A 61,073-nucleotide genomic window follows, 5' to 3' on the forward strand; every position below is an offset into this window, starting at 1 on the left:
ATACCGAACCGATGGTGCCACTTCACCCCTTGTCGATGGCTTTTACTTGCTTGCCTAGTATAGGCACTGGATGGTTAAGTTGGAGAAAAACCCTTTCGATAACAAGCGATTAGGGTTTTGGTTTGTGTTTCAATTTGGGGAAAATGGAAAAACGAATCAGAGTTTTAGGTTTTCATTATCTATCTAAATTAATTGAATTTAATTTGTAAATGGATAGTGCAAAACAGAAGAGATCGAGAAGAGAAAAACGAAAGCGAAAGTGAACGATGAAAGCAAGATAGAGACAGTCGATATAGTCTAGATGGGGAGAACAAGTGTGTTTTATGTTATTGTTATTTGTATTTTTATTTTTTAATAATTTAAATATTATTATGACTTTGACTCATCGAGATTTGATGGTCTGTGCTCCAAACATTAAAGCTTTAAATCTTAGAGCTCCCAGGTTCGAGTTGGAGCTAAAACAAAATTTTTATGAATTTTTTTTATCATTGATACTTTAGTGTTAGTGATTTTTTATGTTTAGTTTACTGACACCCTAGTATCATTAATCTCTGATTCCTATTTGTCAAAAGCGGAAAATGGTGCATATGTACATAAGTACTGACACTTTTTGCAAAGTGTCAGTAACGAAGTGTCAGTAAAGCCCATTTTTCTAGTAGTGGATCTATTTCATTATTAGAAAAATATTAATGTCTCATCTAAACATACCCACATAATTCATGAAATTGTTTGAAAATTTTATCCATTTTTCATAAATATATTTGTGGAACATTTTTTAGTTGAAAAGGCATCACAACCCATTCATATTGTCCTTAAGGTGTACCAAATGCAGCAAGTGGTAAGCTTTATTCTTCAAGTTTGATTTGTCAAAAGCCAAATTTGTAATTAAACATGTTGTATATATTTTTATTAATTGCATAAATAATTAATGTATTTTAATAAGATAAAAGGTATCCATCAAGTTTGGAATACTTATTAATTCTTTATAATTAATAGCCATATCGGCTTAATTTTCCTTGTTTAATTTCTGCATGATTCCTAACCATAAATGCTGGACTACTTTGTGGACTCTTAGATTCTTGAATTTGTTTATCAAATTCTTTTTCTATTTTCTTGCTCATATCTCATGGGCTTGACCTTTATGATTAAATTTGGATCTTTTAATTTTAATTTTGGGGAAATTATCATTTTACTACCAAAGTTTTACTGACATATCATGCCAGTACCAAGGTTTGCCGAAAAGTGCATTTTACTACCAAAGTTTTGCGCCGTTATCAATTCACTATCATTCCGCTAAGAAAAAGTTAATGTTTAACTGAAATTGAGTTAAAAGTCAATTTTACTCCCAAGAGTTTGGTAGTAAAATGATAATTCCCCTAAAAATTCGGTAGTAAAATGATAATTTCCCTAAAAATTCGGTAGTAAAATGATAATTCTCCTAAAAACTTGGTAGTAAAATGATAATTTATCTATCAAATTAACAGACAATTTTACTCTTACAGCTGGAAATGTCTTTGATACCCTTATGACATCAGCAAATTTTTAATGTTGCTAACGAAATGGTAGTGAATTGATAACGGCGCAAAACTTTAGTAGTAAAATGCACTTTTCGGCAAATCTTGGTACTGACATGATATGTCAGTAAAACTTTGGTAGTAAAATGATAATATCCCTTAATTTTGGCATAAGTTTTATCAACTTCCCATAGCTGAATTGGGTTATCTCTAAAATTTTTATTAAGTTTTTCTAAGATTTTTTCATAATCAGGGATGATTTTAATGATTTTTATAAATTGAAATAACCACATTGGCTACTTTGAAAATTTCATTTTCGAATTGTTCGCCTAATAGGATTATAATTGAGTGGATACATGGCGTTTTAAGAGTAATTGTTTCATTAGTAATTACATAAATGAACTAATGAAGGAAATTAACTTCTAAAAATATATTTGCACCCATGTGATCGTTAGACCATAATATTGGTATGGTTAAACATAACTCTGAACTTGTATTAAGACCATAATATAGTTGTTAAGGATGCCAGGATAAACTGGATAATTGACTTAAATTTTAACAATTAAACCGACAACTATCTGTTAAATTATAATGTCAATTTTTTAATTGGAATGTATTCATGTGATATAGCCACAACTGCTTGAATTTTTTTTTCTTTTTTGATGGAGTCATAAGTTATTTATTTAAGCTTATGTGTAGAAATTGATGTAAAATTAAAGTAATAGCTGAATAGCAATGCAAAAAGGGAGATTGCCAATTTTCCCCCACTAAAATTAATATATATCACTTATCTCCTATAGTTTTCATAATAGCCAATAACCCTTTGGCACCAAAAAGTTAAAAGAAAAGAGGGCAAATGGCTCATGTGTTTGATAATTTATCTAGAAAATATAAAAAATAGATATTTATTATAATAAAAACGTTTAAAAACAAAAAGTATAAGAAAAATATTTCACTCCAAAAAATATATTTTCTTACTTTTAGTACTTAAATTTTTTTTTTTTCATTAATATGATTAATTAATTTTTAATAAATAAGAATGAAGATGTGTTTAAAAATAAGGGTAATATTATAAAATTATACTGCTAAGGAGATTATTAACTATTATAAAAACTGTATAGGTAAGTGGTATATATTGATTTCAGTAGTGGGAAATTGACAACCTCCCGCATAAAAAATACCAATATTAATAAATTTTTTATCCCTTTTTCTAGGATCAACTTTAGAATATTTAGGGCCTTAGATATATTTTTTTTAAATGAGGCCTTCTTATATTCAGTAACTTCAACACTCAAATAAACATAAAAAAAAAAACTCAAAATTCATTACATCTTAAAATATAGTTTTAGATTTTAATATGGAATTGTGGAGAATGAGGTTGAACCCACAAGGATTGCCTATTAGAATGGAAAAATTTATATCAAACCTATATCAATTTAATTCTAACCTCATACCAATATTATTTAAGAATGGAAAATAATATTAAACTTAACAAGAAAGTAAATAAAAGTAAGAAGAAAATTCAATAGTGGTAAAATACTAAGGCTTAGGAAACTTCTAATTTCATAAATTTCAATCATTTATCTATTTAATCCCCTAAATTAGAGTAACACTATAGAAATTAATCCCCTAAATTAGAGTAACACTATAGAAATCAATCTATTGTTTACTCAAGATTTTATAGTTAACGTACATGTGAAACTTTTAAAGTAAAATTTCTTTCGCTTCTAAAGCATTAACACTAAGTATTTTATGTATCTATTTTGAAAAACGGAAAATTAAGGAGTTAATAGTTAGGATAAATTTTGAGTTATCCCCCTCATAAAATAAAAATCTACAAAATACCCCCCCAAACTATTATAAACTTTAACTTATCCCAATCTTTATTCCAAAGGTAAGGAAAAAAATGGGGTAAATTGACGAAATCCCTTCCAGAGTGATGGCTCAAGCCCCTTTGGAAGGAGGCCTTCCTTTTTAAAAAAAAAAAAAAAATTGAAGGTAATTTGAAACTCATAATAGTTTAGGGAGTGCTTTGAAAATTGTCATTTCACGAGGGGTGTAATCCGAAGTTAAGTCTAATGGTTAAAATTTCATACCCAAACTTAGATTTATTAAAAATTATTCCTAACTACAGGAATACATGATAATAATGGTGAAAAAAATTTCATTTTTATAAATCATGTGAAGTCAGAATTATAAGCAATAAAAGCATAAATGAGGGATTAACAAATAAAAATTGGAATTTATTTTACTAAGAGGACTTCATCCTAACCTAATTAAAAGAAAATTAGTTCATAATGAAATAAATGAAAATTATAACGAACGTACTAAATTTGCGTATTGTTGCAACTTCTCTCTCTAATTTCTCACTCTTAATTCTCTACTCTCTCAATTACACATCTCAAATGAGCAAGCTACCTCTATTTATGGAGGATTATAAAAATTGAATATTTAGATGCCAGCTTGCAACAACTTGATCTTGTTATAAAATAGTTGTCCATCTTGAGTAATTTCTATAAAATTGTGATAAACTTGTCTTTGATTGGACGAAAATGAGATGAAATTAATTAAATCTTATTAAAACTCTGCCGCATGTGAATTGGAAAAGAATTGTGAGTTGGTAAACCGTTTGAACGAATTTGCTTCAAAGAAATGGGCTTGAGCAAGTTGGATCGTCATGGGCTGACTTCTGCTGATGTCATTGATGACATCATGCTGACGTGGTACCTTCTCGAAAAGTTAAACTGAAATACCCGCACCCGCACCCAAAGCTCTCTTTGATACAAATGGAATAACCTTGCAACTGCACTACCGCAAGAGTGTGCTAGGATTTAATGCACTAAGCCTAAGTCTTATTCAATTTATCCCATTTTATATCAAAATATCAACTACAGTTATTTCTTTCCTATTAAATAAAATACCTACTAACTATAAATATTTATTAAATAATATGAACTAACAAATATAGTTAAGAGTGATAAATATAATATAAGTTATTCTCATCACATCTTTAATTATATCTTAAATTTGGACAATAATCAAGAAGATCTAAAAAAGTTAAAAATAAATCCTAAAAAATGGGTCAAAAAGAAAAAAAAAAAAGTTATTGTTGATTATATGTCTAGGGATTTTTGAAATTATAAGGTTCTGAATAAAAATTAAAAGAAACTACTAATAGTCAGAGATTCTTACATCGAATAATTAAGTTTTTTTGTTAGCTAAAAAGGTAAAAAAATTACTTTTTATCTTTGAAAGACTAATACTAAATGGATCAATGGTTGAACAATGTTATAAATTATACCACTTTAATGTTAGGATTATTAAATATAGAATTTATATAAAGAATGCGCTTTTCCTACAGTGCATAACTCAAAAATTTCTTTATTAATTAGAGTATTATTAAGAAAATACATAAAAAAATAGGCTTTCCTAAAATATGAGACTTTAGGTACCTGTGTTCTTCACACATACTTAAAGTTGTCCCTACTTTTACCTAATCAGCACTTCATGTGCACATAAAAATTTGTGTCAATGATTTGTGACTTTAATAAAGTCAGGAATTCCCAATTGAAAAAATACTATATAAACACACACAAGCACTCTTAAGTGTGAATTTTTGTATGAAATTTCATGTGGATGCTTATTTTTATAGTTTAATAAAATGTTTTACAATTAGTAAAAGATTCATCATAAAATGGTTATCCACACTAAAGAATAACTATATATATATAAATATATAAACGGCCAAAGCGAAGCAAATATTTTATTACGTAAAGGAAAAAGAAAGAAAATACAAGCCGAAGATGAAATGAGCCTTATCCCTTAACAAGGACATAATTGAATCACTTATACAGAAAAGCAACGACGAAGAGAAATATGTAAGAACAGTCAAAGGAGGGCTTATGCAGCAGGCGAAAATATCACAATGTCAACGCTCTAGCCTTCAGGGCTTAATCAACAGGTGAAGGATGATAAAGAGTAGGAATGATGTACATATCATCTTTTGTTCTGATTCCCACACTGAAGGTTTCGGTCATGTCCAAGTCTTCATGCTTCATTTCATTAGGGAGTGTCCAGTCAAAATGGTACAATAACACTACCAGTGAGAGCTTCATAATGGCATCAGCGAATGATATTCCAGGGCAAATTCTGCGACCAGCACCAAATGGGATATATTCAAAATTATTCCCTTTATAATCTATTGAACATTCAAGGAATCTATCTGGAATAAACCTCTCAGGCTCCGTCCAATACTTTGAATCTCTTCCCAACGCCCATGCATTAACAATGACTGGCTTTCCTGGGTATGTTGAATCCATTAATTTTACATCTCTCTCCACATTCTCTTGGAAATAACAAAGGAGCAAGAGGATGTAATTTCAGGGTCTCTTTCAGTATCAGTTTCAAGTATTGCATTTCATCGACCTTCCCTTTACTATTAAAGACTTCCCTTCTCTCAGCTTCCGCATTTTTCAGCATTATCGGATTTTTCATTATTTCGGAAAATGCCCAATCAAAGGTTGTGCCAACTGACTTAATACAACCAATAAACATTTCCTGAAAGTGGAAATTATGCACAAAAGTTACATCATTTAGAAAAGATGAGAATTAATACGAGGTTAATATCCCTTTAGATCATATGGATTGAATCCATCACTTAATCTCTGCTTTATCCAAAACATTGTTTTCCTTTATTTGTCTTCATTAAAAATTTAAAATATAGGTAAGTCCATATGTGATCGTGTCTGGGGGCGTGTAAAAATAATTTTAAAAAATTAAAAATTAATTTTGATGTGACAAAAATATTAAATTGTTCTTAAAATTTGTATTCGATAGTCTTCTAATGACAAATAAATTTGGTAATGGACCCGAATGATACTAGAGGAGAATTTACAATTAATATGGGTTTTGACAAAAACATACATAGCAGAAGAAAAAGTACTTGACCTTAAAATCTGATTTTGCTTTAATACAGAGTAGCGATCAAAGGCCAACCCAACATTTAAATTTGTATTACTGGGGCAAATGATTTTCAACAGTAGCTTCCTTCTCGGGCAGACGCAAGAGACCACAAACACTTTTCTAGAAAATACCTACTTTTACAGAGAACAATTAGGGGGACGCCGAAGATTTTTTCGTTTTTAACCCTCCGATTCTTAAATCAGTTACTCAGGTTTACTACACTAAAAATAAGAACTGGGGTATTGAATTTCAATGAAGAGCAACCTTTATCTGAAAAAATCTAAAAAAATCAAAAGAACAAAGAATAGAGAGAAAAAGTATACTCCCAATGTTATTTTCACAGAGAGAGTTTTAAGGTAGAGAAAGAAGAAATTACTTGGTTCAAATTCTCGGAAGCTTTTATAAAGGTCAGAATCCCACGCCTCTTGGATTGTGGGATGATCGTTTAATGGATCAGTTTTATGCCCCAATTTTTTGAAAGAAATTTTTGGGTTGAATTCTGACCGAGTTTTCGGTTTGACTAGGCTTAAGCCTCCCCTCATGGGATCCTGTAATCCATGCTCTCCCTTTTTATCCACCAAACAAGTTACAAACAGTACCGATTTGATAGTTATAGGAGAGTGAGGATACCTTGATCTTGAACTTTCAATAAAACATCAACAAGATCTTCTTCTTCAGATTTAGCAGCTCTGCACTTCCTATGTTCGCCAATAATGTTTGACATTATTGTGTCAGCTTGTTGATGCATTTTCTGTACCCGAGACTTAAATCCACCTATCAATTGATGAAATTTGATTGAAGCAAACAGATCAGAAACATTAGCACCTTCAGCTATATTGCTATTTTCAGAAATCGCTGTATAATCGATATCAATACTTCTTGGTCCTTAACACATTTGGCCTACTGCTGATTTTGCAGTTATACCATATTGTAGTCTTTGAACGGTTCTATGAACTTAACAAAACCAAACACTGCCCAAGGTCTTTGACAAGATCAAATCAATTTGCATATATAAAACAATGATTCTAAATGAATCAATGTGTAATCAAGAACACAAATCAAGATCTTAGTAATAAGAAGTTAAATAAACAATCTAGGAACCAAAGTAATCACAATAAGAAAAGATATTTATTTACGTGGTTCAGCTGCACAAAATTGCACAACCTACATCCACGGAAGAAGCCATTAGAACAAGCTTTATTGATGAATCAAAGGAAATTTTGCAGAGCTTTACAGAGATGGTTACAGAGAACAAGATGAAAATTTTTCTTACTAGTATCCCTCTCTAGAACGCTCTCTGAATCGATACAAACTGACTTTTCCACCAGCTTTTATTACGGCTGTTCTTAACAAACATTGAACGCAGATTTCACCAGATTCCGGTATGTGTATAACGGCTTTTGAGAATATGGGCAGTTTCTGTATGAATGTGACAAATTGAGGGGCATTATTGAAACTCAAATTTAGTAGCTCGAGTTTACATGTGAAAAGTAGCATACTGTTACGAAAAAGAATAAAACGTCTTTCTTGGGGCTGGAATGAAGGAACTAATAGAGATTAAGAATTTCCTGAGCAGAGTGAAAAGGCAAGTACCCTTTAGCTACTCTTTATCGCTCCTTGAAAACTAGCAGAGGCAAGGAACGCGCTGAGGGTTTTCTTGCTCTCCAAACTTGCGAACGTCATTATTTTCAAAGGGACCGGGTAAAAGTACCAAAAAAAATCACCTGTGGGACAGTGGGAGGCTAATCAATGAATAACCTGTTAGATTTATTTCTCACATTATGTGGACTGACATAAATCATTCTAATTGTTTTTTATATTTCACCGAATTAATACGTGACTATTGTCAAATATTATGGAGCAATTTTGACATACCCTGTACAGTAGTATATTATGGACAAGTATATCCTTAATTGTGTTATTTTCGCCCATAATAGGATGGGCAATTTTGTACTAACACATGAGGGGTCCCTGCACTCAACCACTGTATTTAAGTAACTTCAGCCCATTGGAAGTTAACTGTTCAAGAAATCTGTGGCATGAGTGCAGTGCATCTCTCTCTCTCCCGTTTGTCTCCCGTGTGTGTGCACAGTAAGTTGCTGAGAGAGAAGCCGTGATCTTGAGCTAAAGAAACGAAAGCGGAATTCAGAAGCTAGACAAAAGTAGCAGCAACTCTGTTGAAGCTCCATAACAAGCTGCAAGCTCGGATTCATGGGAGATCGTGGTAAATTTCGAAATTTACTAAAATATGTGTTTAATTTGGAAATGCACGATTAAGGGCATAAAGTGTGTTTTTGTTTCATCATAACCGACTAGTATCTGAATTACAAAAATGACCCTCAACCATGCACGCTCCAATAAAACACTCAAAAGTTTTCCAAAAGGATAATCTCATCCTCATTCATAAAATGATGTCTTCTGTGGAAGAAAAGATTCTGGACTATGAAGTCTTTTGCAGCTGCTTCTGTTGCAATTATTGCAAGAATCCGCCACTGAACAGTTTAACTGATTTTTCAGTCGTCTAAATAATTGCGTTTTGTTCAAAGAATTAGAATAGCATAATCTTTCTGTTTCTAATTCTGCAAAAGTTTTATTTCTTTGTTGCTAATTTTACTGTATCAGAATTGTATCAACTATATGTTTCATTTAACTTATGTTGTGGCAAATACAAGGAAAGATTTTATTGCTGTCCCCTGTGTTTGATGGCTGTTGTGTATTTACTCCAATTTTGGAGAATGAAGTTTATTTATTTTGTGTTTGTGCATGGGATGGAAAACAAATTCACCGGGTAACCAAAACAAGTCAATTTTGCAGCTTATGACATTCCAAGCTCTGCATTACTCGCCCATTAACGGGCATTCAACAGACAGGATTTGACACAAAGCACATTTTGAAAAATATGATTAATTCGAACGAGTATTGATATTTAGACATAAAATTTAGAGATAGGCTTAAAAAAAAATATATAGACTATTTTGATTACTTAAATGCGAACAAGAGCCCATTTTAATGTTGATTTTGTCAGCCAGTTGTGTCTTAAGCAATCTTTTGTTCGACTACACAAATTTACTTAATCTTTTGTTCGACTACACAAATTTACTTTATCATCAAGAAATTAAGCAAATCAATACAGCCTGATGAAAACCAAATAAATCGAATCAATAATTTCAATTAACTAGATCACTTCTTCTCATAAACATCAATTTCCGCCCCTTCTCGTCAATTTCCTTAAGTAATCTCCACTGAAGGAGGGAATTTATTTATATATAGGAGAAAAATAATTACACTTAGGTGGCGTTTGTTTTTTTGTCTGAAATCTGAATAGACCTGAATTAGTCTGAATTCTGAATAGGTCTAAATGTCTGAATCTGAATAATATGTTTGTTTTTTCGTCTGAATCTCAGAAAATAAGTATTAAGTTGTTTGTTTTTTTCAACTTAAAAAGCTGAAAATATGTACTTTTACATTTGTATCCTTATTAAATTTGAATGTCAAATAAATAATATATTAAATACCACAATATTTAACATTTATAAGTAAAACTATATTCAAGTGAATACATAATTATTTTAGAATTTTAATATATAAAATACCATAAATTTCAAATTTTATCGTATATAACATAAGAAAGAAAAAACATGGATATTTTTATGTGGGGTAAATATCTATGGGTGAGTTTTGGGATAGACATGAAAAATAAATTATAAAATAGGGATATTTTTGACATTAGTAAGTAATTGACTTAATCCAGATTTCTCCATTAAGTAAAAAGCCAAAAAAATTAGCTTATTTTATTAAGTCAAAATTATCTAAAAAGTCTCATTAAGTTATAAAAACAAACACCTCTAATTAACTTAATTAATTAAGTTAAGTCACTTTAAGTCATTAAGTTAAAAAACAAACGCCACCAGTCAAAGGACGACATACAAATAAAGCACTGGAAAATCAAAGAAAACTCCATAAAAACTTGAAAGCAACATTCAATTATCGAAATGATTTTTTTTATTTATTTATACCATTTTCTTTATAAATGATATAAAGTAATTAATTTCTTTAACAGATAAAAATTACAAATAGCGTCGCAAATACTCTTCCACCGTAGTGTACTTAATTTCTGGATAAAGTTGAGAAGCTTCGACGCCTTCATTTCCGATTTCGAAATTTGTAAGACATCCCTCGTAGCACACATGATAGTAATGTGTTAATCCAACCTGCCCCGCATAATTTTGTTCTATTTTTAAAGGTTAACAAATAAACTTTATTAGGAATTTTTATATATCAGTTATTATAACATCATTAATTACCTAATGGTGACACAAAAATGCTAAATTAATTTAACAAGTACATGTTTAAACTGCAATTTGTTGGGTACACAATAGTCGATTGCTTTGAAAATTAGTAAGGGTCTCGCGTACCTTTCATTGAAGCTAGAAATTCTTCCTTAGAAATTGAAGATTTTTGCAACGTTTTGCCAATCAATTTCTCCCAAGTTTCAACAACCTCTCTTTGAGATAAGATATTTTTGGGAGGCCTAAGGTACATGGTCCTGTTGAGGGTCCGAGGGTCATTAATAGCTTTCATTGTGTACATAGCTATATCATCTTCATCCACATATATCGCTGTCAAATTAGAAATCGAGAGACAAGAGATGAGAGGTTCTCTAAACGTGAAGCAAAGCACATTGTATGTGATTTTTTTTCTTAATTTATAAATGATAGAGGTGGGCAAAATTTAAATTGATTTTTTAGCTCCAATCTCTTCTAGAATTCGTACCTAGGTGATTAACTAAAGAAAGCTAATAAAAGAATCACTCGATCAAGCCGCGAGTGTCAAAACGTGAAGTAATTCTATATTGGGTTTTTTGCTTGCATGTAGTTGCTAGCGGTTAATTAAGGAAAAAAGTAATTAATCATAAATTATCATTATCTTTTTAATTTGGATGAGAATGCTGATGCATTTTGAAACAAGAAAGGAAAATGATCTTTTATCGCATAACAGTACCTTTAGGATTGCCATCTCCCAACAAGACCACGGAATCCTTTGAAGGAAGAATGCTACCAGGTTGGCAGAGACCGCCAAGGAAATAACCGGCAAAGCAATTTGCAGAAACATATGTAAAAGGAATCCCTGCATCTTCAATTGCTTTCCTCACTACCATTTTATCATCAAACGTCACTCTCCCAGGTTCCATTGCATTCGCCATTTTTGCTGGGTCAGTCCCAAATTCTGACGGCAAGAATCTCTGTCTCAATTTTTACACAAATTAGATTCAAACTGAAAAGCTTAAGCTGATAGATAAGAGCTCGGTACAACAACAGTTAAAAATAAGTGAAGACTAAGACTTGAGATAAAAACACGTATCTGACATATCAGAGCCTGAAACTGAGTCAAGAAATTTAGAAAATATATAATCCAAACGGGGTTTGTACCTTAACATTTCCAGCTTCTTTGATTGCATCAACAAGCTTGAGTTGAAGGAGAATTTGATGGCTTCTGATGTGAACACCAGATATTGCACAAATGACAACATCAACTAACTTCACAGCATTGACAAGGCTCTGATAGTCATTGAAAGAGCCTGAGACGAGCTTAGCTCCTTGCTCTTTGAAGGACAAGAGCATCTGAACTTTCTCGATATCGACGCCAATCTCCGGCCGGTGGAGTACATAAGTTTCATGACCTAGGGCTAAGCTTGCCTTTACCAATCTCTTTCCCAAGTAACCTGTTCCTCCTATTATCAGCACTTTGCTTTTTTCCATTTCTCTCTCTTCTTTCTCCTTTTCTCTCTCAGAATGTAATACAGAGGTAAAGTGCAAGGATCTTTATACATATATAGCTTCTTTCAATATTGCTCCTGCTTCAATAAGTTTGTACGTAGTTTAGCTTTGCAGGTAACCTTGAAACAAATTTCTCAGACGCCTTGAGTTGCTTTTACTTTAAAATTAAGGTATTTTATTTATTTATTTTTTCCCTGCATCACAGGGGTACGAGAAAATTTTATTAATTAATAAAAACAATATGGTACTTAATCAGGAGGTGTAAAGAGTCTGACCCTCATAAAATTGTATAGTGCTGCAAAAGTTTAATTTTTGTTCGGGTTATTGCTTGATTTTATTAATAATATTAAGTACTGTTATGAGCTACACTTGGTGCATGCTTTAAAAAGATATAAGAAAAATTAAAAAGAAAGACAACAAGATTTAGGTCTTGTTTGAGATTGAAGTTACAGCTGCTATGAAAAAAAAAGTTGTAACTGTGAAAAAAAAAATTAATATTATGTAGTAAATAAAAATTTTAAATAATAATTTTGACAAAATTATTAAAAATATATAGATTTTTCATCATACAAGTGAAAAATTATATCAATATAGTTTTTAAAGTATAACGATTAGTGTTTATCAAATACTTTAGTATTATGATTTAAAAATACAGTTGTCCAAACTCAATTACAAACAAGACCTTACTACTTAGAATGAACAATTAAACTTTTTTCTTGAAAATATCTAGGGAAAGTATTTCCGTACACATTTTTTGGGGTGCGATAGACACCTCCTAACGATTAATTTTCTAAATATGCTAAAGTGTCACCTAGTGGGTTTTGTTAGAAGACTTATTAACTAATTTTAACTTTTTCTAAAGATAACAAAATTTGGATTCAGAACTTTTGCGTATGTTGTATGAAATTATTTGAAAAAAGCTAAATAAAATATCTTATGATTTTGATACGTAGTAGTGACCCTCTAATCCCGTCAATTTTGAAAGGTAATAAGACAGCTGCTGCCAAACTTTGTTTTTGAAAATATAAAAAATATAAAAAATACAAAAGAGCACAACAATGGACAGAGATATAACGCGTCGAGAGAAGGAGAGAGAGAAGTTGGAGCAAAGATTTCAGGAGTAAAATTGAAATCCAACCCAACTCTACCCACTGATGAATGGATTAAAATAAGATTAATTCAACCGAATTAAATAAATATATTTAATTTACTCTAACGCAATCTTTAAATTATTACGTTGGATTAGGTTGGGTTGATCGGATTGAAGGTAAATCAGAATTAAAATTAAATAAAAAAATTTATGAAATTTGGAATAAAAATTATTAAAATCAAATATAAATCTATAATAGTATGAAAATTTCATTCATATCTAGTGTCCAATTAAAAAATAGTTAAACCCCAACTCTCTTAAAATTAAGACAATTTCGACAATGTATTTTTATAATTTATTCGTGGCTCCCCACATATCCTTTTTTTATTTTCAAATTCAGATCTTTTAGATAACTAACTAGCATCATGTCTAGTAACAAAATAAAAGTGACACTGTTAAGTGTTTACTAAACAATAAAGAGAAATTGAAACCAATTTGCTTTTAAAATTAAACTTATAAGATAATAAATTTATTTATATAAGAGAGTGATTTTAGTTTTGAAATTTAGTCTTTAGGATTTTACAACTGAGGATAAACTTCTTTTTTTTTCTTCTTCTTATTATTATTATTTACATGGGTTAGGTTTGGGTTTAGACGGGTTCATCATAACTAACTCAACCTAAATCAATTATTAATTGGATCAAAAAAATTGACCCAATTGGGCCAATGTAATTCACTTAGCCCATCAAAATTAGACTGAGTTGGATTGGGTCAGATTAGATCTATTGGGTTGGATTGGGTTTGTCCATCCCTAAGTAAAACTAGTTAAAAAAAAAAACCAAAAGTTAATTAATAAAAAGCTTTTATTGCATTTTATAAAGAGAAAATGAATCATAACTGTTAGACATAATAAAGGCCAGGAGTCGCTAGATCATGATAACATTAGCAAAATTCAGCATATCATAGTATCCAAATCTTAACATTTAGAGAGTATTTCACAATAATTGTAATTTAACAGGGGAAAATGAATGGATCTAATTTGTTTGGTTAATAGTTATTATTATCAAAATAATAATATTAGAGATTCTAATATTTACGCCTCAGGTTATGTCACTCATCTATTAGATAATAAATTCTATAGTTTGTAAAATTATCTAACCATCATTCAATCGATAAATGCCACATTGGTTAGAACTCAATTTGGGACTTAGAAATTGGAATACCTAGCATTGCTCCTAACTTACAACTTCATTTTTTGTTGGTAAGCATGAAATAATTCATTTCACTATGATCTTGTATTTTTGTCCCAAAATTAGTATTGTTTATTCATAGTAAACACATTCTAAGCAGTATTTTTTTAATCTTTTTTTTTAAACCAAAGATGCGTTTGGCACACTATATGGCATTATTTGATACAGGGTGTATTGCTTGCGTTAGGCTGTATCATATAAACATTTTATCATATTAATGTTGCACAATGTTTGGTGTTTCATTGTACTATATGGCACACCCCAATCCTTTTGTCAAATTCAAGGTGAATCGTGCGATAACAATGCGACTCAACCCGACCTTTGTCTCAGATTCAAGGTGAATCATGAGATAGTCATTGTATTACTAGTTTCAATGCTTGTATACAAAGCTCATAACATTACTTAATCAATGAATATATATAAAACTAGTCTCAGGCCTCTATATAAACATCTAGAGAGCTCCATACATTGAAAAACATATTCAAAACGTGCATGTTTTACATATCACTATACATTCATACATCTCAAATACATACATATGAACATAAATGTGTCCAAAATAATCAACTAATCGAAAAACTAAGCTACACGAATCCTATTGAAACCTATAAGAAATAGGGTAAATCAGAAAATTATGAGCTTACAAATTAGTGAATGCATATAATTTACATATAAAAAAGAAGAAGCAATATTTATACATAATCACATTACATAACTCTGCACTAATCAAAATACATAAGCAAACATGAAATCATATAAAGCATACATGACAAACTGCACCAAATAGTATCTAAGGGAGATAACTTTCAAACTTACCAGAATCATTCTCAAGCAAGCAGAGTAGGAGAAAAAAACCTCTAGTGCCTAACAGAAATAAGGTCATTACATGGGCAAAACAATCTAATTCTTAATATACATGCATAGAGCACCTGAAGGGAAAGGTACAAATAAGGTACAAATATGGTGATTTGCGATCACATCTCATAACTCGATCAATCATATAATGTATATACATATAAACAAAATAGGTCATTAAACAATACTATTAAACATAAATGCTTCGTAGAATACATAATAGTAATAATAGTAAACTAATAACAAATCTTGGAGGACTCCTGTGAATTCCTAGGAATGTGGATTTCTCAAAAATATAGAGACTAAAAATTAACTGTTAGAACTAGTATAAAGACTTATACATATCATGAAAAATGAATTGTAACTGCTCAAACTTTATAAATTTATTATTAAGGAATATAATTCTAACTATCTAACTCCAGTTCTCATAACTTTCTTATTTCTTTTTCTTCTCCCTCGGCATCAGCATCGGCATCGGCTTCTCTTTTCTTTTCTCTTTCAATAGCTCTGTTTTGGTTTTATTAGAGAAAATAATGAGAGCTGCTTCAATTTTTCACTTTATATATGCCCAACGCCTGCAAATATGAATGATAAGCACACTAGTGAGGCATGCATGCGCTCTAAATAAAGCAAACAACTTGTCATGCATATTTGGAGGCAGTGGGCATATATAAAATGAAGATTGAAGCAACTCTCCATATTTTCTCTAATCAAACCGAAACAGAGCTATTGAAATATTGTAATATAGGCATTTAATTTTTCCCTTCATTGCAAAGGTCCTTACGAAATGCGATATCAGTAATAGTCTAAGGTAATATTAGTTGTAACCTGATTGTAATAGCAGTGTCGAAAAAAAATAAAAAAGAGTTAGCTGGTACTTTTGAAAATCAGCCACGTGTGGCCTTATAAGCATGCATGTGCATTACAACTTATTATATGTTTAGTGTTGCATTGTAATTCTCTTGGTGATTAATTTAAATTATAAGTTGGGGAAAATATTTATTAATATTTTAGAAAAAATAAATATATGTCTTAAATGTTTTAATATTTTTGTTAACAACCGATGCCATCACTTTCATTTTAGGTAGATGTATAAGCATGTTGCTTACAGGCTATCAATTAATCAAAGAAATCATGATAGCTAGTAATAACATTTAAGAACAACAACAATATTCGCTGCAAAACAATTAGCGAACCCTAAATCCATAATCACATCATAAAATATGACGTAAAATCCAATTCAATATAAAAGATTGTACAAATACAAAAGTTTAAGCATAAAAACGTTGATTGCTGTAAATAACGATAAATTCGGATACTCATAGATGTTGATTATAAAAATTATTCATTGAATTTTTTATATTGTATAATTTTATTTGAGTAAGTAGGCAGATATTTTATACATACACATATGTAACCATTCTTAGGTGCAGATACCTTTTTTTTTTTTTAATATGGGCATACAGTTAAGTCGTGCAATTTAATAGTTTCATAAAAAAAAAATTGATAGCGCCTGCGCTAGAGAAAAGACGATATATGTGTGTGTGTATAGTCCTTCTCTCTATATATATACCTTAAATGTGATAAAACCAAAAATTAACAGAATAAGGAATATATTTGGGTAATTAATTAAAAAAAATTATAAAATTAAGAAAAGGTTTTGAAATGATCTATAATAGATTAGATATAAGCTTCCATATGCAGGATGACATGAGGAAATACAAACATGAAGTTGTTAATTATAAAATGCAAATGTGAATCATGCATGTGACTAATAGTGTACTTATGTCGAAGAAAAATTCTCAAAAGATCCTGTGAGCAAGACCAAGCCTTTAATTCACATTTGCCGTAAGCCTCTTTTTTTTTTTTTTTAACTATTTGAATAACAGGGATCAATGAATAGGTATTAAAAATCTATCTGGGACAAAAGTGGCCGACCAAATTCTAAGAGTAGCGATAATTACACAAGAAGATTAGACAAAATCAGATGCCATATACGTCATTCTATATTTATAAATTTATAATTGTCTTTACAATTTTATGCAAAACCTTTTATTTTCTAAAAGAGCACAAAGGTATCTCCTTAAAAAATTATCATGGGCAGAAGGTGATAGCATAGTTAGGCCTACCAGTACAGGTAAATGTACTAGACTTATCATCATAAGCATAACTATAAGCCTGGGGGCACTGAGTCTTGAAAATCTTAGAGTAATCTGTTGGAGGGCATTTGTCTGGCGTACCAAAATCACCTGTACAGCAATACTGTGGCTGATTAAGTGCCAAGCATGCACTCTTGCATGCAATAACACTGCTACCATCAGACCCCTTCACGGCCAACTCTAGTGGGCACACGGCATTCACATTTTGAGGGCAGCTGGTGGATGAACAGTTTCCTGAGCCACCACCCTGCGGTGCAAGTGAAAGAGGCAAGTTAAAGCCATCAACAAGGCTCACATCATAAAAATCTTGTCCCGCATTCTCTGAAGCTAGGGTTAGTTCGATGAGGGAAGCAGGTGGAGCTGCGCCAGCTCCGTTGCATGGCACTTGACCTGAGCCACAATCTGCGGTACCGCAAGTAAACTTTCCGGTTGCATCGGAGGCACAGCCGGTTCGAGCCCATATCCGGCCTGACCACGCAGCCGGGACTTCGAGGGTTGATGAAGCTTTGGAAGCTAATTCGAAGCCGGTTGAAGAGAGTTGTGGCTTGCCTGAACCGGTTAGGGTTCCTGGCCAGACTGTGAATGGACAGTTGTTTGTGAATGTGAATGTAACTGATTCAGCTCCTGTGTTAAAAAGGTCTACATTAGCAAGCTTAACTTTATTTTTTTTTTTTTCGCCCCCATGAAACAATGCTTTTCCCAAATAAATCCCAGTAACCGAAACAAACAAATAATTGACATATATATATTAGCGGCTAGTACTTACCGCCCTACCGATTTTACAATACTTTGTTACCATGTAAAGATTTTCACCGAAAAGACTAAAGAGTATTATGAAAACCAGAGAACAAAATTTAGTAATAATAACGTTTTATTTTTATTTTTTTGGAGAGAAAATAAAAAGGCAAGATACTTGAATATAGATTGCAGTAACAATCTCGAGAATAAATCAAATTGGATAATTTTGTAACTAATTGAATAGCTTAAATCAATAACAAAGAGACTGAACGCAGGGTGCATGCTAATGGAAGCAATGTGGTAAATAAGATTGAATTTCATCAAATGAGGGCAAACTAGTAAATTTATCAAAGGTCGGTTTAGCCAGCACTATATTCATCCTTTCCTACGAGTGGTGGTGAAGTCAGGGTTTTGATTCGCAGGGATTAGAATGTATAAAGTATAAATTTTTAGTAGACTTTAAGATAGAATCAATAAAATTGAGAAGGCCAAGAAGGAGGACTATAACAGAGAAACTATATGAATACTAAATTAAAAAAGAGAGAGATATTTACCGGTGAATAAGAGAACAGATATAGTAAGGCAAAATACAGATTGAATCTCCATTGCCGAAAATCCTCCCTTGATTGTTAATATTGTGGCGATTTTGTGCTTTAGAATATTTGAAGGCTAAATTAAGTAGACGGGTATTTTATACGTGTATATATAGGCCTTAAAATTTATAAAACCAAAAGCTACCGAAATAAGTAAGGGAATATAATTGGTAATTAATGAAAAAAAAATTATAAAATTAAGAAAAGATCTTGAAACGATCTTTCAATAGATTAAATAAGATGGAGAGAGAAGATCTTCTTTTACCAATATAAACTTCCACGTGCGTGCATGATGGCATGAGTAAATACGAGCGTGCACTTGTTAATTAACAAAATAATAAATGTGGATTATACATGTGACTAATAATGTATTTATGTCAAAGAAAAATCCTTAAAAGATCCTGTAGCCGAGATCGAGCATGCAAATTTTAAAAAATAATGTTAATAGGGAATTAAAAGTTCCAAGTGTTAATTATAAATCTATTTTAGGATTTGAAATCTTAAATATTAATTTAAGATGTGAATATATGGTAATCGTTTTTAGAACTTAGAATTCTTTACAAATTAGTTTCTTTTTTCTACAATAACTTGGTCATAAAATCTTGATTAGATTTCAATGAATATTTTTTCAAATAAATGTTCTTTTCTTTTCGGGATAATATAGTTGTACTTTGGAATATCAATATAAGCCTTTGTTGTAATTACATAAAAGTAATAATTATTTATTGTTTCATTGTAAATAATTTCTTCAGTAAATTAATTTGATTTTGAATTGTTTGGATTTTCATCTATAATCCGTAATCAAAGATCTTAATACGCGTTTGGTACCCTTCTACAGTTAATATTTTTTTGTTTTCCATGTTTTTGTTACACACAATTTTTACAAAATTCTAAAATTAACTAAAAAGAAACTCACGCACTATGTAGGACATTTTTTAGAATTTTAATTGTTTTATATTTTATATTTTGATTTAATTAAAGTCAAATTAGATGCGTCATAGATTCTTTATTTCTATTTTAGTAGTGATTTACTTTTTCCTTCTTCTTGAGTTTATTAGGAAAGTAAATTAACCTCCCAGAGCGTTATTTAAAAGTTGACAATGGTATTAAATTTTTAAGTAAAAATTTTCCAAATTTTTTACTGTTACTTCACAAGTAATTTTTTCTTAAAAGAGATTATTCCAACTTAAATATATTAGTAATAACAAATTTTAAACATTATAACTGTATACATATAAAATCCACTAAAAGGGGCAAAAAGATAAGTCTTGGGAGTTGGTGCAATTTTTACTGTTACTTCACAGCTAATTATCTCTTGGGAGACGTTATCTTAATTTAAATTTTTTACTAATGACAAATTTCAAATAATTTAATTGAACATAAAACAACTAAAAGGGAGCAAAAAGTGAAGTGTTGGAGTTAGTGGAATTGCTGCTGCCCAATCCCTACAGTGTTTACCAACGTTAATTGATGAGATATGCTCTAAATTGTTCTGCTAACGTTATCATGATTTAGTTCAATTTGATTGCTTTTGGATTAGTTAAATAAATATTTTTTTCCATTAACCATATTATATATATATAAACCTTTTTTAACACAAAACCAAAACTTCATCAATGTGGCGGCTAATCAAACACATAGGTTTTAAGGACTGTCAAGTGTCAAAACCGCTAATGATTGTAGAAAATATTTAAAGAATAATATATGATATTTACTTTTCTACTCTTAACTCTTAATGTGGTCCAAAAGCCAAATTATTAAAAAAAGAGAATAACATAAAAGTAACATAATCAATCAACATAATTTGGGTACATTTACATTCCATACGGTCGTTAATCATTACACTTGTCTTCTGTTCATTTCATACCGTCAGTGGTACTTATTAAATATATCCTAATGGTAGTGATTTTGGCTCATAAAGCTCCTTATTAATGCAGAATATATATCTCCACCAGAAACATCAAGTCATTCTTGAATTTTGTTTTTTGTTTTTTAAATCTTCTTATTATTTTCTATTTTTTATTTTTAAATTATTCTAAAATTCTTAATTTGGGTAAATTTTAGAAACTTTCCTGTGTTTTGAGATAGTTGCAAGTAGATGGCAAAAATCAGTTGAGATAGTTGCAAGTAGATGGCAAAAATCAGTTTATTTGTTAGCACACCCCTATCATTAGTTAAATTTTTCACTGATAATTAGTTGACTTTAAAATGACGAAATTATCCTAATGATAGTTTGTAGACCTGACACAGCTAAAAAATCAGCAACAAAATTCAAGCCTTAGGACAAACTGGTTGACTGGTTGGTTGGTTTACGGTGACTCAGTGGGTGGTCGCTGCCTTCATTTCACATAACTCTATGAATAATTAAAACAACACAAAATCAAAGGAAAGAAATTGTGTTTTGTTAAGAATACTATTAGTTGATGTTGGCTGATCAGTATAGCTTGGTTGATGTGTCAAGAGCTAACCTAATGTGTCAAAGCTTCAGTTGATGTGTCAAACAGAATATTAGCTTTGTGTATTCGGCATAACTAATTGCCATATGTCACTTTGTAATTGGCTTCTTTAGATCAATTTAGTTGTAGCTAACTGCTTAATACATATAAATTGAGCTAAGGTCAATATAACAAATTGTATTCAAGATTCTTCTTATTCAATCTAAAAAATTCCATCTCATTCTCTCTGATTTTCTTGAGTACCAAACAACAATTTTACAATTTCAATATGCTATCAAAGCAAACAAATATGTCCAATCCAAACAAGTCAGCTTCATCTTCAATCTCCTTCTCCTTTATTCAACCAATTAAACTTGATAGAACCAATTACCTTGTGTGGAGAGCTCAAGTTCATGCTTTAATTATTGCTAATGGACTTGAAAGTTTTATCAATGGTGATTTACAGTGTCCAAATCATTTTCTTGCTCAAACAGATGGTGAATCTAGTAGATGAAAAGCTCAAGATTCAAACGGACATGAGAATCCTGATTTTATTAATTGGAAGGAAATTGATAAGCTCATACAGAGCTAGATGTTGTCATTCATGGTGGATAGTGTGCTAATCATGGTGATTGATTCTGATGCTTCACTTGAGCTTCGGGAAAACCTTGCTGAAATGTTTATGTCTCAATCTAAAGCTCGTTACATGCCCCTAAAGATACGAGTTCAAACTACAAAGAAAGGAGCTCTCTCTATTGCTAATTATTTCCAGCTAATTTCATTATGCATTTGCTTACTAGATTGGATGCAAATTATGAATATTTGGTTACAAACTTACTTGCTAGGTTGGAAAAGGATAACATTACTATTGAAGATGTGTATTCATTGATGCTTAGCCATGAAACTAGATTGAAAATGAATAAGGGAAAAGCACAGAGTGAAGTGTTACATAACATGTCTGTTAATTTTGCTAAAAAAAGACTTAACTATAATAAGTCTTCTAGTACTAATAAGAGAAGTTTCGATGGTGGAAATATTGGTGCCTTTGATAATAATAGGAGTAGATTTATCACTGATAAGGAGATTATATGTCAAATTTGTTTCATTCATGTCATGGAGTTTACAAGTGCAGGAATATATTTAATCAAAACTTTATTCCTAGGCCATGGAGAAGTGGTTTAAGGCCCAGAGGTGTTATCAACTACAAAGGTTTAGTTATACTCAAAGCAGTTACGGCAAGGGATTTGGTTTTCCTTATGGTACTGGTACTATTTTTCCTAAATAGCCTGGAAATGGACTTTTATTTCAAGGCAATGTTGCCTATCAAAGCTCTCATCTCATGCCTCCTCAAGGCTATCCTCACTTTCAAGGATCACCAGGTCACCTTAACAGGGTTCATGGTGCTAGTAATACCTCCTTAAATATAGTTGGCTCTTCTCTTGGCTTCTATACTTCTTCTGCTCACATAACTGATTTTGGAGTTGTTACAGATCTAGCCTGGTACATTAACTCAAGTGTGAGAAATCGTGTTACCAAAGATACAGGTATATTCTCTATATATTCAGTTTTTGTTGGGACAGGTAAGTTGCATATAGGAAATGGAATGGGCTTGAATATATACCATGTTGGTCTTACCTTTGATCAATACTTTATCTACAACTTCTATATACCTTAACAACATTTTACATGTTCCTGCTATCACTAAAAATCTTTTAAATATTTATAAACTCCTTTATAATAATGTTGTTCTTATTGAATTTCATCAAACTATGTGTTTTGTTAAGGACAAGAACACAGGGACCATTCTACTCAAAGGGATTGTTAGATAAGGATTGTATCAAGTTGAAGGACTTATTGCAGTGCATAGTGCTATAGTTTCTAGTAATGTCAGACCTAATGCTATGTTTGTCCCCTCAAAGTCTGTATCTAGTCTCAAACATCATCTTGTTTAAATGATTAGTCACTTAGGTGAGTCTGATACTATGCATACTCATGAAAAGTTGTCAAATGTAAACATTGTTCCAATCAATAATAAAACCTCTAAGGCCTTATATGTTTCTTATTCATAGCCTGTTGATTGCAATCTTTTACACAAGAGAATGGATCATCCCACAATCCATGCTCTTAAGCATATAATGAAACACCTCAACTCTAACTTTGATGTGAATAAGCACACTAAACCATATTTTTGCAATGCCTATCAATTTGGTAAATGTCATACTGATACCACCACCACAAAACTAATAGAACTTTTATATATTGATCTCTGGGGCTAACTCTATTACTTTCTTCCCAAGGATATCAATATTATCTTTCTTTCTTAGATGGTTACACAGGTTTACTTGGATATTTCCCCACACAATAAAGTATCAAACCTTCCAAACATTTATTGATTTTCAACATATGATTAAAAACAACCTTTCCACTGAAACTAAATGTCTCCAAATAGACTAAGAAGGAGAATTCAAACCTTTTGTTTCCTATTTAGCTGCCCAGAGAATACAATTCAGATATCCTTACCTACATATTCATCATCAAAATGGAAAAATTAAGTGTAAACACAGACATATAGTTGAGACATGACATACTTTTTTAGCTTAAGTACACTTGCCATTAAAATTTTAGTGGAATGCCTTCCATATTGCCACTTATCTCATTAACAGAATACCTACTCCCATTTTGAACAATAAATAACTTTTTGAACTTTTATTCAATAAGAAATCAGATTATTCAGTCATGAGCTTGTTTGGTTGTGCTTATTTTCCCTTTTTGAGACCATACAATCATTATTATCTTGAGTATAGAATTGGCAGATGTATATTTCTTGGCTACAACTCACTCCACAAAGGCTATTTGTCTCTCTACTCTTCAAGAAGAGTGCATATTAATAATCATACGATCTTTAATGAGTCATGTTTTCCTTATGAGTCAAGAGTTGATTTTTCCTCAATTAATGCCTCATATGCTTCTTCATGTTCACAACGTTTTTCTTCTTCTTCTCCTACTTCGTCTAAATTTTTCTCTTCTCTTATCATTCAACTTGATATATCATATTCTCAATCTCCAACAACAGTAGCAACAGCAACAGAGGCTTCCTCTGCATATCTTTCCCCTGCATATATTCTTGAATCCAACATCTCTCCTATACATATTTTTTTACCTGATACCTCTCCCAACACCTCTCCTATACATACTTCTTTACCTAATACATCTCCCCATGCATGGCCAACTTCTTCACTCGTTCATCATATCACCCCTCCAAAAGCCTTTGTTCCTGGTCATAGTATGATAATTAGATCAAAGACAAGAATATCCAAACCGAAAATCTATATAGCAAACTGTTTATCTCAACCTACAAAACCTTCTATTATCTTAGCAGCCATGTCATATCCAAAATGGCTCCAAACCATTACTGATGAGTATAAGGCATTAATGAATTATCAAACTTGGGTTCTTGTCAAGCCAAGTAAGCCTGTCAAAGTCAATTGGGAACAAATGTGTATTTAGGATTAAATATAATCCAGATGGGATTGTACTAAAGTATAAGGCAAGACTTGTAGCTAAGGGATTTCTTCAAACTCAAGAACTGGACTATAATGAATCGCTTATTCCAGTTGTTAAATCATCCACTATTCAAGTGATTTTAAGTTTGACAATTATGAATAATTGGGTGTTGAGACAAATTGACATTAATAATGCATTTTTAAATAGATATTTAACTAAAGGAAGCAACCTGAGGGCTTTGTAGATCACTCCAAGCCTCATCATGTGTGTAGATTCCATAAAACCTTATATGGCCTCAAACAAGGTCCTAGAGCTTAGTTTGACCGGTTTAGATCAGCATTTACAGCTCAGTAGGAACTTAGTAATTCCATATCAAATACTTCATTTTTTTTAAGAGATCTCAAAGTTATTTTTTACTTGTGCTAGTACATGTAGATGATATCATCATTGTTGAGTGTTAGAAAATGCATATTTATAAAGGAGAAAACCGTCATTTTACATTTCAAGTCTTACTAACAACCCTTACTTTTATGTATTTAACCTTCTTGTGATGTAATTACGTGTGTGTTATTTTAATTAAGTATTTTATGTATTTTAGGGGCATTATAGTCATTTCACAATAAAGGAGAGATCAGACGGCAAAACGGACATCACTTTTGAACTCAGAACGGTCGAAAACCTTAGGAGGAGCATAAAAGGAAAAATGGCACTATTCACATGTACGATACTATTCACGTATACGGTACTATCTACGTTACTGTTCACGACACTGTTCACATAGACGGATCGATGACGTGGCATTGACCGATGATGTGGCATTGACCGATGATGTGGCATTGACTGATGAGGTGTCACGATCCTGTTGGACTAAAATTCTTATGTACTGTTGATGGTGACGTGGCAGCATATCAGTGGACGAAAAATCTCGCGTACGGTGCATGCATCACACAGGATTATTGTCAACCAAACCGCATTACTGTTCATCCGGGTCAAACCGTGTTACTGTTCATCCGCGTGGTCAAACCGTGGACTGTTGACTGATGACGTGGCGCAATCCTGAGCGTCCAAACTGTTTTTAATCCGATGGCCATGATTTACTCCATGTATCTATAAAAAGGGGGCCTCCCCCCCCTAATTTGATATCTCTGAATCTATTTTTGGGATCCATTTTCTGTAGTTCCCTCTCCATCTTGTATTTTCTTTGTATTTTAATAAATTCCCATTTTGCCCCTAGTTCAATTATGAGTAGCTAATTTCCTTTCAAGCTTGGGTTGAAGGTGAAGTCTCAACATGTGTCATGGGCTTTATTTGGTAAATTTATTTTCTTTTCCCCTCTAGTTTTTGTGGATGATTTGACTTATCGTCGACAAATAATACTGATCTTGTCTAGATACCGCCTTGGTTACACCGGCTCTCTAGTATAAGGTTATTATTATTTGGCACGATAAGCCCTTAACACCATATTGATTAGAGCGTGGTTCATGAGGTGTGGATTCCCCCCTCATGATTTAATTGGCATTAATACGGATTATTTAGCCCATGATGCAAGTTGATACGGATCCAAATACCCAAGTACGTCATTTCAATAGATTTCGCTTCAACTTATTCTCGCCATTGCAATTCCAATTTTAGAATTTATTATCACAATTTCAATTCCAATTTTAGGATAATTTAAATCACTTCCACCACAATTCCAACCACCCATTTTGCAAAATTAATTCTATACACAATTAAAATCCACCTCCTCGTGGGATCGACACTCGTCACCATTGATCTACACTACAATAGATTCGTGCGCTTGCGAGTTCATTAAAATTTGCACAACAAGTTTTTGGCGCCGTTGCCGGGGAGGTAAGTAGTTTTAATTCATAGAATTAATTTTTGTGAATAATTTCTTTTATTTTTTTTATTATTATTAAAAAAAAAAGAAAAAAAAAAGTGAATCCGCATTTAGAGGTTAGTATTTCTTTTCTTTTTCTCTTCTTTAAAATTCTGTAATTTAATTTTCGATTTATTTTTTTCTTTGTAATTTTTGTTTATTTTATTAATTTAATTTTTAGTTAATTTATTTCACGTATTTGTTTTTGTGTATTTTTATAGAAATATTGTAATAGCGCAATAAGGTTAGTATCGTAATTTCTCCCTCTTCTTTATTTTTATTTGTTTTGTTCCCATCTTTATTTTTATTTTATTTGTTTTGTATGCATGGTCGTAGGTCATTATTACCTAATCTTGAACCTGTAGACCTTGAATTAGAAAAAACACTTCGCACACAAAAGCACATTAAAAATAAAGTTGGAATGGATTTACAAGCACCACAGGAGAGGCCATTTAAGGACTATTTTAGTCCCTTAGCTAATTTGAGCACATCATGCATAAGATACCCAAATGTAGCTGTTAGGAGTTTTGAATTAAAACCTAGTGTGCTAAATTGTCTCCCCACATTCTATGGCTTAGAAAATGAGGACCCATATAATCATCTGAATGATTTTCATGCAATTTGTCAAACTTTTAAATATGAAAATTTTTCAGACGATGATGTTAAACTCAGATTATTCCCATTTTCTTTAAAGGATAGAGCTCGTTCATGGCTTAATACATTGCCTGCCAATAGCATTTCATCATGGGAACAAATGGTTACAAAATTTTTGAATAAATATTTCCCAGTGCATAAAACCAATTCTATTCGCAGGGAAATTTCAGAGTTTACACAAAGAGAGGACGAGCAGTTTTTCGAAACTTGGGAGCGATTCAATGGGCTACTCTTGAAGTGTCCACATCATGGATACGAGAAATGGCACCAATGCCAATACTTTTTGGAGGGATTATTGCCGAATGTGCAAGAATGGCTAATGGCAACAAGTGGAGGAGAGCTAATGTCAAAAAGTGCATCAGAAATTTGGGAGTTTTTCCAGCGACAAGCGGATAATTCCCAACAACGGAGTCGATCACTCAGGAATACCAGAAGAATTAAGGGAGTAAATGAGGTTCAAATTGGCGAGTCAACTTCGGGAATCAAAGAAGTCAAGGAGATGGTTGAAGGTCTTGCTCGACAAATAGCATCGTTATCGACTGCTAAATCAACAGAATCACATGACCCTGACTCATATCCAGATCAAGCCAATGCCATAGGTGTAATGAGAAAGCCATCTAATTACAACCCATACTCCAACACATATAACCCTGGATGGAGAGACCACCCCAATTTTTCATGGTCTCAAGGATTCCAACAGAATGGACCAGCAGCTCCAGCTCCACCAATGCAACCAATTCCTCAAATTCCTCAAGCCTCTCAGCCCCCATTTAGACCATTCAATCAGAACCAAAACTACTCTCAACCCAGACCATGGGAGGATTCATTCCAGAATTTCAAGAATGCTACTCACTCTACGATTGAGCAACAGAACCGCACCATTGATGGACTACGAAATGAGTTGAGAGCAGGCTTCAACTCACAAGCTCAATCAGTTTCAAGCCTCGAGAAGATGGTGGGACAACTTGCTTCTTCAGTTCAGACCTTGGCAATGACTGTTGAGAAAGGAAAATTTCCAAGTCAACCAGTGCCTAATCCTAAAGGAGTACATGAAGCAAGTACCAGTTCACCACAACAGCATGGAGAGGTCAAAGCAGTCATGACCTTGCGAAAAGGAAAGGAAGTCGACAACAAAGTGGAGATGCCGGTGACAAAAGAAAATCAAATTGTACCTGTGAATGTTGAAGACTCACCACCGGAGGAGAAAGAAGAAACCAACCCACGAGAATACGTTCCGAAAGCTCCATTTCCTCAGAGGTTAGCGAAAGGCAAGAAAGGAAAATCCACAGGTGAGATTCTCGAAATCTTCAAACAGGTAAGTGTTAATATCCCTTTGCTTGATGCTATTAAACAAGTTTCATCTTATGCCAAGTTTCTTAACGACCTTTGTACTAAAAAGAGAAACATGCATGTTCAAAAGAAGGCATTTTTAACAGAAAACATTAGTTCTATACTCCAACATAAAATTCCTTTAAAATGCAAAGACCCAGGCTCCCCCACTATCTCATGTAGTATAGGGAACCACACAATTGAGAATGCTTTGTTGGATTTAGGAGCTAGTGTAAATTTGTTGCCTTATTCAGTATTTGTGAAACTTGGATTGGGAGAATTACACCCAACTCCAGTGGTGTTACAGCTTGCAGATCGGTCCACGAAAATACCTCGTGGTATTGTGGAGGACGTGCTTATCCAGGTAGACAAGTTTTATTTTCCTGTTGATTTCATTGTAATTGACACTCAACCAATACAGGACTCAAGGAAGCACATCCCCATTATTCTAGGCCGACCTTTCTTGGCAACTGCAGATGCTCATATTCAATGTAGGACCGGAAATATGCAATTGTCCTTCGGCAACATGACTATGGAGCTAAATATTTTCAACATTGCAAAACAACCTCACAGTGCAGATGATGGAATTGTTGATGTGGATTTAATAGAAACAATAGTTGATAATACTTTTCTTTCAAACCTTAGTGATGATCCTTTACAAACATGTTTAACTCACTTTGGTTTGGATTTTGATATTGACAGATCGGTCGAAGAGGTCAACGCCCTACTTGACTCAGCACCATCCATGGACACTAATAAATGGAAGTCAAGAGTTGAACAACTAGCACCATCAGAGAAGAAACTCATTCCATCATCAGAATCACCACCGAAACTCGAGCTCAAACCATTACCCAACACTCTGGAATATGCATTTTTGGGAGAAGAAAGTACTCTGCCGGTAATCATCTGATCATCCCTAAATGACGAACAAAAAGGTAAGTTGTTGGATGTTTTAAAAGAGCACAAAGGGGCATTAGGATGGACCATAGCAGACATAAAAGGTATAAACCCAGTAGACTGCATGCATTACATTCACCTTGATGAAAATGCTAAAACTACTAGGGAGATGCAACGTCGGTTAAATCCTAACATGAAAGAAGTTGTTAGAACTGAAGTCCTTAAGCTATTAGATGCAGGTATCATTTACCCAATTTCTGATAGTTCATGGGTCAGTCCTGTACAAGTCGTCCCCAAAAAGTCAGGAGTCACAGTAGTTACCAATGCTGATAATGAATTGATACCAACTAGAGTAACTACAGGATGGCGTGTATGCATTGATTATAGAAAGTTGAATTCTGTCACACGTAAAGACCATTTTCCTTTACCATTTATTGATCAAATGCTTGATAGATTAGCAAGCCATGAATTTTATTGCTTTCTAGATGGTTACTCAGGATATAATCAAATTCCCATAGCACCAAAAGATCAAGAGAAAACTACTTTCACTTGCCCTTTTGGCACTTTTGCATATAGGAGAATGCCATTTGGATTATGTAATGCACCTGCTACGTTTCAACGATGCATGTTGATCATTTTCTCTGATATGGTTGAACGATTCCTTGAAGTCTTTATGGATGATTTTTCTGTTTTTGGTGACTCGTTTGATCAATGTTTACATCATTTAACGCTAGTTTTGCAGAGATGTACCGAGAAGAACTTAGTCTTGAATTGGGAGAAGTGTCATTTTATGGTAAAACAAGGTATTGTTCTCGGTCACATCATTTCAAGCAAAGGTATTGAGGTTGACAAAGCCAAGGTGGATCTCATTTCTAATCTTCCTCCACCTAAAACAGTCAGAGAAGTAAGATCTTTCCTTGGGCATGCTGGTTTCTATAGACGTTTCATTAAAGATTTTAGCAAAGTTTCTAGACCCTTATGTAATTTACTTGCTAAGGATGTACCTTTTATCTTTAATGATTCATGTCTCATGGCGTTTGAAAAATTAAAGCAGTTGTTGACATCATCACCCATCATTCAGGCCCCAAACTGGAACTTACCATTTGAGCTCATGTGTGATGCATCTGATTATGCAGTAGGAGCAGTATTAGGACAAAGAGTTGATCGAATTCCCCATGTTATTTACTATGCTAGTATGACATTGAATGATGCACAGTTGAACTATTCAACTACTGAAAAAGAAATGCTAGCAGTAGTGTTTGCATTAGAGAAATTTCGATCTTATCTCATTGGTTGTAAAATAATTATATTCACAGATCATGCTGCTCTTAAATATCTTCTCACAAAGAAAGATGCAAAAGCTAGACTAATTCGTTGGGTGTTACTTTTGCAGGAATTCGACTTGGATTTCAAGGATAAGAAAGGCACAGAAAATGTTGTGGCGGACCACCTCTCTCGTCTCTATTTTGACACAATTACAGAGCCATTAATATTAAATGAGTCATTTCCAGATGAACAATTAATGAATGTGGAAGTATTACCTTGGTATGCTGATATAGTTAATTATCTTGTTACAGGTAAACTTCCAGAGCATTGGACCAAGCAAGACAAGGCTAAATTCTTTGCAGAAATAAAGAATTTCTTTTGGGATGACCCATATTTGTTCAAGTATTGTGCAGACCAAATTGTTAGACGATGTGTCCCTGAAAATGAAATTCAGAATGTTCTTTCATTCTGCCATGCACAAGCTTGTGGAGGCCACTTCAGTGCTAAGAAAACCGCGACTAAAGTTTTACAATGTGGTTTTTATTGGCCAACTATATTTCGAGATGCTTACACTTTCTGTTCTTCATGTGATAGGTGTCAACGAATGGGGAGCATTACACGAAGGAACATGATGCCACTAAATCCAATTTTAGTGGTTGAGATTTTTGACGTATGGGGTATCGACTTCATGGGACCCTTTCCCTCTTCTTTTGGCCATCAATACATATTGGTTGGTGTTGACTACGTCTCGAAATGGGTAGAAGAAATTCCATGTAGGACCAATGATCACAAAGTGGTGATAGGATTTTTGAAAAGCAACATTGTTTCACGCTTTGGATTCCCTCGAGCGATAATCAGTGATGGTGGTGCCCACTTTTGTAACAAAGCATTCAAAGCTCTTTTGACAAAGTATTCAATCACACACAAAGTGGCGACCCCGTATCATCCGCAAACCAGTGGCCAAGTTGAGATCTCCAATCGAGAAATAAAGCACATATTAGAAAAAACAGTGAGGCCAGACATAAAAGATTGGTCATTAAGACTTGATGATGCATTATGGGCATATAGAACGGCTTTCAAGACCCCGATTGGGATGTCACCCTACAGGCTAGTGTATGGAAAAGCTTGCCATCTACCTGTGGAACTCGAGCATCGTGCATATTGGGCCATCAAGAAATTCAACTTTGACATGCAGCAAGCCAGCTCAGAAAGAAGATTACAGCTGGCAGAACTTGAAGAAATTCGCAATGATGCATACGAAAATGCCAAGATTTACAAGCAACGAATGAAAGTCTTCCATGATAAGCAAATTATGAGAAAATCGTTCACTCCAGGTCAGAACGTGCTTTTATTCAATTCTCGCTTGCACCTATTCCAAGGAAGTTACGCTCTCGTTGGTCTGGTCCCTTTATTGTTCATACTGTTTTTCCACATGGGGCAATTGAAATTAAGGACCCAAAGAACGGTGTCACGTTTAAAGTTAATGGTCAAAGATTAAAGCCATATATTGAGTACCAACCACATGGAGAAGACACCGAAATAAATTTGAGTGACCCACCAGATTTGAATTGATTTTTTCTTTTTGTTGATTTGATTTTTCTTTCTTTCTTTTTATTATTCTTTTGCTAATTGAAATTATTTTTGCATAAGTGTGTTTGTTTTACCATTAAGTTTTTTTTTTCTTATCATTGTTAATCATGAGTACCATACTTAGACCGTTCCTCCTGAACATTCTTAAACCACTTCAACGTGTCAAAACTCATCTCAAAAGGCAGATTCTATTTTGTAAAACACAACGCATTTGGGCTCTACAACCACCAGAGTTAGTAGCCTATGTTGAGGGTTTAGAACGCCAACTCAGAGACATTGAGAGAAGTGTTTACGACATCCAGTTGGAGCTTGAGGTAAATTCAATAAGAGGACGATTTTAATTTTCTTTGTGTGTTTTGATTTGTTTTTCTGTTTGTGTGCTTTAGTTTGTTACCCCGGTGAAGTGGCGGATAACGGTACTCCGTGACAATCAAGTCGGTTACTTCAGTTTCCCATAATAACTGATATTCTGAGGCGAAGGTATGGATAGAAACGAGATTCTAGCAAAGCTTCACAAGCGATTCCCTTCACTTCCTCAGAATTCCCTCCTTACAATCTATAAAGCCCGGTCTGAACGCATGCGATTGCTCATGAGGAATAACATACCTGCAGACATCCGTTGGTTAATCGAGGCTAAAGTACGATTGGCAGGTGAGTTACCTCCTAAATTTATTGCATACATGCCTGGTTGTGGTAAAGGAAATTACGCAAGAAAACGACGAGCTCGAAGAATTTCTGTTGCTTGTCACAAGTGTGCCAGAATGAGTTGCGATAGAAACCCATGTTCTTTAGGAATGGTGTCTGATAACAGAGAAGATAAGATTCAATTCATTAGGGATGGCTTGAATAAGGAGTCATTGGATGATATCCTTTTGTCTCTTGAAACGCATCCCAGTGGATATGTGCAAGGAGCGATTCTCCAGTTATGGCCATTATTCCAGAAAGAGCATACACGATATAGTCTTGGGAATCTGACTATAAACGACCCTGTTTGCCAGTTTATAAGAAAACTGGATAGGAAGCCTATCCTCGACCCATAGAGGGCGTTCAAGCCGTTTCTGGACGTAAAACCAGAGGAAGATGTGAGCCACAGTCGCAACTACGTGTAAATATCCTTTTACTTTACTGTTATTTTATTTCATTTCACTGTTGTTTTATTGTTTGCATTATTGTCTTTAATAATTTTGTTACTGTTTGCTTTTTCCTTTTTGACTCGCGAGCCACGTGCTTTACGCGTTATTTGACACTGACATGTTACCTTATTCACAGCTGTGATCCACTGTCACCAAGATTCTTAAATGTGATTTATCTTTTGTCAAGCACTCACAAATTATTTTTGAGAAGTATCACAATGGCAGCTACTCCTAATAGACAATTCAAGAACATTTGTGTGCTTTCTGGATTTACCTATGGCAAACATAAAGAGTTCGTGGAGGCAGCCATAGATCTTGGTCGAAGCATAGCAGCGAGAAAATTACATTTGGTGTATGGAGGAGGTAACCGAGGGTTATCAAAAATGGTCTCAGAAGCAGCTTTTATCAGAGGAAGTCAAGTGTTAGGCATCATCCCAAGAGTCCTAAAACCATTGGGCAGTTCGTCTGACTCATCAACTGGAGAAGAGTTAGTCGTCTCAGGTATGCAAGAAAGAATAACTGAAATGCTTAATCATGCTGATGCTTTTATTTTCCTTCCAGGAGATCTTGCAACACTAGAGGCACTTATGACACTAGCATCTTGGCCCCATCTGCACATCCACTAGAAACCCATCGGTTTGTTAAATGTCAATAACTTTTATGATGGCTTTATCGCATTTCTTAACCATGCAATAAAAAACTATTTCATTCCTTCTAATGTGAAAAAACTCTTTATTTGTGCTCACACTGCTAATGAGCTACTTGATATGTTACAAGCTTATAAACCGGAGCCAGACCCCTGGACCTTTGTGTTGGAGCGACCAAATAATGATGGTAACAGTAGCCGCAGTAAGAAGTATAAATTAGATTTAACTCTCCGCCTGTAAATATTTTCTTCTGTGTTGCACCACCCAGGTGATGTCTTCTAAACTCTACTTATTTCCTTTAAAACATTGAGGACAATGTTTCGTTCTGGTTGGGGGGAGGGAATAGTCGACAATTGTGGAATCTTGGTTAAGTTTTTACTGATTTTTTGTTGTAGAAACTAACTGTTGCTAACATTTTATGTTGAAGATGGCTGAATATGGAGTGTAGTGCCTCTAGAAACGCATCTTCATCGTTTAAAAAAAAAAAAAAAAAAAAAAAAAAAAAAAAAAAAAAACCTGTTTTCTTCCTCTTTCTCCTTTATAAATATGTAGTTTCAAATTTTTGAGTCGAAGATGGCTGAATATGGAGTGTAGTGCCTCTAGAAACGCATCTTCTTAGTTTAAAAAAAAAAAATTCTTTTTCTAATTAATTTTTCTACATCATTTTCACATTTCTGCATGCATATTTTCCTTTCATGTTTAGAATAGGTTGGGGGGTAGAATGTTGTTTAAAAAAAAAAAATTGTGTTATTTGTTTTAACATTGGATGACATGATTAATTTCAAATTTTAGTATTTGTATTATCTTTGGTCTTAAGTGATGTTACGCTATGTTTGCTACTTTACATGTTGATGTCGGAGACAAATATGAGTTGCTTGAAGGAATGAACATGTCATAAATAAGTGCCAAGTGAGTAGTTGAGCCTATCATTTTCTTGGAGAGTAACCCTTTTGCCCATTCTCTATACAGCTTAGCAGTTTATTATTTTATACACGATCTCTAGATTTCTTTTGAGTTAACCCTTTAAAAAAAAATGGTAAAAATAAAAAAAAAAAAAGAAAAAAATGTGTGTTGCTACATTGGGATGCCCATTTAACTAGTAGATATGGATAATTATTTAGAGCCCTAAAAAACGATGGAAAGGCCATCTTTGATCCGTTTGAGCCTTTCTAGCCATCCCTGTTATTAAATATCCATAGTTACCCCTTTTGAGCCTTCAAAAAAAAAAAAAAAAATTATTTCTGCATTTTTCTCAAACATACACTTTGTTTTCCTTATTTCCTTTCTTTGTTAGCCATATCCCTAGCCTACGTTACGTCCTAATAAAAGTCCTTCTTGATTTTAGGGAACTATAGTTTGAAGTATAAGCTAGTTATATGGGCTAAAAAGATGTAGTGATGCATAATAAAAAAAAAAAAGATATATAAAGTGGGTTGACTAACATTTTATTTGACTTGAGATCGTATTATTTCTAAGCTAAGGGCATATTTATTTCATCTTGGTGAGAGCATGTGATATCACTTCTTTATTATTTTCTCTCTCAATTACCATTCATTGGAGTGACTATTTTTATTGGGTTTAATTTATTTGTGAGAGTGTCATTACTTCCAGTGAGATTTTGGGGTTTGACATGTCATTCTTGAAAGTAGCTATAACAAAGTCTACTGGGCCGATTCATGTGGATGGTTGATGTGGGTGTGATATTGCTTTAGACTGGAGATAATGCTTATACTTTTATTTGATTGCTATCATTAATCTGATTGAATAAACACGAGTGTTTCTAAAAAAAAAAAAAAAATTTGAATTTGAATTTTGTTTTCGCTTTATTTGCTAGGGACTAGCAATAAGCTGGTTGGGGGTGTGTTGAGTGTTAGAAAATGCATATTTATAAAGGAGAAAACCGTCATTTTACATTTCAAGTCTTACTAACAACCCTTACTTTTATGTATTTAACCTTCTTGTGATGTAATTACGTGTGTGTTATTTTAATTAAGTATTTTATGTATTTTAGGGGCATTATAGTCATTTCACAATAAAGGAGAGATCAGACGGCAAAACGGACATCACTTTTGAACTCAGGACGGTTGAAAACCTTAGGAGGAGCATAAAAGGAAAAATGGCACTATTCACATGTACGATACTATTCACGTATACGGTACTGTCTACGTTACTGTTCACGACACTGTTCACATAGACGGATCGATGACGTGGCATTGACCGATGATGTGGCATTGACCGATGATGTGGCATTGACTGATGAGGTGTCACGATCCTGTTGGACTAAAATTCTTATGTACTGTTGATGGTGACGTGGCAGCATATCAGTGGACGAAAAATCTCGCGTACGGTGCATGCATCACACAGGATTATTGTCAACCAAACCGCATTACTGTTCATCCGGGTCAAACCGTGTTACTGTTCATCCGCGTGGTCAAACCGTGGACTGTTGACTGATGACGTGGCGCAATCCTGAGCGTCCAAACTGTTTTTAATCCGATGGCCATGATTTACTCCATGTATCTATAAAAAGGGGGCCTCCCCCCCCTAATTTGATATCTCTGAATCTATTTTTGGGATCCATTTTCTGTAGTTCCCTCTCCATCTTGTATTTTCTTTGTATTTTAATAAATTCCCATTTTGCCCCTAGTTCAATTATGAGTAGCTAATTTCCTTTCAAGCTTGGGTTGAAGGTGAAGTCTCAACATGTGTCATGGGCTTTATTTGGTAAATTTATTTTCTTTTCCCCTCTAGTTTTTGTGGATGATTTGACTTATCGTCGACAAATAATACTGATCTTGTCTAGATACCGCCTTGGTTACACCGGCTCTCTAGTATAAGGTTATTATTATTTGGCACGATAAGCCCTTAACACCATATTGATTAGAGCGTGGTTCATGAGGTGTGGATTCCCCCCTCATGATTTAATTGGCATTAATACGGATTATTTAGCCCATGATGCATGTTGATACGGATCCAAATACCCAAGTACGTCATTTCAATAGATTTCGCTTCAACTTATTCTCGCCATTGCAATTCCAATTTTAGAATTTATTATCACAATTTCAATTCCAATTTTAGGATAATTTAAATCACTTCCACCACAATTCCAACCACCCATTTTGCAAAATTAATTCTATACACAATTAAAATCCACCTCCTCGTGGGATCGACACTCGTCACCATTGATCTACACTACAATAGATTCGTGCGCTTGCGAGTTCATTAAAATTTGCACAACAATCATCACAGGCTCAAGTCCTCAAATCATACAACAAGTCATTTCTAATTTGCAATCTACTTTTGCTTTAAAAGACCTTGGTGAATTGAATTAATTCATAGGCATTCAGGTTATTAAGAATAATTCAGGAATCCACCTTTCTCAATCCAAGTACATAGCTGATTTACTTTATAAGGTTAATATCCAAGATAGTAAACCTTACTCAATACCAATGGCATGTGAAATTCCTCTAACAAAACCTGATGGTGAGCCTTTTGTTGATGCCACTTTATATCGAAGCACTGTTGGAGCTCTTCAATATGCTGCCTTAACAAGGCCTGAGATTGTGTTCTTAATAAATAAACTTGGTCAATATCTTTCAGTTCTTACAGTCAATCATTATGAAGCTTGCAAGAGGATCCTAAGATATCTAAAAGGCACCATTCTCTTTGATCTTCAATTCTATAATCATGGGACATTATAGGTTGATTGTTTCAGTGATGCAGATTGGGCAGGTGACAGGGATGATAGAAAGTCAGTAGCTGGATATTATGTTTTTATTAGTCCTACTCTGGTTTTATGGTACTCTAAAAAGTAAGCCGTAGTCTCTAAGTCTAGCACTGAATATGAATACAGAGCTTAGGCCATGGTAGCCACAGAGGTACTATGGATCAAGTCATTACTTCATGAGTTAGCTCTCTTACCCTCTTATGTTCCAACACTTTGGTGTGACAATCAGAGTGCAACATCTTTGGCTTATAATCCCAAATTTCATTCATGAACAAAATATATAAAACTGGATGTTCATTTTATTAGAGAAAAATTTTTTGCCAACAGTTTTCAAGTTCAACATATTTCAAGCTCGGATCAAACTACATATATTTTCACAAAGGCATTATCTTATCATCCATTTTATTACTTGTGCAGCAAGCTCAACCTTACTTTGCTAGGTTGAGCTTGAGGGGGATGTTAAGAATATTTTTAGTTGATGCTAGCTGATCTATATAGCTTGGTTGATGTGTCAAGAGCTAAGCTAATGTTTCAAAGCTTTAGCTTATGTGTCGAACAAAATACTAGCTTTGTGTGTTTGGTAAAACTAATTGCCATATGTCAATTTATAATTGGCTACTTTAGATCAAGTTAGTTATAGCTAAGCAAAACTGTTATAGCAACTTAATGCATATAAATTGAGCGGAGGTCAATGTAACAAATTGTATTCAAGATTCTTCTTATTCAATCTAGAACATTCTCTCTCATTTCTCTTTGATTTTCTTGAGTACCAAACAACAATTTTACAAATTCAATATGTTTATGGAATACCCATCGGTGCAGGTACAACTATCACGAGTGCTCTACGTTCTAAAAGCTCTCAAGCAAGCCTCAGTCAACCTCTAAGTGCACCTTAATTCCAACTTAGTCAAGTTCATGCTCATCCGCCATTAAAGCTCTGCTCGAGATCGAGACCGAATCTGATGCCCTCCTCTCCAAATACCTATATTTCTCCACTCTCTTTCTCAATACCTCACCAACCTCCAAACCCTCGTCCAAACCCTTCTTAGATCCCGCAGGCGTAATAGCCTCAAAAGCTTCTTGACACTGCAAGCCTCGACTTACTCCATATTTTTCGAGTCATCGACTCCATCGAGACTGAAATCCAAGCCTGGATTGACAAAGAACACATTGAAAGGCTCACGAACACTTTGAAGATCTAGATGGAGATGGTGGCAACAAGGACAAGTTGGTGAAGCTACTGACTCAGTTCAAGGACCAAGCCTTCCAAGGGTTCAATCGCAAATTGCAAGATTTAGTGCTTAAATCAAAGGTTTTTTCATTACTTGAAAAGATTCTCTATAACTCCAATTGTTTAAAGAGTTTAACAGAATAATCTGCGTACTCAATAGCTTCTTTAATTAGATTCAACAAAGATGTCCTTATGGATCAAGTGTTAATGAGTCTAACAATACCAACTTTGTTAACAATGAGCTTCAACTCATTCAATCCAAGATTTTTGAAAACCTAAGAAGTTTGGATCTTAGAGCAAAGTGACTCAAGAGGCAAGGCCTTGTGCTCGAGGCAACAGATGTTGCAAACTTTTGGTTTTCTCACGATATGTCATAAATGGCCCCAGTTATCTAAACAAGGATTAAACGGGATAAAAACGTAATAGGTTGTTTACAAATAAACCAATCTTCGCTATCTACTTGCAATAGCCTCAAACCTTATGGAAGCTTTTAAAAATTACCCTTATTGATTAACTATACACCTTTGCTTTGCATAATAGTTAGTAAAATAACGTGAGAACTATTAAAATACTAAAAACCGATCATTTAAGAACATAAATGAAAATACAAAAAACAATAACCACCATTATTTTCTCACATAATTTAGGGTAAAAAAAAATTCATTTAAAGTAATTATAAATTAATTACTGTAATCCTTTAACAAAGTTCTAACACTTGGAGTTAATTAATTAACAGATTCTTTAACAAAGTTTTAATACTAACGGCTTTATGTGACTTTTTGAAACCGAAGAGAGAGTTACTAGCTGTCTCAATCAGAAATTACTCGTGGGATTACTGCAAAGTACATGTATTTAATTTAGTAATCCAATTATATAACGACTGGTTTCACATATATTTTTAATTTAGTTACCCAATTATCTGTGACTTTTTGGAAAATACACATCCACCCACCCCACTCTTAAATATTTTATAATGGAATAGTAATTATTGCATTATGAGCACCAACTTGAGATAACTTGCACCGAATGGCTTGCTTGCTTTTTATTTGCAACGACATAAAGGGGCAACTCGTTCACCAACCCATTCTTTTCTAAATAAATACTTGCGGCAACAACTTCAGATCGAGTAACTTACACCGGACGACTTGAATGTTAACCAACACCAAAACAAAATGACTCTTAGGTCCCAGAACCTGTCATTTTTATCGTATTCTGTTGTAATTACTTGTCTTATATGTACAATTTCATTGTTGAAGAATAATTGTGACTTTTTAATATACAATATTAATTCTGTTGTTATTGCTTGCTTTTAATATACAATATTAATTTTTAGTCAAACACCTATCTGTTTATCCTTAAATTTCCATATTGAACTTCAGCTTTGATACGTCTAGACTAGTTCGGACTAGCATACTAGACTATACTTATCAATATATGTATTGTACTTTCTAAGATAAAATCCAATATCCTTTCTGGCTACTTTTTCATAAAGATGTCATCTACATTCGAGTGACAGCTAAGTACACGATAGTAAACTAATAATTAAAAAAGAAGGATCTAAATAATAATAATGAAAAACATTAGGGACATAAATGTCCTTCTCACTTCTATAAATAAACATGCGCATAGCCTTTTGATTGTGTGAAATACTGAAGCTAATTGGCAAAATTAAAGAAGAGGAGGAGAATGGGAAAGAGCAAGGTGCTCGTAGTGGGAGGGACAGGTTATATTGGAAGGAGGATAGTGAAGGCAAGCTTAGCTCAAGGCCATGAAACTTATGTTCTTCAAAGGCCTGATATTGGCCTTGATATTGACAAGTTACAAATGCTTTTATCATTTAAGAAGCAAGGAGCTCACTTGATTGAGGCCTCGTTTGCCGATCATCGTAGCCTCGTTGAAGCTGTTAAACGAGTCGATGTTGTAATTTGCACCATCTCTGGGGTTCATTTTAGGAGTCACAACATTTTGATGCAGCTCAAGCTTGTTGATGCCATCAGAGAAGCTGGAAATGTTAAGGTACCGCTTTGTTCTTTTATTTTTCTTTTCCGTCTATATTTTTGCTTTCTTGATTCTTTCATGGTTACAAGAAAAGGAAGTTAAACGAGGGTATGATACCTTTTTTCCTCTTTTAATTAATTATTTGTTATTTTATTGCTCTTTTTGGGCTCTCAAAAGGAATATTCATGAATGATTCAATTTATATGTAATTACTCTTAAATTTATACTTGTTTTAAATTCTTCATACTCATTTTTATTGTAATATTCTTTAACTCTTTTAACTCCAAAATATTCTTTAACTCTTTTAACTCAAAAAATTAACTCTAATGTTTTAAAATAAATAGAAATATGATAAAATATTTCAATATTTAAAAATATTTTAATATTATTAACACATGAGATATGTTTTATTAATTGTAAATCTATTTAACTCAAAAAATCATTTTAAATTTTTATACTAAATACAAATATATTATTAAAATAAATATAATAATTTACATTTTAAAAATTATTTTTATATTAAAAAATATACTAATACTATTAGTGCTAGAGAAGTTATACCATTTAGATTATATTTATATTCATTAAAAAATTTTAAGTTTATTTTTTTAGTTACTATCTACTAATATTATAGTAAAAAGGAGTCGTGATACCTCTTATTAAAAATTTTGAGGTTTACATGATCATTTTTCTAAATCTTAAGGGTGTCGGTATCTTTTTCCCTTTTAAAAAAAAATTATTCTATTTGTTTTACATTTGACAAGTATTTTGTATTTGTTACCAGAAAAAGGCAAAATTGTATTTCTTACACCATAGGAATAGTTAAATTGAATTATTCCGTTTAATAAAAAATTTTAATGAAATTTAATGCTTTAAACAAGACGTATATCTTTTAATTTTACAGTTAGTTATACCTTTAAATTTTATCATTTGTACTAAATTTCTGGAGCTATAATTATTGTCTACTGTATTTACTGTTAAATTTGTTGTACTTTTCTCTCTTAAATGGTAAAATGAAAATTTTAAAAATATTATTAATGAGGCTTATTTGGTCTGTACCAGGGGATGAGTTAACTTAAATTTTTAAGTTAGTAGTGACTTAAATTTTCATCTATCGATTTATTCAATATAACGGTATAGATTTTAAGTGAAACAATATTATTTAATTTATTATTTATCTATTATTGGATTGAATGAATGGATCCATTAAATAAAAATCCAAATTGATATAAATGGTAAAGTTACTTTGACTTAAACATTTTACTCAATATTTTGATATAAATTCTTATCTATCATATCATGGAATCTAATAATAAATATTTAAGTCAAAAGGCAGATTTGATGCTGTCATCGCTGCTACAATTAGGTAAATAGATAGAGATAAAAAAAGTAAGAATTAATTTCTGTCAAAATTTTAATTAAAAAGAGTCCCACCAATTGACTATACATATTTCTGAGAAGAAAATAAGTGTCACTCACAGCTGATCAGGAACGATATCATCTCTTATGTTCTGAATTTCAATAGGTCGGTATAGATAAAGACGCAGATGAGTATTTTTTGGTGACCGGAATTTAATTAAATAAAGTCAAAAAGATTTAAGGATGATGACAACGACAAATCGACAATTTTGGAAGAAACAAATAGTAAGTGGATTTGAAAGTAAATAATTAATTAATTAATGCTTGTAAATTGATACACTACTCATTAAATATCATATAATGCAACTGACAAAATAATTTATGGATATTAATAGTTAAATTTTAACTTAAAGTCTCAGCTACTACGTGTCATTTATTATGGGGTGATAATTTTATAATTAATAAGATTAATATTAATATTTTATAATAGATGAATATTAGATAAGTTGAGATTTAAATTAAAACTAATTGTTTGGATCACTAATATTATTATTTGCAAAGTAACATGCTTTCGCAATTATCACCGGAGGAAATTGTCCTTTCTCCTTCGGTGTTAATGTTTTGTACGACTTTAAGAAAATAAATAAATTATCCAAATCATTTTGATTAGGACTTTTTTTTAATCAACATATTTATCAATTATTTGGTTTTTATTCCAGTTTCTGGAAGAAAGATATAGGCAATATAATTATATAAAGAAGCATACAAAGAATAAAGTCAAATAAATATACAATCAGCAAAAAAAAAAAGGAAAATAAATGGGTCACTCATTCCACATCTTTTGTTAATCTCTAAAAAATTAACATTTCCAAAATTCAGGTCATTATATGCCGCCATCAAACAAAATGAAATCAATCAGTTGGTCCACTTTAGGTAGGTGAAATGTTAATTATCCATCATAAAAGTCTCTCTTCTTAGATTTTTCATTTGTCAAATCTTTAGTCTCACTCAACTGTTTTACGTAGAATGCTCATTATTTTCTCATAATTGAAAATTTAAATGTCCAAAATTCATAGAAGTTATAACTGAAAGTGAAATTAAAAAGAAATTTATAAATTAGAGATATAACAACTATAAAAGTGTGTGTGTATATATATATATATATATTCGCCCTTTTTGAACAATGATACATGATAAATAAATACAAATTTTATTCATCTATATAAATTGATATGACAATTAACATTATATCATCGTCATATGTCTCACATTTTCACATTTTCACATTTTCAAGAGAGTATAAGAATAAGATAATTGGTAGTTATTGTAGCTTCGCTAGCGCGGGTGTAGTCTTTTCTACAAAATCTATTTATAACTAATAAAATGAAAAGAAAATCAAATTTTGATTGATTTTACATGTCAAATATGTATGTATGTATGTATGTATGTATGTATGTATGTAAACAATAGAATGACTAATTGAATTATGCTATATGAGTTTGTATAGCGTTTCTTGCCATCAGAGTTTGGTATAGATCCAGCTAGAATGGAAAATGCACTTGAACCAGGAAGAGTAACATTTGATGAGAAAATGGTAGTGAGAAGGGCAATCCAAGAAGCTAAAATCCCCTTCACTTATGTGTCCGCCAATTGTTTCGCCGGTTACTTCGCCGGCAACCTTTCTCAGATGGGCACACTCCTCCCTCCGAAAGAAAAAGTGTGCATCTACGGAGACGGCAAGGTTAAAGGTACATGTTTGGTCCGCGTAACAAGTCTGTTTGATAAATTTTACATTGATAAACGAGCACCATTAATATATATATAATTATTCTTTAATTATCTACATGAAGTTGTATTTATGGACGAGGATGATATTGCTACATATACAATTAAGACCATAGACGATCCTCGAACGATAAACAAAACGGTGTACTTGAGGCCACCGGAAAACATTCTTACTCAGAGACAATTAGTTGAAATTTGGGAGAAGCTCGCGGGGAAGCAGCTAGAAAAGGTTCACATTCCTAATGACCAATTCCTAGCCACCATGAAAGGTATATAAGTATAAAAATGGTGGAATAATTTTTAATACTTCTTTTTTGGATTATATTAACTTCCTAAATTAGCTTATTAACTGCATAATCTGAAAACCTGAGCCCTTGCTTTTGAGAACGAGGCAATGAGGTGCTTATTACTCAACCAATGAGTGGTTCGCAACAATGCTCGAGTTATTGAGTGATTTTGTACTTCATAATATTATTAATTTGATGTATTCGATTGTTGCAGAAATGGACTATGCTGGACAAGTGGGGGTGGGACATTTCCATCACATATTTTATGAAGGTTGTTTAACAAATTTCGAAATAGGGGAAGGACAAGAAGAAGCTTCAAAGCTCTATCCAGAGGTCAAATACACTCGAATGGATGACTATTTAAAGCAATATCTGTGAGCAATATCAATTCAATACGAGTTTAGAACGTTATATGTTTGTATTTCGCGTTTGGATTGTCAAAAAAAATTTCAGCTTCTGTATTTTCCTTAACTGTTATTTTCTGTGTGCCTGCAAATCTTTGCCATGAGTCTTTCATTCCATGACAGAATCTAAAGCTTCTTATATGTTTGAATTTCTTTTGGGCTGTAAAATAAATTTTCAGCCTCTGTATTCTTGTCATTTCTATGTTCTTTGTGTACGCAGATCTTAGCCACGAGTCTTTCATTCCATGAAAGAATCTAAAGCTTTCTTTTTTATTTTTGCTTTTATTATTATTATTATTATTATTATTATTATTATTATTATTATTATTTTAACTACATGCCTTGATGCAATCGAAATTTAATATTTTAATATTCTATTAATTTTAGAAAATATTGGAATAAAAAGAACAGTCTAAATTCATGTTAATTCGAAAAAATACCGTTAATCTAGAGGGTTAAAACTAGTTGATTCAGCATAATATTAAAAATTAACTAAACTCAAAATATTCACATATAGTATTGAAAAAATTGTAACTATTACTAGACTCAAAGTGCCTTCAAAGGCTACAAAAAAGTGTTGTTTATACTACTTAGTAATTATCCCAAACTATAAAGAAAAAAGAAATCAAATTCCTTAACTAACAAGAAAAGAACAATAAACATTTAGACTATAAGCAAACTAATTTAAATATGATAAGGATTCCCTCATCTGGATCATAACTACTTATGTGAGGGGAGTTTAATTATCCTAGCCCACATTTCAACTCAAAAATTTTTACCAATTGAACAAGTTGGTACCATAATCTAAAGCTTTATTTGGCAATAAAATGAGGAAGAAAAACAGAGGAAATAAGAAAAGTAAATTTCCATTGACGATTATTCAGTAAAATCTACAATGACTTGGATCCTATCGTTATTATCTAGAGCTAATGAACATTTTGTAACAAGAAAACTTCATCTAAAATTATCACAAAACACATGAGCACTCTAACAAACGTTTTTCGCCAAATTAACTCTGCTCATTTTCTATTTCGTTAACTGCCAAGCTCGCAGCCACATCAGCAAAGCATCCACATCAGCCAGATCCTATACTCAATTTTTTAAAAAAAAAAGGAAAAACATATATATGAAGCTATGAAGTTGGCCTATATTTGCAAATTTATCTCTTAATTATACGAAAGCATAGTACTGGGTCCTAATCCAATCCCATTGGCAGCAATACCATTGAAATCATAGCTCCCTTTGGTATTCAAATCAAAATGAGTTGACCCTCCATCAACCTTATGCTTATTATCACCTTCATTACCTTCTCTCTCGCCGCAATCTCCTTGAACTCGAAAACTCGAGCCATTGGCGTTGCCCTTCTTTATCATGTCATTAAACTCTGTTGCGTTCCCTTTCCTGTCTTGCTCGTTCATGCTCTCCATGAGATTCGATATTGCCAAATTGAAGGTTGTTAATTGATCTCTCGCAGCTTCTGCATTAACATTACCAGTCACACTGCTATCAACCGAGAGGCTCTTCTGAGCTTTCTGTAATATAGCTTGCAAGTATTTGCCCTGTGCTTCTATTCTCATTTGTAATCTCTCTTGCACCTATTGTGTAACACATATAATTTGGCAATGTATATTAAAGAGTCTAATTATACAAATTAGCAAAATTTGGTACATAATTAATAATAGATGTAAATACCTCAAGCTGCTCTTGTAATCTCTGCTGTACTTCTGCCTGACACTTGAGTGCTTCTGAAATTGGGCTGATTTTATTGGATCACATTTATTAATATCACGGTGGATTTTATAATTGTAATTATATGGGGAAAAAATTTAATTTATAAAAGCTAGCCACAACATAGATGTTACACATACCCTTGATCCTCATCTCCTCTGGATGATGTCATACTAGTAGCCAGAGAACCATTATAGAAATTTACAAATGAACTCCCTTGAATTCAAATAAGACTAGGCATTAGCATGAGATTTGGTATATTGATTGGCAGATAAAGATGCTAAACGTTAAAATAAAGGTTAAAAAACGATCAACCAAGCAAAAAATTACAACCAATTGGCGTGAATATTATGATATTGCTTGTGAGCACCGGAATTTTAGTAAAATTTTAACAAGGTTCACATTTTCAAAATTTGTATAAAATAAGTCCTTATATGCCCCAATAAAATGGACACTCTACACTTTTATTTTTATTATTAATAAATATAATTTGGTTTTTAAACATAACACAAGAACAATTTAATCATTTCAAAAATCATCCTTTAGTTGGGTAATTCTCACATCCCTTTCTTAATTATGAAGAAAGAGAATCAATTTCCATCAGTAACAAACTCTGATAGGTTTCTCTTTTCTTTAGAGTAACTTTGTTTAATTTTGAAATTTATTTTCAGATTTCTCATCACCATTGTGCTGGTCAAGGATGGTCACAATGGGCTTCTAATCATAACAACAATAGAATTGAAGTGAGATATTAAAAAAAAAAAAGATTAGACTAAAATAGTATTTCATTAGGTGACAAATCACTTTGGACCTCATCAAAACTTTGCTAAAACGCAAGGGCACCACCAGCATTCAGGTTGATCATGCATAATCAAGTTCTATGCTTTGACAAATTACTTACCACCATTATTCTCTTTGTGTTGATCCGCACCGTGTTGTCTCCGTGTCTGTTGACCCAGTCTATACTTCTGTCCAGAAATGTTGAACGCTGATTAACTTAACAAACGGACAATATCAAACCTAACACAACACAAACGGAGATAGGACACTGACATCCTAGCCGTAATTTGAGAAAATAGCCATGCAGATTCCTATATTTTCGTGACTGATCTTAGAAAATTATTGAATATTGACATAATTATCTTAAAAGAAAAAAAAAAAAAATTTGTCATCATATCTAGAAAACAGTGAATCGCCATGACCATTACGCTATATTGATGTAATGGACCAAATTGTACCTGTAGGTGGCTCTTTAAATGATACAAGGTTAAGCCCTTTAATCCCATCAATCTCAACACCGACTTTGGAGTTGCTTCTATACACATACATACACATGAACTCACTTTCAAATTACACTAATATCGCATGAATATAATAAACCAAAAAAAAAAAAAGCATAATTAAGCAAATATATGTAGACGAAGGATGAGGAAAGGTTAAGAGTGACTGACTATCGGGGCCGCCGAGTTTGGTGACGGCATCGACAAAGCGATCGTGAAGATCAGCCGTCCATCTGAGCCTTGGCTTCGGGTCCCTTGTCATCATTACTCCGTTCTCGTAAGGATAACTCACATAAGCACTTCTTTCCATTTCTTTCTTCTTCGAATGAACAACAACAAACAATAATAAGATCAAAGCTATTTTCAACTGTTTTAAGCTCTATATTAATTGATTGGAAATACTTTAAAAAGTGAGAATTTTTTTTTTTAAAGATATTTAATTATGATGGAGAACATGTAGAGGGAAGCCCGGCGACGAATCTCAAGCAACATGATTGTGACATTTTTTTTTTATTTATTTCATTGTATTATACAACAAATTTAAATAAGAATAAAATGGAAAACTATAATCCCCGCCTCTTTCTTCTACGTTTACTTTTCTTGCTAACCGTCAGATCTTTCTTAAAAGTCAAAAAGGTATGGCGATCTGACGGTGGGATGGCCGCGTAAGCCAGCGTGGAATATTCTCCGGGAGGCAAAGCGAATACAAAATTTGAGCGGTCACGTGGAGGGCCCATAAGAGGGTCATTTGAAGGACTAGTGGGACCGGTATAGGAGACACGTGTCGAGATATGCGGCTAGGACGGTGGGGTCGGAGGTGGCTGAAGAATAATCGATCGTGGGCCAAATTGGAAGGATGTGAAGGCTTGGTCCCGTGAGAGAAAGAAAGAAAGCTGGTCCAATGAATCTGTCCCTTCTTTGCTTGTCTTCACGCTATTCTTAGATTGCATTAAACCTTAATGCAGTGGATTCAATCGACCAGTTCCACTTTAGATTAGAGTGTTAATGATAATCGTCAGATCATATTAATAAGAATAAAATTAATAAGTATAGAATTAACATTTATCTATAGAATTATACAGTTATTATTAGTGCTCCATCGCAGAGCAATTCCAATATAATCGAGTCCAACCTTAATTTATGTCTAATAATAATAATACTAGCCTAAAGTGTGTAAGCAATAGAATAATAATATGATTCATCTTGATTAACACTAGTAATGTTTTATTTGTATTCTTCTGCTCTTGCATCATGTTACATGATCCAAAGCTAAAAGCCAACTCGTTAATATATATGTAAAATGACATGATTATTAAACTGGTTGAATATTTACCACATGTTAGTCAATTGTGTCGGAGTTGCATTTCAAGGATCTAACATACGTAATGGATACCTAATAACCCCATTTCTAAGATTAAATATTCTTACATTTACCGCGGAGATCGATATTGTTCCAAATATTTATAAATAAATTTGATCCGTTGAGCTAAATTTTCAGATTGTGCCAATATATTATTGAAAAGAGAGTGATAGCAAGAGACAACATAGCCAATGGAAGCTTTGAATCAGGATGCAAAGTTAGGAGAGTCGTCAATCCAAGATTTTCCCAGCTATTGAAAAAAAAAAAAATTACATTGAAAGTTCACAAGACTGCTACAATATTTAAAGTTAAGATTCCAAATCTAACTAAGCTACAAATATAATGTATCATGATTTATGTCTAATGCTGTTTCAGATTTTCAAACCTAATAATTGAGGTTCTAAATCTACCACATGCCTATCAACACATCTTGTCACATTCATTTACAGTAGAACATTTGAAATTTACCAGCTCTAGCCTCTTGGATCATGCTAGACAACCTTTGAAACCTTTTCTAAGGGCAGTTTCGTCCAAGTTCCTGCCAATGAATACAAGCTTGTTAATCCTCTTCTCATCGGGTCCCCATGTTTTGCCTGGGCAGCCATCCAAAGTCGAATGAACCCCCTGAAGTCAAAAATAACAAAGGAAAGAAGCGAGAAAAGGATTAGAGGAAATTTGATTTGAAAAGCGCAAAAAAGTTATTAACAGAATGCGCCAACTGTTACAGGAATATTATAAGATTTATGAAAGGACCTGAAAAACGTATTGCTGTTCCGAACCACTCACAGACAAGATACCCTTCATTCTATACAAGTCCTCCCCCTTTTCTTCTATCAGTCTTTCAAGCCAATCATCGACCTGTTCTTTGCAGAACAAGATTTTAGAGGACACGAAACAAACCAAAAGAATTGGGTCAAAAGAAAACAAATAAACTATCCTGGGAATTACTATTTACCTCATCAAGATCAAGCGTTCCTTCAGAAACAATTGTAACACTTGATACAGCAGAATCGTGCATGTGGTTATGATGATGCCCTTCATGGTGCCCTGTAACATCCAGACAAAATGATGTGATGGACCAAACAAAATACAAGAAAAACTAACTCTAGAAATAATTCAACTGTCAAATGTACTATATATTTATCAAAAATATAAATGCGAACATTGTATTGCACCTAAATCAGAATTTAAATTCAACGAGGTAATTAAACATAGAACTTAAAAACAAACAAAAATATAATTCATGGTTGTAGGTAATTTTCTCGGCAATGGCTACATGCAAATCGTTTCAAGTAAGAATCATTCAAAGTCATAATAATCATCCATATCACTACTCCTTCTCAATTTAAATCATTAACTCCCATGATAAAGATAAAACTGAAGATAGAAGAAGAAAAGAGAGAAAACAACACTACCATGTGCACTTTCATGATGATGGGTTGCACAATGGGAATTATCTACGTGAACTTCAGAATCAATTCTGCAAATTCAGGGAATGTATGTTTTCGCAGGCATTATTTGCAAAATTCAACTTGAAAATGAATGTCTTATAAATTTGATTGTGCTGACTAGAGGAAAAGAAATTGTAAGAGTAAAAAATTGAAAAAATATAATTGAAAATTAAACAAATAGAAACAATTCAAAACAGTTGTAATATAATAAATGGCTGCAAAAAGGAATAGATAATGACCTCTCGAGATCATAACCTCCTACTCCCAACACAAAATCCATGTCAACAGATCCATATTTAGCTAGCTTGACTGGTGCCATTGCATTAATATGCTGCCAAAAGTGTACCCAACAGGAAAGCAAACCTTGATGTCAAGAAGCGGAAAAGAAGAAATATAAACTGATCTAAAGGACATCAATCTGATTATGTCTCATAGCTTCATATTGATTCACAAGGAAATCCACTTAAGTCTATCATCTTCAATATTTAGATTATCCTAGCCAAATATAAAAGATGATTTCTGTTCAGGAATGAAAATATTCTTTTCACATTTAAGGGGATGGTAGAAATATTGGAATCATCATCCTCCAATGAATTTATAAGAAGAAAATCAATATAGGTAATTTTCTGTATTATATTTACTCAAAGCACTCACACTGTTGATTTGTTAAGGTTATTTTACAATGACAGTTGGGGTACCAATGCTTGACATTCAACGGAAAATGATCTTGCTAGGATCAATGAGAAAAGAAGATATAAACATTTAAAGATCACCCAATTTTGCTGTTTTGATTCGTTTTAATTAGTGCAAAGAAGAAAAAGGGCGGAAAGAAGGAAAAGGGAAGATAGTATAAGTGAATCCTATTCCTATCCAAACCCAAAAATAAACTACACTAGATAGCTAAGAGATCTGAAATCTCATGTTAATTTTTACAAAAAGGTAAAACTAATGAGACAAGGACATGACTGAGCCACATTTGTTTCTTTTAGATTTCTCACATAGTTAAAGGCACAATCAACTTGAAAAAATTCGTGCACCCACAACCAGAATACACAAGCAATTGGGTTGTACGGGTTCAACTTGAACATGATCATTCACACATAAAAAACAAGCAAACATTTTAACAGGTATATTGTTTGGATTTGTCAGCTTCCACAAAGAAACTCTGGAAGATTTCAAAAAAGTAAGCAGTCTTCACTGCCATCTAGTATTATGTTATTTTTCCCTTCTTCACAAATGTAAGAAAACCGGCAACAAAAAACCCATACCTTAATTCTCTCTGTCAACCTCCCCAATTCAGTCTCGGTCACCAAATCTATCTGCCAGCGCCAACCAGAATATGTCATAAACAGAGTAGAGAATATCTTTATACTTCCACGAGCCACTTTTATATAAATGATACCAAACAGGACAGAGACAAAAAGAGAACTACAACTGTAGCACCTTGTTCAAAATAATACGATCAGCATAAGCAACTTGTTCTACAGCCTCATTCACTACAAATCTTGGTTTCACTTCATTTAAATGTTGCATGGCATGCTTGGAATCCACTAAGGTAATAACACCATCCAGCTTAACATACTGTGAAACCAATTCATCAGTACAAAATGTTTCAATAACAGGAGCTGGCTTAGCAAGACCTGCAGAAGGGTTCAGAAAATAAACAGAACAGTCAAGCTTTCACAGTTTCAATAACTCTCTTTTCTTTTCCATATATTGGATAAGAAACAGTGTAAATCATTGTCAAAATTTGCAAGAGGGTAAACAAACTGTCCACTAGAAGAACAGATTTGTGGTGAATGTGGCTGTTATAAATAAATTACTCTAGAACAGACCAAGAAATTACACACCAGTGGTTTCTATAACAATATGATCGAATTGCCCTTGTTTCTTCTTAGCCAACTGGAGAAGCATTTTAACAAGATCACCACGCACAGTACAGCATAGGCAACCATTATTAACCATGACAATATCTTCTGACACCGAGGAATGACTAGCAACTAATGATCCATCAATATCCACCTCACCAAACTGCAACCATTGTAATCATAAGCAAATCATATCATTGTCCAGTTTCATTTTCATCCAGTATATATATACTGTATATAGGCCGGGTAGAAGAAGAATGAAAACCTCATTTTCTATAACAGCAATCCTCTTGCCGTGCTGAGCTGTCAGAATGTGATTAAGCAAAGTGGTCTGCATACAACAAAGAGAACTTTAATTTGTCATAAATAAAATCTAATGCAATTATATAATTTTAAAAATAGAAAAAGGGCACAGTGACCTTGCCTTGCCAGAACCGAGAAACCCCGTAATGACAGTAGCGGGAACCCGCTTGTCGACACTTAAAGCAGAGGCTGAGGCTGTACCGGCTTCATCGTTATTATGTAGATCAGTATTTGATTGAGAGGCCAAGCCCCTGCATCGGCCCCTGCCTCTGCCACTTGAATTGAACAATGGTAGAAAGGTTCTTAGGAATTGAGAGAGATATTTGGGTGATGTTCTCTGAATCAAGAACTGGGTTGCCATTGGATTCGATCAAATCAAATGATTACAATTATAAAAGCTTAATGCTTAAACCCTAAACCACCATGCCTCCCATCAAACTTCAAACCAAGGGTTTTAGAGCTAACGGGAATGGCTGTTATTTCATGAAATACAAAATGACTAAAATATCCCTCAACTAAAATTAGAGAAAAATAATTAATTATTATACAATTGTAAACTATTATCACAAAAACATTAAAATCTATGCTACATCACAAATAAAACACTAATTATTACATGAGCGATATATGTACCTAAATTTAATATAACTATTATTTACATTACATAAATCATTATTTAATGCATAACATTATTTCTAATTATATGGTTAACATGTACCTCCAATGTGTTTTAAAATTACTTCTTAAAAATCCACAATCACTGTAATGTGAGGGTTGTCAACTATTTTAAGAGTATGTTTGGGATTATTTTAAGTTAAAAACTCATTTGCGATTGAAGTTGAAACATTATAAACAACTTATTTTATAAGTTTTGACAAAAATAATACTTGGTAATTTATAAAAAGTTTCTTATATCATAGATTTTTCATTTTGACAGTAATTTTTAAAAATATATACGTGTTATCTCCATAAGCGACTTACTGAATAAGCCATCATATTTTTTAAAGTTTTTGTTATATTTTAACAAAAGGATAATTACATCTTATGTTTTTTCATAAATCCTAATATATAAATAAGAAGCAATTTGAACTTATGTTTATTTTTAGTCATTATATACAAAAACAATACTTTTATAATAAAAGGAAAATGATGTTTGCCCCGAGTCAAATCCATGGTAAAACCCCAAAACCGCGTGAAATGATGTTGTTTTGGCTCTAATTTTTTTATTTTCAAGCGCTATGAAACGACGACGTTTCTGCTTTAATTTTTTTTATTTGTTTTGATTTGCTTTCAACGAAGTCGTTTTGGTTTGCAAATAGCAGTCTTCTTCTTCCTCTTTGTTTTACCCAACTGGACCCTTACTTCTTCCTCTTCGTTCTCTTAACGGCACAGTTTCTGCTTGAATTTTTTTTCTTTGTTCTGATTTGCTGTGAATGAAGTCATTTTGGTTATGATACATCAAGAAGATTGCAGCTGGGTTGTGTTTCTGATTTAATTTTTTTCTTTGTTCTTTGTTCTGATTTGCTGTGAACCGTTTCTGATTTACATGGAAGATTGCAGTTGGGTTGTAGTTGGGTTGCGGTTGTCTGGTCGAAGTCGTTTTGGTTAGGATACATAAGGAAGATTGCAGTTGGATTGTGTTTCTGATTTAATCTTTTTCTTTGTTCTTTGTTCTGATTTGTTGTGAACCGTTTCTGATTTACATGGAAGATTGCAGTTGGGTTGTGGTTAGGTTACGGTTGTCTGGTCAAAGGGGGTTGTCCGATGAAACGAGTAGAACGCGAATGTCAATGTCGATGAAGGAAAGGGCAATGGGTTCTGTGGATGCTTTCAGTCGATGAAGGAAAGGGCCTATGCTTTGCCATTTATTATTATAAACCCTAAACGTCGTCGTTTCATAACGAATAAAAATAAAAAACAATTAGAGCCGAAACGTCGTCATTTCACGCGGTTTTGGGGTTTGACCCGGGGCAAACATCAGCGCTGAAGGAAAATGATATTTGCCCCGGGTCAAACCCCGAAACAGTGTGAAACGACGTCGTTTCGGCTCTAACTTTTTTTTTAATTTTCAAGCACTATGAAACGACGACGTTTCTGCTTGAATTTTTTTTTCTTGTTCTGATTTGCTGTGAACGAAGTCGTTTTGGTTATGATACATTACGAAGATTGCAGCTAGGTTGTGTTTCTGATTTAATTTTTTTCTTTGTTCTTTGTTGTTCTGATTTGCTGTGAACCGTTTCTGATTAACATGGAAGATTGCAGTTGGGTTGTGGTTGGGTTGCGGTTGTCTGGTCAAAGGGGGTTGTCTGATGAAACGAGGAGAACACAAATGTCAATGTCGATGAAGGAAAGGGCAATGGGTTCTATGGATGCTTTCGGTTGATGAAGGAAAGGGCTTTTGCTTTCCCATTTATTATTCTAAACCCTAAACGTCGTCGTTACATAGCGAATAAAAAAAAATAATTAGAACCGAAACGATGTCGTTTCACATGGTTTCGGGGTTTGACCCAGGGAAAACATCAGCGCTAAAGGAAAATGATGTTTGTCCCGAGTCAAACCCCGAAACCATGTGATACGACGTCGTTTCGGCTCTAACTTTTTTTTTTTATTTTCAAGTGCTATGAAACGACGACGTTTCTGCTTTAATTTTTTTATTTGTTCTGATTTGCTTTCAACGAAGTCATTTTGGTTTGCAAATGTCAGTCTTCTTCTACCTCTTTGTTTTACCCGGCTGAACCCTTGCTTCTTCCTCTTTGTGCTCTTGACGACACCGTTTCTGCTTGAATTTTTTTTCTTTGTTCTGATTTGTTGTGAACAAAGTCGTTTTGGTTAGGATACATTAGGAAGATTACAGCCGGGTTGTGTTTCTTATTTAATTTTTTTCTTTGTTCTTTGTTCTGATTTGTTGTGAACCGTTTCTGATTTACATGGAAGATTGCAGTTGGGTTGTGTTTCTAATTTAATCTTTTTCTTTATTCTTATTTCTGATTTGCTGTGAACCGTTTCTGATTTACATGGAAGATTGCAGTTGGGTTGTGGTAGGGTTGCGATTGTCTGGTTAAAGGGGGTTGTCCGGTGAAATGAGGAGAACACGATTGTCAATGTCGATGAAGGAAAGGGCAATGGGTTCTATGGATGCTTTCGGTCGATGAAGGAAAGAGCTTTTGCTTTGCCATTTGTTATTCTAAACCTTAAACGTCGTCGTTTCATAGCGAATAAAAACAAAAAAAAAACAATTAGAGCCGAAACGACGTCGTTTCACGTGGTTTCGGGGTTTGACCTGGGGCAAAATCAGCACTGATAATAAAATTTACCAAACACATATATTATTCTTTTCACGGGAATAATAATCTCAATTTTCACATGAGTATAATTATTTAGACTAGAAATTTTTTTGTCCATTTATCACAATCTTCTTTTTTTATTTAATACATAATTTATCTATTTATTATTAGTCAATTAATTAATTTTTAAGTATTTATTCATTTATATGTGCATTTATGACATCTTATTTTATTTATTTTTAATTATTATTCGGTATTAAAATAATTAGTTAATAGTATATTATTTGTATTAACAAAATTATTATTAAGAAACATCTCATTTATTAGTTGATTATTTTATATAATATATATAATATAATTGATATATAATTAATTTAATATTTAAATAGTTTTAATTAATTTATCTAATAGGCCATAATATCTCTTATATAAAAACGTATAATGTAAATAACTTAAATATGTATTTTATAATTATAACTACACAGTGACTAAAATATTATATATTTATTTTTCTTATTACTTGTATTTTAAAAATAATTTTAATTGTTCCTACACAATATCCTGGATAATTGATTCTTGTATTTAAATATTAACATGAATAGTATTTAGCTTAACTCAAATTTAATTTAACACAGTCCAATCATGTACTAATTATAAGATTGTATTATATAAAATTCAGATTAATCTAATCTAATCTAATACTAATAGCCAATCCCATCCACTTGTGCATGGTAAATGTCACCTAAGTAATTATTTTTTAGAATATGATTTCGTAATGTATAATAACAAAAGAATTATCCTCATCTTTTTAAATCATATTGCAAATATTCCCAATGTAGGGAAGCTACCACAACTCCACAACGTCATTGCCATAAGGAGGCCAATGAAGGTGAGGCGTCGCCACCATCTAAAATCGGGTAGTTTTGCACCACGAGCCGCCGTAGTTGAACGACTGCCTCACTATTCCCATGCAAACTTGGGCGGGCCGTACTCCGCCACCAAGCCTCCAATGTCGAAGAAAATTGCACCACTGAGTAAATCACAAGATTCTCCATCTAATGGCACCTATTTTACTAGCATATATCAACAATTACCGTCGTCGTCGACAAATTACTTCATTTTTAATTATTAAATAATAATACTTATTTAATAGAAATATATATTTTTAATTAAACAAGTTCTTCATTTGTTAATAAAAAGATTAATTGTTATATTTTTTTGGCAATTTACTTAATAATCATTTAAAATTTAAATAAAAATTCAATTTTTTTTAACAAAATGTAGACATTATCTACATTTTAGTCATTATACATAAGAATCTTAAATTTTGGATCAATTTACCAAATATATATAATACCATATTCATTGAAAAGCAATTATTTCATAATAAAAAATTTACCGAACATGTTATGAATTTATTTGGAAATAATCTAATTTAGAGGCGATTAATTGAGAATCTAAACCACAAACATACCCTCGGTCTCTTCATAGGCTCGTGTGAATTAATTCAATTCACTGTATTTTTTTTTTTCCTTCTAGAGAGTTAGATTGGTTAACCAAATCAATTATTTAGCATTTTTTGTATCCTCTTGATTTCAAATAAGTAATTATACCTCTGGCGTAAACTTAAAATGAAATGGTAACTCAGTTTTGACGGAATTTTGACAGAAATAATTCGAGTCCCCACCCCCATGTGGGGATTCAAAATATTTCCTCTCTCCCAATTATTAATCGGATGGAGTTAAATATTACTGGGTGGAGTAGATATGACTCGTTTATTAGGGAGGGCCAATGTTTAAAAGAAAAAAAAAAGAAGAAAAAAAAAGACTGAAATGGAATTAAACAAATGGTATCCATGACAATACAATCTCCAGAGTTGAACAATAAAAATACACCCTAAACTCTATGCTCGAATTGAAGATAATTAAATAGGACTCAGTACAAATGGGAAAGCAACCGGCCAATACAGAAAGTTCATGCAATGTTACAATCGGCAAAAACTGGCCTACAGGGATCTAATCTATGCAATGTTACAAATAATAAGACATGATTTTTTTTAAAAATAAATGAAAAAAATGAATACTAATCAGTCCCCTGGAACAATGATGTTGCCAATTGAAGATTAGTAGAAAGAGAAAACTTGGGGGGTAGCGTCATCAGTGGTTTGTCGTCACCCAATTTTTGAAATGCCATTCCCAGTGCATACCCTAAAGCTCGTGCAACAACAACAGGCACTGCATTTCCGACCTGACAGTACCTGCAAAGATACAAACGGAACAACGGTTGACCGGCTAACCTTTTGGAAGGATTTGACACCTTTGCAATATGATGAAAGGTGAATCCAATACATGCCTTTGTATATAACAAGTCTAAAAGATGATGGACATGATATCACAATTTCATAAACTATAATGTGTTCTTGTCGGTTGATATAACAGCATGTATGGGCATGGTTTGAGTTGCTCTTAGCCTGGATTTGCCTCAAGAAGCAGCAATCCTAGCGCCAACAACTTGAGGGGGCTATAAAGGATCCATCATGGTGAGAATAATGCCCAGCTTCTTAAGTACAAAACATGATAACAGAGAAGGGTTCGTACCTCTCTTTGACCGTTCCACAGAATCTATAATAATCAGGAAACCCCTGTAACCTTGCACATTCTCGTATTGTGAGAACTCGATCCTGCTCCGGATGCAACACTGCCTAAACAAAATTGATTCACAAAATTACATCTCAGACATGAGAGCCTCTGACAGAAAATCAGAGCATGAGCATACCATGCTGTGGAGACTAGGGAAGGTCACTACTGTTGTCATTGTCTCGTCCCACCATAATCTTGCAAATGGTCTGCACAAACATTGTCTAAAAAGTTAGATACAAACAAAAGGAATTTCAGAAGGACCGCAGAAGGAAATATCTAACCTTCTGGACTTCCCTTGTTCAAAAGTCAAGGCATAATCAGGTATCTGCAAGCAAAAAGTCAGAGTCACGGCCCTGTCAGCCAGTTCGATTTGCTTGAACAGTAAACAGTAAATTCCATCTTTGATAGGAAGCAAAAATATGAATCCGTACAGAGTATAATGATATTATCCTCTTTTGTTGACTTCATTAAAATTCAGATCATTTCAACACTTGTATGTTCAATATTAATAGCAAAGCATGAAGGATCAAGGATTATTATGGAATTTTTATCAAGACCATCATTGTGAACTAATAATACTATGTTAAACAGAAAATAACATTAAATTTTGCACTATAACCTTAACCAAACCAAGAGAGAAGAAAGAGCAGAAAGAAATAAATCAATTGGTACAAGAGCGCGTTTCACTCTATATAATCATGTAAAAAAAGATTATAATTCTGTAAAAAGCATGCATGTCTCAGTTTTGTAGTATGAAGTGTTTTCCTGCTAAAAAAGAGCCTAATTCTTTTTCTTTTTGGATTACATGAGACTATTGCTCAAGAGTACAACTCATATTATATGAGATTACAACTGATATTTACAAATCAGACTATTATTGGACTAGTTTACATCAATTCTTATGAAGCACCGCCCAGATTTTACCCTCTCTAATATTCGAGGGACGTCTACTTCACTCACATTTCGAAAGGGAGAAGGTTGTCTTCACTCAAATTGAGAAAGAATATTCGAACCCATGACCTCACTAGGCTTAGCCTAGTGGTTAAAAAAAGAGCCTAATTCTGAGGCGGCATCTGCAGTCAATTTTCTAAAGTTATTAAAATATTTAAGCATTCATGGTAGGCATTTTTGAAGGATGCTCAATGGCATGATCCATAAGAATTCTGAAGGATGTTCACTTTCTGGTTAGCTTCAATCAAATACGTCATTTAAGATAAAAAGTTTAGTTCAAATAAATAAAAAGCAGCATGTGAAACGATAAACAAAAGCTAAAATGCCATTTCATAACTTAGATTTCAATTTGCATTTTCAAACTCTTTGATTTACGAATGCAAAAACTAATTTGATAGTGGATTTCATTGTTTCTTTTGATTATTTGATTCGCTGACTTCAACCTACATACTTCTCTTGCTTTTTCTGTTGAGTAAAATTAAAACAATAGGTAGAAATTTAATCGTTGACGAGCAGCTTAGAGTAGTAAAAGAAATGAGGAAACAACATAAACACAGAAACACATGCATGGTAGCAAACAAAGAGGCATGGGGAGAGAGAGAGAGAGAGATTAGCTGTAATTTATACCATAAATATTTGACCAAAAATAATGATAATCATCTTTCTAGAAATATATATGTGTCTGTGTGTGTGTATGTGTGTAAATCTCACCATTGGTTTTCCCGATGGCAACAGCATTTGCTCTTCTGTTCGCCGGGCCACATTGTCAGCTCCAACAACTACTCCGGGAAGGTCCCTGAAATTTGCTCCCTGCTCAGTGGGTAAAATAAGAATATCAACAAATGTCAAAAGCTCAACAGATATTCTGCAAAAAACAAATTTATCTAACCTTTCTTTTTGGAATTTGACAAACCCGAATGTAATCATCTTCAGACAATCGCTTAGGCCGATGGTCATATAACATAACTTTAACTCTTGAACTGCCATTGAATGCAGAACCAGTCATCTCTACAGAGGCCAGGGCAGAAAGTAAAGAAATAAGGATGTTGTTAGTAACATGCTCCATACAGATTGTGCACTAATTTATTTCATGTGTGGATGAATATGAATACATATCTATGTATATCTCCATTTTCCTTTTCACGT

The 61,073-nt window shown here is 33.1% G+C and overlaps 7 protein-coding genes and 1 non-coding gene across 9 annotated transcripts in view; 1 reads left to right on the forward strand and 7 right to left on the reverse strand.

Moving 5' to 3' along the window:
- Positions 1-5,464: 5,464 nt before the first annotated feature.
- On the reverse strand, positions 5,465-8,159 carry LOC18042443 (cytochrome P450 71D9). Its single transcript, XM_024183690.1, has 3 exons — positions 8,081-8,159; positions 7,107-7,331; positions 5,465-5,859 (listed from the first exon to the last, which is right to left on the reverse strand). The coding sequence occupies exons 1-3, from the start codon at positions 8,157-8,159 to the stop codon at positions 5,465-5,467; spliced, it is 699 nt and encodes a 232-aa protein (XP_024039458.1).
- A 2,384-nt stretch (positions 8,160-10,543) lies between these two features.
- Positions 10,544-12,251, reverse strand: LOC18043021 (bifunctional pinoresinol-lariciresinol reductase 2). The gene is made up of 4 exons (XM_006432563.2): positions 11,906-12,251; positions 11,478-11,718; positions 10,892-11,095; positions 10,544-10,707 (listed from the first exon to the last, which is right to left on the reverse strand). The coding sequence occupies exons 1-4, from the start codon at positions 12,233-12,235 to the stop codon at positions 10,544-10,546; spliced, it is 939 nt and encodes a 312-aa protein (XP_006432626.1). The 5' UTR covers positions 12,236-12,251.
- Positions 12,252-17,542: 5,291 nt separating this feature from the next.
- Positions 17,543-18,996, reverse strand: LOC18043022 (thaumatin-like protein 1). The gene is made up of 2 exons (XM_006432564.2): positions 18,900-18,996; positions 17,543-18,231 (listed from the first exon to the last, which is right to left on the reverse strand). The coding sequence occupies exons 1-2, from the start codon at positions 18,949-18,951 to the stop codon at positions 17,543-17,545; spliced, it is 741 nt and encodes a 246-aa protein (XP_006432627.2). The 5' UTR covers positions 18,952-18,996.
- An 8,565-nt stretch (positions 18,997-27,561) lies between these two features.
- On the reverse strand, positions 27,562-27,665 carry LOC112098621. The gene has a single exon (XR_002905731.1). It is a non-coding gene; the product is annotated as a small nucleolar RNA R71 (small nucleolar RNA).
- Positions 27,666-40,893: 13,228 nt separating this feature from the next.
- LOC18043023 (isoflavone reductase homolog) lies at positions 40,894-45,230 on the forward strand. Its single transcript, XM_006432565.2, has 4 exons — positions 40,894-41,246; positions 44,095-44,335; positions 44,438-44,641; positions 44,874-45,230. The coding sequence occupies exons 1-4, from the start codon at positions 40,917-40,919 to the stop codon at positions 45,035-45,037; spliced, it is 939 nt and encodes a 312-aa protein (XP_006432628.1). The 5' UTR covers positions 40,894-40,916; the 3' UTR covers positions 45,038-45,230.
- A 683-nt stretch (positions 45,231-45,913) lies between these two features.
- On the reverse strand, positions 45,914-48,581 carry LOC18043024 (myb family transcription factor PHL11). Of its 2 annotated transcripts, none has more exons than XM_006432567.2 (6): positions 48,243-48,581; positions 48,030-48,106; positions 47,693-47,756; positions 46,932-47,007; positions 46,756-46,819; positions 45,914-46,658 (listed from the first exon to the last, which is right to left on the reverse strand). In XM_006432567.2, exons 1-6 carry the CDS (start codon positions 48,379-48,381, stop codon positions 46,230-46,232), a joined length of 849 nt encoding a protein of 282 aa, XP_006432630.1. In that variant the 5' UTR covers positions 48,382-48,581; the 3' UTR covers positions 45,914-46,229. The 2 variants fall into 2 exon arrangements, with proteins under 2 accessions (XP_006432630.1, XP_006432631.1); XM_006432568.2 differs by having other exon boundaries at positions 47,693-47,759.
- A 1,101-nt stretch (positions 48,582-49,682) lies between these two features.
- Positions 49,683-53,474, reverse strand: LOC18040676 (uncharacterized GTP-binding protein YjiA). The gene is made up of 10 exons (XM_006432569.2): positions 53,175-53,474; positions 53,016-53,081; positions 52,733-52,913; positions 52,326-52,522; positions 52,151-52,201; positions 51,122-51,213; positions 50,847-50,911; positions 50,387-50,478; positions 50,185-50,289; positions 49,683-50,055 (listed from the first exon to the last, which is right to left on the reverse strand). Exons 1-10 carry the CDS (start codon positions 53,412-53,414, stop codon positions 49,918-49,920), a joined length of 1,227 nt encoding a protein of 408 aa, XP_006432632.2. The 5' UTR covers positions 53,415-53,474; the 3' UTR covers positions 49,683-49,917.
- A 4,924-nt stretch (positions 53,475-58,398) lies between these two features.
- The window catches only part of LOC18041439 (DNA (cytosine-5)-methyltransferase CMT2), a 14,603-nt gene continuing 11,928 nt past the window's right edge, over positions 58,399-61,073 (reverse strand). Inside the window, exons 17-22 of the mRNA XM_024183691.1 lie at positions 60,817-60,935; positions 60,639-60,737; positions 59,258-59,301; positions 59,113-59,182; positions 58,935-59,038; positions 58,399-58,594 (exon numbers count right to left, since the gene is read on the reverse strand). Coding sequence (XP_024039459.1) covers positions 58,420-58,594; positions 58,935-59,038; positions 59,113-59,182; positions 59,258-59,301; positions 60,639-60,737; positions 60,817-60,935 — 611 coding nt within the window. The 3' untranslated portion in view covers positions 58,399-58,419. The remainder of the gene's footprint in view (positions 58,595-58,934; positions 59,039-59,112; positions 59,183-59,257; positions 59,302-60,638; positions 60,738-60,816; positions 60,936-61,073) is intronic.

This window comes from Citrus clementina, unplaced genomic scaffold (genome assembly GCF_000493195.1).
Source record: "Citrus clementina cultivar Clemenules unplaced genomic scaffold, Citrus_clementina_v1.0 scaffold_5, whole genome shotgun sequence".
NCBI lineage: Eukaryota > Viridiplantae > Streptophyta > Magnoliopsida > Sapindales > Rutaceae > Citrus > Citrus x clementina.

Excerpts from the sequence above, each read along its gene's own strand:
- LOC18042443 (XM_024183690.1), bottom strand. The coding sequence starts at position 8,159 with ATGACGTTCGCAAGTTTGGAGAGCAAGAAAACCCTCAGCGCGTTCCTT. Across the intron at positions 7,332-8,080 it reads TTTTCAAGGAGCGATAAAGA|CGATTTCTGAAAATAGCAAT; the intron begins GTAGCTAAAGGG and ends TCGATTATACAG. Across the intron at positions 5,860-7,106 it reads ATTGAAAGTTCAAGATCAAG|AGAATGTGGAGAGAGATGTA; the intron begins GTATCCTCACTC and ends GTTATTTCCAAG.
- LOC18043021 (XM_006432563.2), bottom strand. The coding sequence starts at position 12,235 with ATGGAAAAAAGCAAAGTGCTGATAATAGGAGGAACAGGTTACTTGGGA. Across the intron at positions 11,719-11,905 it reads AAGAAGCTGGAAATGTTAAG|AGATTCTTGCCGTCAGAATT; the intron begins GTACAAACCCCG and ends AAATTGAGACAG. Across the intron at positions 10,708-10,891 it reads ATTTCTAGCTTCAATGAAAG|AACAAAATTATGCGGGGCAG; the intron begins GTACGCGAGACC and ends CTTTAAAAATAG.
- LOC18043022 (XM_006432564.2), bottom strand. The coding sequence starts at position 18,951 with ATGGAGATTCAATCTGTATTTTGCCTTACTATATCTGTTCTCTTATTC. Across the intron at positions 18,232-18,899 it reads ATCTGTTCTCTTATTCACCG|GAGCTGAATCAGTTACATTC; the intron begins GTAAATATCTCT and ends TTTTTAACACAG.
- LOC18043023 (XM_006432565.2), top strand. The coding sequence starts at position 40,917 with ATGGGAAAGAGCAAGGTGCTCGTAGTGGGAGGGACAGGTTATATTGGA. Across the intron at positions 44,336-44,437 it reads CGGAGACGGCAAGGTTAAAG|TTGTATTTATGGACGAGGAT; the intron begins GTACATGTTTGG and ends ATCTACATGAAG. Across the intron at positions 44,642-44,873 it reads ATTCCTAGCCACCATGAAAG|AAATGGACTATGCTGGACAA; the intron begins GTATATAAGTAT and ends CGATTGTTGCAG.
- LOC18043024 (XM_006432568.2), bottom strand. The coding sequence starts at position 48,381 with ATGGAAAGAAGTGCTTATGTGAGTTATCCTTACGAGAACGGAGTAATG. Across the intron at positions 48,107-48,242 it reads CAAACTCGGCGGCCCCGATA|AAGCAACTCCAAAGTCGGTG; the intron begins GTCAGTCACTCT and ends GTATGTGTATAG. Across the intron at positions 47,008-47,692 it reads ACACAAAGAGAATAATGGTG|GGAGTTCATTTGTAAATTTC; the intron begins GTAAGTAATTTG and ends TTTGAATTCAAG.
- LOC18040676 (XM_006432569.2), bottom strand. The coding sequence starts at position 53,414 with ATGGCAACCCAGTTCTTGATTCAGAGAACATCACCCAAATATCTCTCT. Across the intron at positions 53,082-53,174 it reads GGTTTCTCGGTTCTGGCAAG|ACCACTTTGCTTAATCACAT; the intron begins GCAAGGTCACTG and ends TGTTGTATGCAG. Across the intron at positions 50,479-50,846 it reads TCATCATGAAAGTGCACATG|GGCACCATGAAGGGCATCAT; the intron begins GTAGTGTTGTTT and ends TGGATGTTACAG.